This window comes from Suncus etruscus, chromosome 4 (assembly GCF_024139225.1).
Source record: "Suncus etruscus isolate mSunEtr1 chromosome 4, mSunEtr1.pri.cur, whole genome shotgun sequence".
Classification (NCBI taxonomy): domain Eukaryota; kingdom Metazoa; phylum Chordata; class Mammalia; order Eulipotyphla; family Soricidae; genus Suncus; species Suncus etruscus.
The window spans coordinates 142,705,902-142,777,990 of NC_064851.1; the positions used below are offsets into that span (position 1 = coordinate 142,705,902).

General features: G+C 34.9%; 1 pseudogene; it reads left to right on the top strand.

The window, feature by feature from the left end:
- Positions 1-3,573: 3,573 nt before the first annotated feature.
- LOC126007245 (pre-rRNA 2'-O-ribose RNA methyltransferase FTSJ3-like) lies at positions 3,574-59,566 on the top strand (annotated as a pseudogene).
- The last annotated feature ends 12,523 nt before the right edge of the window (positions 59,567-72,089 follow it).

Genomic DNA, 72,089 nt, shown 5'->3' on the forward strand with positions numbered 1-72,089 from the left:
CTGCTATTCATGAATCACTGAATAGATTAATTTAAGATATTTTTTTCCTAACCCTAGTATTTTTGTTTCTTTTCCAGACTTCTTGACCTTTCAACTTGGGTGATATATCTACTTAGTAAATATATCTACCAAGCATATATGCCTAGTGAGAAAACACTAAGAATTTTTAAGGAGATCAGTTCTAAGAAAATAACTATGATTTAGCTCTTAGCCTGGTCCATACATGTTCATAAAGATAACACTTTTTTTATATGTGTAAGTAGTGACATGTGTGCTACTTACACAGAATGAAACTTTAATTTTTCTCCTTTGGAGATATGAGTGCCTAGTTATAAAGTTCTCGGCAATGAAATATAACAACTTTATAGGGTTTATAGATTTTTCTTTAGGAGAAAGTTATTTGGCCGTTTTAATATTTTGTTTTTATTTTTTTAATCAAAATACAAGTCAGTACAGTCTCCTTAAAATATAAAATAAATTTAAGAATCTGCCTATTAAATGGTAGCACCACCCAATCATGGGAGCCATTATTTTACACTAGTTTTGACTCCAGCTTAATCTACTAATCTGTTAACATTAAACTGCATTTTGTATTAATTGCAGCTAGTTTTTTATTACAAATTCATAAATTAAAAACAAAAAACCTTTTTATTCCTGAGAAATAAAATTTGACATTATTTTCATTTGCTTTAACTTTATCCTGATAATATCAATATAAATTTTAATTAACATTGTCTAAAAATAGCAATTTTTCATTTCCTTTAACAAGTGACATGTTGTTAGTATGGTTTATTCATTAAACAAATATCTCTTCATATTTGACATTTGACTTTATTATTACTATTATAAATATACATTTTATATTACAATGCAATTTTTGTATCACAATAATTTTATTGTCTTGAGGCTGTATCGTATGGTGCCTAATAGTCAAGAGCCACAGAACTCAGAACCTGTAACAAAACTCAAGGGTCTGGTCTAAGTGATGGAACTAGGGTCTCATTTAAGCAAAACTTGTGTTCTACTTGCATCACAAACCTGACTCCCATGTTTATTTTTTAATTTGACAGTTGATAATTAATTAAATGAATCAATGGATGCATATATTAAATTCTTGTATTTACTTTCTTGAAATTCTTTCTTCTTTGGGTGGGAGCACAATTCTCACTTGGTACTTTGGGCCCCTGCTTTGTAGTTCTGAAATGTAAGTTGCTCACATCTGGAAATGCTTAGAGACTTTAATGCTAATTTAGTGACCATGTGGTGCTGATTGTATTCAGGGTCTCTGCAGGCAAGTATTTGACTCCTGTCCTTTTTCTTCCTTCAGCTTTCTTTTGACTTTTCTCTATTCTCGTACCTGAAAAATGTTTTTGCGTTATCACCATTTACACTTGATCTTAGCCAAAAGACCAATATGTGATTGTGTCATCATTTTTGAAAGTTGAATACAAAACAAAATTTAAAGTTTGGACTTAATATCTCATAACATTCTAAAATTACTACATTATTTTGTGGATTTTATTGTTGTTAACTCTACATCTTTGCAATCTGTGGATATTTTGAGTTAGAAACCTTTTTTCATGGTTTCTTCAATTGATCTATATTTTTTAGATGTGAATCAAAGAATTTACTTTTGACATTTTGGGGGACATTTTTCCTTTTATTTTCATACTTGTTTTAACGTGATGTCCGTAATTATTGAGAATTCTTAAATAATTTTTCTTTGGCCTGGATTTCCTCACTTTACATATGCTGAAGCTAATCTATACATAAATTCTTGTTTCAAAATTCAGAAATTCGCATATACAGGGCTGGAGTGGTGGCTCAGCAGTAGGACATTTGCCTTGCACATGGCTGACCTACTATGACCATGGTTCGATCTCCTGATGTCCCATATGGTCCCTCAGCCAGAAGTGATTTCTGAGCACATAGCCAGTAGTAACCCCTGAGGGTCATGGGGTGTGACCCAAAAAACAACAAAAAAAAAGAAATTATCAAATAATTATTCATTTTTTCTACTACTACGTGTTGATACATACTATCATTTCCCAACCAATTATCTTTGTGTGTTTTTAAATAAACAACACTTCTGGGGCCATAGCAATTGTGTAGTGGGTAAGATGCTTCTCTTACACATAGGTTAACTTGGGTTGAATTCCCAATATTCCATTATAGTCTTCAGAGCATTGTCAGTAATGATCCTTGAGTATAGAGCTAGTAGTTAACCCTGAAAAAAAATTCTGTGCCATCCCAAACAAAAATATTGAAAATTAATTATTCATAAGTGTGACTTTAGTTTACATTTAAGATCTATCACATATGGATATAAATATGACTGCATTGATGAATGCAATTATTTCTTTCTTACCACAATAACTTTATAATAAATCCTGAAGCTATTTAATATTATTTGTACATCTTTATTTTTTGTTTGTTTTTTGTTTTTGGGCCACACCCAGTGACACTGAGGGGTTACTCCTGCCTATGCACTCAGAAATAGCTCTCGGCTTGGGGTCCATATGAGATGCCAGGGGAATTGAACTTCAGTCAGTGCAAGCTAGTGCATGCAAGGCAGATGCCTTAGTGCTTGTGCCACCGCTCAGGCTCCTTGTTCATCCTTTATAAGATTTATTTTTTAGTTATTTGTTCTTTTGTGTAGATTCATCATAATTGTGCTAATTAATTCTAAAGTGTCTCTTAATTAATTCTAAGAGATATTGATTGAGATGATATCAAATCTATATGTCATACTGGAAAATATTAATTATTTTGGTCTGTTACATGAGAACAAAACTATTTTATGAGACTTTAAAATATTAATTTTTCTAATGCTTATATTTTATGATTTAATATATAATCCTATATATTTAATCATATTCATCCAATTTTCAGATAACAGATAATTTTGTAAAACTAATTTTGCTTTGATTTCCTTACTGTTAAATTAAGTATAGAAAATACTTTAAATTTGTATATTTAGGTTAAATATTACAGCTTTGCTAAACTATTTTTATATATTTACTTGTTTATTATATTTTATTTATAATTTATCTTGTCTAATAATGACAGTCTTATAACATTTCTTCTAACTTGTTTAACATTATCTCGTTATATTTGTTTATGCCATTGCCTAAAACTGCTAAACAGATTTTAATTTTAATATCTGCTAAACAGAAGTTTTGAGATGTGTTTTTATTTTGATTAGACCTTAGGAGAAAAGCTATCTCTCATCATTAATTTTTGTAAATGTTATTTATCAAACTAAAATGTATTCCCCTTTCTTTTTATTTGAATATATGTTGCTAAATTAAATGTTGGAGAGAGTGGGGAGGGGTGGAAATGGGCAAGGTCTGGTTAGAAGGTTTGGAAGAGGAAAAAAGGGAAATTCAGACCTCCTAGATAGAAACTCAGTTGTTAGTTGACGTAGTGTGCTGTAGCGTGTTATATTTTCTAATTTATAAACCCTATTTGGGTGGAACAGATAAATGCTGAGGCCAAGCCCAACATGGTCAAAAAGAGGAGCTGGATACTAAGCAATGCAAACGGAAGTGAAGTATGTTTCCTCTCTAACACATGCTTCTGAAAGTGAGATGGTTGAGAACAGTGTGGATTTCATTTCGAACTGTGATTAGTGGAGTTGGAAACAGAAAGCGGGATCTAGTGTGTAGGAATGAGATGTTCCATCTACCAATGTCTCTATGTTGAGTGACAATTCTCTGCCATGGGCAAAAGAAAAAATAGATTAAGTTGGGAAGAGCAGATGGGACAAATTCTATCACTTGGTGGAGGAGATGGGTTACAATTCTCGCTATGCTTTCAAACTGATTCAGCTTAACTTTGCTATCTGTTCTTGTAGAAAGCCTGAGACTAAGCCTGAGCCTTGCTGGACCAGTTCATCGAGCGGGGGGTTGGGGGGGGATTGCATGTGGCTGCCAAGTTCATTCCTGTGTTACTTTCATTGTGGGTGGGGACCTAGTTCTAATCAAGCCTCTTCCCAATGTGGTGACCGTCAAAGAAGACATCACCACAGAATGCTGTAAGCAGGCTCTGCAGAAGGAGCTGAAAATTTGGAAATTTGGTCTTTCTTGTGCTCAATGAATGGGCTCCCAATGTTGGAGCCAGATGGGTTCATGCTGCTTCTTCTCAAGCCTGGGTATCTAGTCTGGCTTGTGAGTTTCTGGTCCAAGGTGGCTGCTTTGTCACCAAGGTTTTCCATTTACATGGCTATCAACAGATAGAGACAGTTACTAAGTTGGTGACTAAGAAGAAGCCAAAGACTGAAGTCTATGCTGAGGGGGACCTTACTCTATCATCTTGCCTTAGTCACTGATTGCTTCTGAGTTGCCATCCCTGTTGACTTTTTCTCCAAATTCAGCAAAATCTTACTGGATGATCAAGAATTGGGACAGCACTTAGCTATCATGGAGGACCTACATGTGTGTTGTCAGGATATCAAAGTGCTGTAGTGCAAAAATCCCTACTGAACTGGAGAACCAAACTTCAGTAATACATGGCCAAGAAGCTGAAAGAGTAAGAAAAGGCCTTGGGCATCATCAATCTGAGTTCTGGAGAGGAATAGGAAGAAGGCAATGAGGAGGCCACAGTCTCAACCATGAGGCAGCCTTCAGAGGAGCAGGAAGAAGAGGAGGAGGAGGAGGAGGAGAGGAAGATAAGGAGGAGGAAGATGAAAGCCCAAAAGGTGGGAGGTATTTGCTGAGCAATGAGATAAAGCAGTAGGAGTGGGTGGAGATGGTTAATGTTTGGTGGTTGTCTTTATTGCTGTGGTGCTTTTCAGGTATTTTGTTTGTTTGTTTTTGATTTTGGGGGGATTATTTTTCTCGTATTGTTTTTATGTTTTCCTTCATTTTTCCCTTTCTTTTCTTCTTTTTTTTTTTTGTTTTTTGTTTTTTGGGCCACACCCGTTTGACAGTTAGGGGCTACTCCTAGCTATACGCTCAGAAATCACCCCTGGCTTGGGGACCATATGGGACGCCGGGGTATCTAACCGAGGTCCATCCTATGCTAGCACTTGCAATGCAGACACCTTACCTCTAGCGCCACCTTCCCGGCCCCCTCCCTTTCTTTTCTTAAATGATATTTATAGTCTTTATAAGGACTCCTCCGTTTTTTTGCTTGTTTGAATTTTTGCCCCACCCCTTTTTTCTTTTTCCTTTTCTTATCTTCAAACAGAACCACATAATTTGAATCATCTTGTTCTGCCTCATAAATTGAGAAGGAAATAATGGAGGGTACCAAGACCGAATAGTCGTATGAACATTGAGTAGAAATAAAAAAAGATCAGACTTGAACACCAAAACCAAAGCCAATTACAACAGAATCAATACCTAATCTACAACAGGCTAGACACAGAGGGACCACTTATACTAGCAGCCCTGGGGGGCAAAGGAGGGAGATATGGGATGCATGCTGGGAACAGGGGTTGAGGGAGGACAACATTGGTGGTGGGAATGCCCCTGATTCAATGTCACTATGTACCTGAAATACTACTGTGAATGATTTGTAACCCACTTTTGCCAAAACAAAACTTATTAATATATTAAAAATGTTCAAGCTGCTAGCAGACAAAAAAAAAAAAAAAGAAGAAGAAGAAAGAAAGAAAATGGATCTGACCAGCTTCTCATCTCAGACAAGGTATAGACTGGCATATTTTCCCTGAATATCACCATTTAAGGGCACCAGTTGTTCAAGAAGGTACACAAAAATATATGAGTGCTGCAGACACATTTCTTTTTTTTTGGGGGGGGGATGGGGTTGGCCACACCCAGTGACTCTCAGGGATTACTCCTGGCTGTGAACTCAGAAATCGCTCCTGGCTTGGGGGACATATGGGACACCAGGGATTGAACCATGGTCCGTCCAAGGTCAGCCGTGCAAAGCAAACGCCCTATCATTGTGCCACCTCTCCGGCCCCTGAAGACATATTTCTGTCTGATCTTCAGAGAGAGAAAGATAACATCTATGTATCAGGCGCTGAGGATGATGATGACGACGACGATGAAACATTTCTGGACAATGACCTAGACCAGAGGAGCTGGGAAAAGTAAGAAGACCCTGTATTCCCAAGAACCAAAAAACACATGCAGTTTGTTGAAGTAAAACAGGTAGAGGAGGCCCCTCAGGGGGCAGAGACTCTTAGTGACACTGGAGGGGACAAGAAAGACAGCAGCTCAGATACAGATAGAAGCAGGAGTGAGGATGTCTTGAAGCAGTAACTACAGTGCACTAGGAAGCAAGGTCATAGGCTTAAAGCAAATGTTGAAGATGATGGGTTTGAAGTGGAGCCTTTCTAGGATACAGTGAAGTACCATATTCTGGACCCTGAAAGTCTGGTTCTAGGTGCTGTTATTGTGTCTCCCAAGAAGATCAAGGGAGACTTCATAAATACAAATTTAATGAAGATAAATGGGAGGGGAGGGGGTGATTTCCAGAATGGGTTGTACAGGAGGAAAGGCAACACAGGCAGTCATCTATTGATAGTGAAGGAGGTAGAGAATTACTGCAAGTACTGGCATGAAATCAATGGCCATCCCAGTAGGAAGGTAGATGAGGCAAAGGTTACCAAGATTGCCACACCCACCCACCCAATTCAGGTAGGATTACAACTCACAATTTAAGAAGCCAGATCCTAACACAAAGTTCTGTAAAAGTGTGACATATTGTATTACAAGATGGAGTTGGGAAGTTAAGAGTTGTAGTGGCATTGGCTGTACTATATTTCAGGTAAAAAGTTCTCAAATTTTTCCCCATTATCTATTATTACCCAATTTAAATATGATATTTTCTGTCAGAAATATTAAAATAAAGGTTGGTCTGTGTCGAATAATTTGTGAATATATACTGAGGGGATAATGTAGCTTTGATGCTTTAATATGAAATATTTTATATAATAGTTTTCTGATGTTAAACAGTTATATCCTAGAACAAGCCTCTCTTAATCATTGCACTAGATTTCTATTGCTATAATAACAAACGACTGCAAATTCTGTAGAAATTAAAGTCCTCATATTAGGGAGGACTTCATTCTTTCTAGAAGTTCAGAAGAAATTTTTCTTGCCATTTTGAATATAAATAAATTGCTTATACTCCTTCTACCTTCAAAATAGTATTCCTCATCTCTCAATTTCAGTTTCTCTCAGATAAATGCTCATGAACACATATCCTCTTGTTCTATTTACTCTGGATATATTGAACCTTTCCTCTGATTACTTCTATATAAAATAAGGTGTAAATACAACCATGAACTTCTTAGGGCAACTATTATTATTATTATAACAATCACCATCATCTATGTTACTAATTTACAAAATTGAACTTTTTATAGGTTTTATTTAATAATCATTGTCTATAATTTTATCTATATTAAGAAAAATATGTTAAATTTAACTTTTTTATTCTAATAATGCCTTTTTCTAGTTTTGGTGTCAGAATACTAATGGTCACCATACATTTTCATTTGTCAGGTATCTTAAATTTTAAGTACGAGATTTATCATAGTGTAAATATTTCTTTTATTGTTTGATAAAGTTTAGTAGTCAAGTCATATATGTTTGGAGTTTTATAATGTTCAACTAAAAATTCCTTTTCCTTAGTAAATACAGGACCATATAAATTATTCATAATTAAATGAAGCATTGATGATTGGTATGTCTTAATAAATTTTTCATCTAAATTATTACATTTATTAGCATAAAGTTATTCAGAATACCCTATTATTCTATTTTTAATAAATAATACTTTATTTAAACACCATAATACAAACATGATTGTAGTTGGGTTTTAGTCATAAAAACAACACCCTTTTTCACCAGTGCAACATTCCCATCACTGATGCCCCCTTCTCCTTCCTCATCTCCCTGCTCCAGCCTGTAGTCGAGACATGATTTCTATTCCCTCACTCATTGACATTGTTGTGATAGTTCTCAGTGTAGATATTTCTCTAACTGTACTCACCACTCTTTGTGGTGAGCTTTATATTGTGAGTCAGTCCTTCTGACTTTCATTTCTGGCAATTATTTCAATAATGTCTCTTATTTTTCTTAAAACCCATAGATGAGTGAGAATATTCTGTGTATGTCTCTCTCCTTCTGACTTATGTCACTCAGCATAATAGTTTCCATGTCCATCCATGTATAGTAAAATTTCATGACTTCATCTCTCCTGACAACTATGTAATATTTTATTGTGTATATGTATTACAGTTTCTTTAGCCATTCATTTAATGAAGGGCATCTTGGTTGTTTCCAGATTCTGGCTATTGTAAATAGTGCTCCAATGAATATAGGTGTGAGAAAGGGATTTTTGGTACTGTGTTTTTGCGTTCCTAGGCATGGTATAGTTGAATCACATGACAGCTCAAATTTCAGTATTTTGAAAAATCTCCATATTGTTTTCCAAAGGGACTGGATTAGATGGCATGACCACCAGCTGTGTACTATTCTTTTTATATACTTTAAAGCCATAATTGCCATATCATAAATTATACTGTCAAAATGTTAGATATTTCTTTCTTTTCTATTTTTTAATCTTTCTATTTTTCCTTCTTACTTTCTTTTATTTACTTATGTACTTTTTTGCATAAGCTTGGTGGTACATCCTACTCATAGTTTTGTGCTTAGTTTCCTATCTGAGGTACTCAGGGAAAGGAAATCATTCATATCATGGTGTGTAACATGTGCTCAGGCCTATATACCCATGAACTATTTCTGCATAGCTTACTGTTTTTTAACTAATCAGATAGACCAGAAGCAAATTTTACTTATAGATTTTTCTCATAGAGTCAGCTTTCAGTTGTATTGACTTTTTATTGTGATTTAAATCCATAAACCATCAATCTGAAATCTAATTATTCTTTGTATGCATATTTTTACAATGAATTGTTTTTATCTTAAAGTGGAAGAAATGCATTTACTTTTTTCCAAGAGTCAGCTGGTACAGAAAATTTTCAAACCAGTTAATACTTTGCTGGCATTGCGTAAATACATGTTTTTTCATTATTATAGTCATATTAGTCATATAATAATTGCATATTTAAGTCATTGAAATTTGTATTACAGTTCAGAATATATTTTTTGGCAGCAGATCTTCCACATATATCTGAAAAGAATGCAAAGTTTAGTGTTTTGGGTTAGAGTATCCTCTGAATCAGAGGGATTGGAGAGACTAGAAATACAATAAGTAAGATAAATTGCCTTGCACTTGGCCAACCTATGTTTCATTTCTGGCATCCCATATTGTTTCCTAGTGATCCCTAAACACAGAGCAAGGTAGGATATCTGAATAAGTACACAGCCAGTTGTACCCCAAATATAAATTAATAATAATAATGGCAATAATAATTATAATAATATTCTAAAACAAGGCTTCTTAAACCTCAGATTGTGACTATGATTTTTTTGTGATTGTAAATTTTATTTACGTTTTACAATTCTTACTTTTTGACTACTTGTTCTATCAGTGTAAAGGTCATCAGTATCTTCCTTTGCAGTCAGTTTACCTATAATAATACTTTTTATCAATTTTTTCAATGTTTCTTATATTCTTATAGATGGCATCACAAGTTATAAGATGCTTTTAATATATTTTTATTATTTTAATATTCTTAGGTCTTCCTAGTACTCAGGGTTCCAGGAATTACTCCCAGTAGCACTTAGTTGAGCATTCCAGGTCTGAAAGTTCAGATTGGTGATATAGGCTGGTAATGAATGCCTTTTAGGCCAAATGATACTAAACCAAAAGGACTAGATTTAGCACTTATAGGGCATCAAATTTGGGTTCTCAAACTTGCAAGGCATGTGCTTCAGCATTTAAAAATATTTTTGTATAGATGTTTTATAATCCAATATGATAATCATTTTTATTTAAATTTTAAAAACATTCATAAGAATATAGTTATCAAAATCTTAATTGAAGATTGTCTTCTATTTATTTTTGATAAGTCTGCTTCTTTCTGCCTGAATTTGAATTAAGACAGTAATTTATATTAATTTCTATTTTATCTTTTGACTTTAACACTATACTGTTTTCCTGTGGCACCACTTTTTTTTTATCTTTTTCATTTAGTCACCTTGAAATTACAAAGTAATTCATGATTGGGTTTCAGTTATATAATGCTCTGAATGCAATATCTACTTTCCTCCAATACTCCTTCCCTCGTTTGCTTCCCACTCATCAGTCTATTCCTGAGAGCTTTCTTTATTTTTGTTTTTCCTTCCTTCCTTCCTTCCTTCCTTCCTTCCTTCCTTCCTTCCTTCCTTCCTTCCTTCCTCCTTCCTTCCTTCCTTCCTTCCTTCCTTCCTTCCTTCCTTCCTTCCTTCCTTCTTTCTTTCTTTCTTTCTTTCTTTCTTTCTTTCTTTCTTTCTTTCTTTCTTTCTTTCTTTCTTTCTTTCTTTCTTTCTTTCTTTCTTTCTTTCTTTCTTTCTTTCTTTCTTTCTTTCTTTTCTTCCTTCCTTCCTTCCTTCCTTCCTTCCTTTTTTCTTTCTTCTTTCTTCCTCCCTCCCTTCCTTCCTTCCTTCCTTCCTTCCTTCCTTCCTTCCTTCCTTCCTTCCTTCCTTCCTTCCTTCCTTCCTTCCTTCCTTCCTTCCTTCCTTCCTTCCTTCCTTCCTTCCTTCCTTCCTTCCTTCCTTCCTCTCTCTCTCTCTCTCTCTCTCGCTTGCTTGCTTTCTTGCTTGCTGCTTGCTTTCTTGCTTGCTTGCTTTCTTTCTTGCTTGCTTGCTTTCTTGCTTTTTCCCTTTCCTTTTCTTTCCTTTCCTCCATTTTTCTTTATTTCCTTTGTTCTTTTTTCTTTCCTTCTTTATTTTTTCTTCATTCTTTCTCTTTATTTTGTTGCTTTGCTCTTTCTATCATTCTTTCTTTACTTTTTCTAATTTTCTTATTTTTCTTTTTCCTTCCTCCCTTTATTCTAGCAAGTTTTGCACTGTGGTTTACAGTACATTTCTGGTAGGTCTTACACATAGCAATTTATCAACTTTCACTACCATCTCCTCCTCACAATTGAATGTTTTCCTCCACCATATACATTATCCTCTCTCCTTGTCCTATCACAGTTCTCTCAAATGGTATGTTTCATGCTGAATATAATTTTTATGTTCTTCGTTTGCATTCTTTTAGTTTTTCTTATTTGCTGTTATATTTCTTTATAGCTTTATATGAGAGAGATCATTCTGTCTGGGCCTCTCTTCCTATGACTAACTTCACTTGGCATAATACTTTCCAGCTCATTCCATGTAGCAGCAAATTTTATCATTTCATATCTTTTTATGAACCAGTAATATTTCATTGTATATGAGTACCATAGTTTCTTTTTCCAGTCATCTATTCTTGGACACTTGGGTTGTTTCCAAATTTCGGCTAATGTAAAGAAAGCTAGAAGGAACAAAGAGGATTAAATGTCTTTTCTCCATTTTTTTCTTGGTGTATATTCCAAGAAGTAGAATAGACAACAGCAGTGAGATCACATCTATGCCCCAGAAACTGGCACACATCTAAAAAAATGTTTTTAAATACAACCAGAGCTGGTAGGGATGCAAGTAAAAGCTGCTCTCATTCATTGCTGCTGGGAATGTCAAGTGGCCTAGCCTCCTGGGAAACAACATGAACATTCCTAAAAGAAATATAGGACTTAAGTTTCCATTTGTCTTGCCATTTTAATAATTGTTTTATGCTTTATAATATAAAATTATGCAGATTAACATTTCATATTATCTAAAGATATATCTGTGTCATTATTTTCATTTAATCAAAATATTTTTAAGGTTTTTAATATTATAAATAAAATAAATATTCATCATATACTTTCATATTTATATTGATTTTTATGAGAAGAATTATCTTTGTAGTTCTTGTAGTATATGTTTTTCCCTGAATTAATTTTTGCTTTTGCATACTGGAAAAAGTATGTCTGAGGATTGTATGACTATTGGTTAATAAGATTTTTGTTTCCATTTAGTTTGAATTATGAAAATGAGGCCATACTATGTTCTTTATTTTTTTATTTTTTTGGTTTTTGGGCCACACCCGGTGGTGCTCAGGGGTTTCTCCTGGCTGTCTGCTCAGAAATAGCTCCTGGCAGACACGGGGGACCATATGGGACACCGGGATTCGAACCAACCACCTTTGGTCCTGGATCAGCTGCTTGCAAGGCAAACACCGCTGTGCTATCTCTCCGGGCCCCGACTTCTTTATTTTTTTTTAAGATAAATTTGTTTCATTCTTATCTTTGACCATGTATCACTAAATCTTTTTTTTTTTGGTCAAGTTTTTAAGACTTTCTCATTTGTAGGTTTTGAGTAATTTTTAATCTGCCTTAATATAAAATTTCTCATTTTTTTTAGGCTAAAGGAATTACTGAATTTAAATTTACTCATTTTTAAAATTTGAGGTAAATTCAAATTATATTTTAAATAATTTTTGTAATTCTTATACTGATCATAATACATGTGAATTATGATAAAGGTACTGGATGTTGTCATGAATGTCATCTTATTTTCTTTTGTTCCATATCATAAAACAGCTATTAATTATATTTACTTTTTATCTCACAAGTTTTAATTTTCAGCTCTCAAGTATTACTTCATAATATTTTAAAATAATTTTTTGTGGGGCCGGAGAGATAGCATGGAGGTAAGGCGTTTGCCTTTCATGCAGGAGGTCATCGGTTCGAATCCCGGCGCCCCATATGGTCCCCTGTGCCTGCCAGGAGCAATTTCTGAGCCTGGAGCCAGGAATAACCCCTGAGCACTGCCAGGTGTGACCCAAAAACCAAAAAAAAAAAAAAATAATAATAATAATTTTTTGTCTTTAAAATATTTGAAAACGATTTCTTTCCCCCATCTAATATAAAAAGCCTTACTGAGTTATAGAATAGCCCCATTACTAAAGTCAAATGCTCTGACAGTTCTACTTAGTAATCCATAAGTTTTGAAGATATGCAAACTGACTTTAGGAAACATAGTAACCACCACGTTTTTATCTGTTTATTTATGGTGATTTCTTGATCTTGAGCATGTTCTTCATAGCTATTACATATTTGCTTTCTATACACTGTTGCATTTATGAGAGTGCTGCTTTTTATTTTATTGCATACGTGAAAAGCAATATATGTAATTTTGACCTCATTTTTCTCTCTTGGTACTTTGTTCTGTGGACTGTAAGGACTTTTGTCTCACTGGATTTTCAACTCTGTCTTTTCAATTTAAGCAATCCACTGGAGTTTGCCTTACTTCTCCATCCTCGTTTCCACGGCCTGACAATTCAATTAAATCAGTAAACTCGGGAACCATAGAATTTTCTTTATTTTTATTTTTTCTCTGGGACCACTGCAAATCTGCTATTTCTTTTTTAATATTTAAAGTGATAAATATATATATTTGTCATGTTGTTTTTTTAACACCCCTAGTTGTAATCAGAGCTTTGTCCTAGGTCTTTTCTCGGGGATTACTCCTGGAAGTGCGTATGAACCATTTGTGATGCCAGGTTCTGTTGTAGCAAAATAAGTGTCATAACTCCTGTGTTGTGTCTCTAACCCTCACACTACATTACATAGAAAGAATATAAAATACAAAATAAAAAGTGGATGAGAGAAATAGTGTACCTGTATCAAATACAGGAAAGGGTTGGGAAAGGAGGGAGTTGGGGGCATCGGTGGTGGGAATGTTGCCCTGGTGAAGGACAGTGCTCTGTTTTATAACTAAAACCCAACTACAAGCATGTTTGTAATCATGGTGATTAAATAAAGATATTTAAAAAATAAAATTTAAATAAAATGATTTTTTTATTACCAGTGTGACTACCAAAGTTCTTTTAATTAATTAACCCTGTCTTTTTAGAGTGTGCTTTTGAGTTGTATAAATCTAACTTTTCATTCTTTTTCCAAGATCTATCAATTAATTTTCTATCTGTAATGGTGAAATAAAATATCTACTTTAGTTTCTTTGTTTGCAATTAAGCAGTATAATCATATTGATCATTAACATTTCATTTTATACACTATAAACATTTTATATTTAATCAAGGTCTGTTGTCATGGTTTTACCTTAAAATTCCATTAAAATTAAGTAAGCTTGATATAAAATATATAATACATGGCCAAGAAAATGTCACTCACTTCTTTAATCTTTTTCACTCAGTTTCCAAAACTTATGTATCTTCTCAAACTTCATACTACAATAGCTTTAATTAGTTTAAGCTAACTAGTAGAAGAGATCATGAACCAAATTTAGAATTATGCTTGTTTATTTTCAAGACTAAAAATAATGAATACACAGAAAACTCAAGCTACGAATACTGACTTTTACACTTCTAAGTAGAAAGAGGAACAGATCAGCAACAGAGTACCACTAAAATTCAAGGAAATTACAATTTTCATGCAAGGTCTAAGACCAAGTACAATTTTTGAAGGTCAGGCATCACCTGGAATATATAAACAGAGAAGTGCAAACTCCAGCTTCATTAGTTCTTCATTGAGAATCTTTATTTTGATCCCCAAAGAAAATATACTTTTTTAATAATTGCAATATTACTGACCTTTCTCAACAGCCTGTTGATTGATTAAATAACCTTTCACTCTGCTGCAGCACTGTGTATCTTCAGTTTGTGTTCTGTTCTGGGAACCAATTTCACTCAATGGAAAGAAACCAAAGGTGTTGACCTATGGAATAAGAATTGTAAAATATTTGGGCTATTGGGGATACTCAAGATAAAAATAAGTAATTAACTATTGATCAAGAACACAGAGGAAGGAAAATGAGCATACTTTCTGTGTGGAATACTTGTTCCCAGATAACCCGATCTGAATTTTGATATATAGATTTTTAGAAATAATTTTAAAAAACAGGACTTATTTTAGAAACATGTACTTGAATTTTGTCTGTAAGAAAAATATCACAAAACATTATTTGAAAGGCCAGACAAATATCAAGCATAAAATAAATAATAGATAAACAAATAAACAAAGGTATTTCTTTAAAAGTAACTAATATTTGAGGAATAAATGGTTGACATTTTTAATAAATGAATAATATAATTATAATAATAATTGCTTCTATTGGTGTATTTTGGGTTTGGCATTTCCTAATTTTTATAAAGAAAGTGATGAGATAATAAATTTGTTCAGGTAAAATTTTAAAATTGGCTAGAGGTTTCTCTGATTCTTCCACATATTATAGAGATAAATAACTAAATTTTCACTGACTTATCAGATATATATGATACTTACTCTTGGTAATGTGCTCAGGAATCACTCCTAGTAGAGTTGGGGTAACAAAGCAGATTTCACTGCATAGAGGAAAGTGACTTACCTTGTGGTTTATCTCTATGCCCCCCTCTTTTTCCTAAATTTTTAGCATGAAAATAATCAATTGAAATACCGGAAATATAAATATTTTATGAGAATGAGAATTAAACTATCAACAAAACATTGCTAGTATTTTGAAATGCTTGATAAAGTATAAGGTGATAGTTATCATTTCTGGAAGGCAGAACAGAAGTTGATAATAGAGAAATGGTCCCAATGTCTTCACTCAATTTCACTTACCGCCATTGGCTTTGGGTGAATGATGGTTCTGTCCACTGCCAGCAACAATGCGCATTTATTTATGAAAATAAAATATACATTGATTAGTTTATAATCATATTATACTTCCTACTACTCCTCGTGTTCTAAATAATAAGTTTAAAGGCTAAATAAAGTCTAACTTGGGCACACTATTATCCATAATAATATTATTCATTTGTAAACTCTTGGCAAAATAATAAATAAACCACTAGAAATGAATGCTGTATTGTTTTAATTACTGTTCAGAAAAGACCACTTTAAATTTTTGTTTTCTAATGCTTGTTTCTTTTAAGTCCTTCCAGAGATACATTACCAGGATTAACATGCTTCATCATTTGCATTTTTCTGATGCCACTTTGACCCAGAAACAAACAGTTTTCCAAGCATCGACAAGGGTCACTCCTGATCACAGTGTTGAGAACAATTTATGAGTCAGGCTGCATATGGCCTAATACCATCCATACTTACAAGAAAATAAAAGTAAAGGTAAACATTTAAAACAGAATAAATGTAAGCGAAAGATGTGTCCAATAAATAAAACTGTTAAATATTAATAAAAATCACAATCTAACCAAAATCACTCCTGGCTTAAGGGACCATATGAGAACCCAGGACATGGAACCATGGTCTCTGTCCTAGGCTAGTGCGTGCAAGGCAGAAGCCTTACTGCTTGTGCCACTGCTCTGGCCCCAAGAAATATTTTTTAAAAAAAGTAACAAATAATATAAAGACATTCCTTAAACTACAAAGAACATTTGAGTTTATGAATTCAGTTGAACAGAGACTCATTATATGATAGTGACATGGTTTGGTTTGTTTGCTATAGTGTTGAATTTTGAATTATAGCTTGTTTAAGGTGAATTTCTATCATTTGCAGGCAAAAGAGACATAAGAAATGATTTTAGGCAAATTTGGCCTCATAATACCATAAACTTGCTGAAGTGACTAATGTCAAACAAATAATATCAAACAAATATATATACACACACACACACACACACACACACATATATATATATATATATATATATATACATATATATCACAGATGTGAAGGCTGAAGAATTTCTAAGATCTAGTTTGTGGCAGAGTTCTTAAATAGATTATTTTCCATTTTACAGAGATCCTTGTACTGTGTCTCACCATTGTGGAGAGAGAAAGCTCTGTTGTCAGACATCTAATCTAATAACAGCCTCACTTAAACTTAGCTACCTCCCAAACATCCACCTCCTAATCTCATTACATTGGAGATTAAAGCTTCAACATATAAACTTCAGACAGCTTATTTAGTTCATAATATCAAAGGCAATACTTTTTTTCATAAAGACATTTGCCAAATATAGACCTGAGGTTTTTACAAGCAATGTTTATTTTATTAAAAATATATTTTGCCGGTGATGTCAGGCTGAGAAAATACACGAAACTACGCCTGCCCACTGGGGCCTGACTGTAAAAATTGTGAGTGCTGCCTGTGTATGTCTGTCTACTGTCCTCTTGCGTGAACCTCTTGGGACCTCTTGGGACTCCAGAAGAGCACTTAGCTCCACTTCGCTATGCGGCCATGTGCTCTTTCTAAGAAAAGAACACCATCGCAACAAGAAGAAAATATCACACTAAGAACTGTGCTGGGTCCCGGCGAGATAGCACAGCAGCATTTGCCTTGCTAGCAGCCTATCCAGAACCAAAGGTGGTTGGTTCAAATTCCGGTGTCCCATATGGTCCCCCGTGCCTGCCAAGAGCTATTTCTGAGCAGACAGCCAAGAGTAACCCCTGAGCAACACCTGGTGTGGCCTAAAAACAAAAAACAAAAAAACAAAAAAAAGGGGGGGGGGCTGGCAAGGTGGCGCTAGAGGTAAGGTGTTTGCCATGCAAGCGCTAGCCAAGGAAGAACTGCAACCGCGGTTGGATCCCCCGGGTCCCATATGGTCCCCCCAAGCCAGAGGCAATTTCTGAGCATCAAATGGGAGTGGCTGAAAAAAAAAAAAAAAGAACTGTGCTGGATCATTGAAGCCCAGTATTTCTCTGGACTGTCTTCTCTGCTTCGTGCTTGGGCCTAAGATTATATCCTGTGTGAGGCTTCGCGCACAGAGGACTCCCCTCCCTTGGAGGCAAGTCAACCCATCCAGAAAGGGCAGAGTCAGAAAAGTGTGCTGCCTGCATTATTTAGCCAATGAGTACCACCACAACACGTAGAAAAACCCACAATACAAGTGTGACAATGGGGAAACAACGTGGGCCAGCAGGCCAGCATCAAACACAGAGAATGAAGATGACAATTCTGATGACCAGATAATGACCAACCAACTAATCAACCTCTCAGATAAGGACTTTAGACTAGCAATGTGGAAGATGCTCAACGAACTCAAAGAAACCATGGATCGAGTTGAACAGTACACTAATAAGAACCAAGAAAATATGAAGACAGAAATCACAAAACTCCAAACTGAAATAACATGTCAACTAACAGGTCTGAAAAACTCAGTAAACGAAGTGAATGACAAAATGGATAAGCTCTGGGACAGAGTATCAGAACCTGAGAATAGACTTGGTGCTGTGGAAGATGAGATACATAAAAATTCCATACAGCAGGAGAGATTGGAAAAAAAAATTTAAGCAAATGAACAGACAATGGAAAAATTAGTCAAAGAATGGGAACAGATGAAAATAGAAGTCTATGATAAGCTCAACAGAAACAACTTAAGAATCATTGGAGTCCCAGAGACCCAAAAGAAAATTTCCAGGAAGAATCAAAGGTCAAGAACATCATTAAGAGAAACTTCCAGAGCTAAAAAATATCTGTGATCAAATCCTGCATGCTCAAAGAGTACCAACCAAAAGAGACCCCAGAAAAAATACGCCAAGACACATCCTAGTCACAATGACGAATCCCACAGATAGAGACAGAATTCTGAAAACACCAAGATCAAAAAGAAAAATTACATTCAAGCAAGCATCCTTGAGATTTACAGCAGACCTGTCAGCAGAAACACTCAAGGCCAGAAAGCAGTGGTGGGATATTGTGACAAGACTGAATAAAATGAATGCTTCACCTAGAATACTGTACCCAGCAAAACTCACTTTCTGGTTTGACAGAAGAATACATGGTTTCACAGACAAAAAACAGCTCAGAAACTTTACAGACTCAAAAACCAGTCTTAAGAGAAAAACTGAAAGACCTAATTTAAGACAAGACTAACCAAAAGACACACCAAATTTCGATATAAAGATCGCATTAAATCCCAGGACAATTCTTTCTCTCAATGTCAATGGACTAAATGCACCAGTTAAGAGACACAGAGTGGCTAAATGGATCAAAAAACTCAATCCAACCTTCTGCTGCCTACAAGAAACACACCTGAATAGTCAGAACAAACATAGAATCAAAATTAAAGGCTGGAGAAAAATTATCCAAGCAAACAACACCCATAAAAAAGCTGGAGTGGCCATACTAATATCAGATAATGCAAATTTTATACTCAGGAAGGTTGTAAGGACAAAGATGGACATTTTATATTAATCAAGGGGTATGTAGAGCAGGAAGAAATCACTTTCCTAAACATATATGCACTGAATGAGGGTCCAGCAAAATATTTAATACAATTGTTGACAAATCTGAAAAATAATATCAATAACAACACAATAATTGTGGGGGACTTCAACACGGCTTTGTCAACATTGGATAGGTCAACCAGACTGAAACCCAAGAAGAATATACTAGACATGAAAAGAAAAATGGAAGAAAGAGGCCTAGTGGATATATATAGGACACTCTATTCTCAGAAACCTGGATACACATTCTTCTCCAATGTACATGGGACATTCTCCAGGATAGACTGCATGCTGGCACATAAAACATACCTCCATAATATCAAGAGGATAGAAATTTTGCAGACTACCTTTGCTGACCACAAGGCTCTGAAATTATTTGTGAATTCCTAAGGGGCTCAGAAGAAAAACTTTAATACCTGGAAGTTAAAAAGCCTCATACTGAATAACCAGTGGGTCCGAGATGAAGTCAAGGAGGAAATAAAAAGGTTCCTGGAAACAGATGACAATAAAGACACAAACATTCAGAACTTATGGGACACAGCAAAAGCAGTACTGAGAGGAAAATTTATAGCTTTGCAAGCACACATCAGGAAGGAAGAAGGAGCTTACCTGAGTAGCTGAATGACACAGCTAATAGAACTAGAAAGTGCTCAACAAAAGGACCCAAAAGTAGGGAGACAGAAGGAAATAACAAAGCTGAGAGCAGAAATCAATGAAGTGGAAACCCAAAAGACAATCTGAAAGATCAACGAAAGCAGAAATTGGTTCTTTGAAAAAATAAACAAGATTGATAAACCACAGGCAAAACTAACAAAGAAAGAGAGAGAGAAACTTGATAACTCGTATTAGGAATGAAAAAGGAGATATAACTACTGATATGGCAGAGATTCAAAGGGTAATCAGAAACTACTTTGAGAAACTGTACGCCACTAAAAATGAGAACCTGGAAGAAATGGATAAAATCTTGGACTCTTATAATCTTCCAAGGTTGAAGGAACAGGATGTAGCATATCTAAACATCCCCATCACTATTGATGAAATAGAACGGTAATCAAATGTCTGCCCAGAAACAAAAGCCCAGGCCCAGATGGATTCATTAATGAATTCTTTCAAACTTTCCAAGAGGAACTACTACCAATCCTGGCAAGACTTTCATGAAATTGAACAAACGGAAACACTTCCAAATAGCTTTTATCAAGTCAACATCACTTTGATACCTAAACCAGATAGAGATGCTACGAAAAAAGAAAATATCAGACCAATATTGCTGATGAATACAGATACAAAGATCCTCAACAAAATCCTGGCAAATAGGATTCAATGCCTCATTAAGAAGATCATCCACTATGATCAAGTAGGTTTCATCCCAGGAATGCAAGGATGGTTTAACATCCGTAAATCTATGAACATCATACACAACATCAACAACAAGAAAAATAAAAACTACATGATCATATCAATAGATGCAGAGAAAGCATTTGATTAGGTCCAACACCCATTCTTGATCAAAACTCTCAGCAAGATGAAATGGAAGGAACCTTTCTCAATATAGTTAAGGCCATCTAACACATGGCAGTGGGGAGGAGGGAGTTTTGGGACATTGGTGATGGGAACGTTGCACTGTGATGGGTGGTGTTCTTTATATGACTGAAACCCAAACACTATCATGTATGTAATCAAGGTATTTAAATAAAATATATAAAAATATATATTTTGGCAATAAATGAGTAAACCATTGTTATTTATATTAAACAACATCATATTATTCATATTATTATTTATATTTATATTAGAGAACTTTTACTAATTTTGCCTTAACTCTTAATAGGCCTAAAATGTTGCAATATAGGGAGTACCGATTTTAGCACATAATTTTTTCATTGTTTTCGATTGAAAAAAACTAATTTTTATTGAATAAAAAATAATGATGCAGTCTTCCAAAATACATTCTTGTGCTTGCTTAATAATTTCTAATTTTCTCTTAGAAAATTGTGTCTCTCCTATTTGCTGCTGATTAGGATGCATTAAGAGATACTCTTTATTTCCATTTTCTTTTTGAATTTGGATGAAGGTAAAAATAATTATATTCTAGGAACTCATGTTGCTACTATCAATTCTTGCTCCCAGATAGTACTCTCAGCTTGATTTATGTCCTTTTATTCACTTACTCCATTCCTTTTCTCTAATATAAACAACTACTTTATATATATGGATATATATTTATAGATACTTACATCTATGAATACCTATAAATAGTATCCATTTCTATCTATATGTAATATTCATTTAAAGATTGATGTTTGTAATTCTTCCACCATACATCAAAGTGCCATGCTATAGTACTTGAGGATGACTTACTTTCTTTTTTTTTTTTTTTTGGTTTTTGGGCCACACCCGGTGACGCTCAGGGGTTACTCCTGGCTTTGTGCTCAGAAGTCGCTCCTGGCTTGGGGGACCATATGGGACACCGGGGGATCGAACCACGGTCCGTCCTAGGCTAGTGCTGGCAAGGCAGGCACCTTACCTCTAGCGCCACCGCCCGGCCCCGAGGATGACTTACTTTCTAACTTGAAAATTAGATGGAAGTTTTGACCAACAATATATAAGATGTATTCTATAGTTTGTTAGAAATGTCACACATGTTCAAACACATGCACAAATTAAGAGAGAGAAGATATACCTTTAGCTGCTGACCATAAAGCAGTGGCCAGAACAATAATTTCTTTCCATTCCCTGTTTTCTCAGGGAATGCACTTTCCAATAAAGAATTAACATTTATAGTGAGCTTCTGTCTTACAAGTTGCATAAACTCATGTAAATTGGATTATTAAATTGAAAAACTAGAAAATGATTTTTCTGTGCATGGAGTTTTATTTTTACACCATTGTGTGTGTTGCTCTTTAGAAGTCTAACACTGATTGTATTTTCAATATAAATCTATATTGCTCTGTTCCATTACCTTTAATTATGCATGTACTCTGATTGCCTGCACCAGTTCACACCACACCCTCCTGATAATGGGTAAACCAGTTTCCTATTCTAAATGCTTGCTATTTTCTGATAAAAACATAAATGTACCTTCCTACTTGCAATAGTCACATATCACTGCTAACTCTAGGGAGTATAATAGTTTCTAATGAAAAGAAATATTTCATTGTTAGTATCATTTACATATTTCTTTTCAATGAAATTAAATATTTTACTAACATCCTTACTCATTTGGTTTCCTACTGTATAAATATATCTTGGTGTGTATTATATTTTTTCTGAATTATTTCATTTTACTGATGTTCCTTTTTATGGTAGTTTAAAATATTTCTTTAATTCTCTTATCAGCTTTATATACACTATAAACTGTCATCTATTCAGTAAATTTATTAAAGTATTCATTCATCAAACATAGCCAAGAAGTAGTCAGTATTGTTTAATGGTGTTTGGTCATTTGCTAACTAAGTTCTTTTGATTGTTAAATGGTTAACATAGTTCATTTATCCATCTACTGACTCACATCTTTGTGGCTTTCAGGTGGGGTAATAATGTATTATATATTAACATATAATATGTAATGTAATGTTATATATTATAACATAAATGTTTTTCTATGGACATAAAATTTTAAATCATTTGTTTAAATTCCCAGGAAAGCATTTCTGGAATTTATAAAAAATTGTGGTCAAACAATACCCACAGCAGTAATTATTTTGAATCTCATTACCATTAAAAAGTAAAAGCTTATTAGCGCAAATTCATGACAGAAATTGATACTATCAGGATTTTTGTTGGTTTCTTAAGCGGTGTGGCTTTTCTCACTGAAACAGAATATGTGGATTAAAATTCAAGTACATTAAACCTAAGTACATAAACCTAAGAAAGTGAAAAAAAACTCTCCAAAACTACTACCCCTAGAAGCTTTTCATTTTCAGGTTAGTCTAAATTTTGCATCCAATAATTTATCAATATTACCTGAATACTATCTTAATTCAGAATTCTATGGTTTCTGATCCTAATAATGTAATATCAGATATGAATCCCAGGATTTGTCTTTCTCCCTAGATTGTGCAATGATGCTTTATCTTCCACCTCAGTTCCCTGTCGGGCCTAAGAAAATCATTAATTTAGTATATTGTTTTTCCTTGCAAAAGTGTTCCAAGTTTTTTACATGTGAGATGAACCCAGAAATATATTATTTATTCTTGTTCTACCATGTTCTTGTTCTACAAGGCAAGTGCCTGCCGACTATATTATCTCGTTAGGCCCAAATTTCTATTTCAGTTTTTTGGGGTGTCATACCCAGCAATGCTCAGGGGTTACTCTAGGCCCTGTGTTGAGAAGGTATTCTTAGCAGTTTTAGAAATATCATATGGGATGCTAGGGATTGAACAAGACAGCCACATTACAAGGCAAATGCTCTAGCCACTTTGCTATTGCTCAACTTTTTAATTTTTAACCTAAGTTGGGGGTTGCACTTGGGTTAAGACCCTTCAACTCATTTCTAAAATCAATAAAAGATGCTCTGAGATTAGATAATCTTGTAGTCCTGATTTATTTATAATTACAAAGTCTATGGTTTCTTATTTTTTAATAATTAATCAGTTCCTTCATGAAATAACAAAAATTGTCATAGTTATTATTATTGTATTATTATTAATATTATTTGGTGCCAGAGATCAACCCAGGGCATCACAGATACAAGGCAAATTTTCTACATCTAAGCTGATTCCACAGTTTCAACAATTTTAATAAAACTTAATTTAATAAAACTTTTAATAAAACTTAATTAGCTTCTTTATAAATTAATATTTTGAACATCACAATTTTTCAAAGTAAATACTACTTGAAAGTTAAATATTATGAAATAGTGATTTAAACTATAACTATAATAATACAGGAATTTTAGAATAAAGATTTTAATTTGCATTAAAAAATAGATATATAAGGTTTAATTCCTCATTCAGTCAACACACAAATGTGAAAGAGAAAAAACAGAGCATGAATTTGACCTGGGAGATCTGAATTCAGTATTTGTTGTGTTCAATATAATTGCTAAACTCACAACCAATAATTGATTCATTTTACTAGAATATTTTAGAATATTAATGTTTGAAATATTAATCAAGGATATTAATTTAAGTAAACAGTTTAAAATCAAATATTTATTTTCTATTTGTAAATTATATTGGATTAAAAATCAATAAATACTCATTCTGAAAGAACCTATTTATATATTCCAGATCTATGAGGCAATATTTCATTTTAACAACAAAAATTACAGTATTTTTATATTCAGCAATCATCAATATTTTATAGCTTAAATCCAACTTGTACACACTATATTCTATCATTTTCTCATAAGCACTTTTTTTCATGAAAAATAATCAAGTATCACTTTACATTTGCATTCTTTTCTGTTATTAGACAGAATTTGATTCCTTACCATTAAATTAGAATTAATTTTTTGTTTATAATTATGGAGTTGTATGTAATTTTCAACACTTTATTGTCTTTTTATTGTTTTATGTTATCCTGTTTTTAATTTTGAATAATTTTACATAAGATATAAATATTTAATTATTTAGGATGAATTGTCAAATGTTTTATTTATCTACCAATTTACACTATCAATAGAATAACAATGTTTCTCATGCTGTGCTCTCACTAATATTAAAAATAAACTTTGCAAGAAAGATAGAAAGATAAAAAGTAATCAGCTTTGTAGTTGTAGTTTATTACTATTTTATAATAAGTTCCTATATGCATCTCAATATCCTTATTTTGTGTTCTTCTATCATTACTACTTCACTATATACAAATGTTTTAGTGATTATGTTCCTAAAATGTTAAAAATAATTATGGCTGGAGATATAGGACACTGGGTAAGGTATTTGTCTTGCACATGTCTGATTTGGGCTCAATCCTGATGATGCATGTAACTTATCACAGAGACAGAAGAAAGCCTTGAGCACCATTAGGTGTAACACTCAAAAAATAATTATTTTTAATATTGTAAAACTCTTAAAAATTATCTAATTATAAAACATGTATTTTGTCTTTGATTTCTTTAAAAATGTATGTGATTACAAAGATTATAGAATAAGAATCATTTTGGTATATATTTCTTTTTTTGTTCTTTGTTTTTTTTTGGGTTTTTTTGGGTCACACCTGTTTGATGCTCAGGGGTTACTCCTGGCTAAGGGCTCAGAAATTGCCCCTGGCTTGGGGGGGGGGGGACCATATGGGATCCCGGGGGATTGAACTGTGGTCCTTCCTTAGCTAGCGCTTGCAAGGTAGACACCTTACCTCTAGCACTACCTCGCCTGCCCCGGTATATATTTCTTAATATTTTCATAACAATATATGCATTTACTAAAAGGGATATATATTTTTACAACCTTAATACTTTCTTTTACCCCTTTTTTCCTAAGTCTGAAAATTAAACTGACAAAATTTGACAGGAAAAATGTGCATTCATTTTATTGTACTTCTTCATGGACATGACAGCCTTCAGAAAAGGATAAACTCCAAAGAATTGATCAGAGTAAAAAGCTTTTTAGACAAAAACAAAACAAAACAAAACAAAACAAAAAAACATTTCTGAGTAACTTAGAAGTTCTGCTGAGTTTGGGCACTGGGTAATAAAAAGTGAGGAAGTAACCAGGATGATAGAGTTAATCAAGGTTTGATCTCTAACCTTCTCATTTTAGAATTTCCTGTCTCTAAGCATAGGAACATACTTTCCTTCTCTTGATACAGCAAGATTATATCTAATGTGGACATTTACTACATATTTCCAGAGGGGAAAAAAAAGCAAGGAAAAAAGAAAGTCAGTGACTTACTGTTTTTAAGGCTCTCTCAGATTTAGGTAGCTTAAAAGAGACTTTATGTCAGGTGGTTTGTACATTTTGTTAATACAAATACAGGTACAAAAACATATGCAGATTGTTCACACCTGTAAACAGAATTAAATAGCACATATTTATTTTCTATTCTCTTTCTCTTATTACTATGTTATTTTCTTTTATTCCCTTATTTTTATAATATGAAGAGTTCTTCAGACTTAAAGGCTAGTTATTTTAATTTTCTTTTTTGTATGTATCTGTAGCATTATTTATTATAAGAACCCTGCATTTCATTATGGGTTTTTTTTTTTTGAGGAGGGAAGGATAATTAATCTCAAGTAGTTAGGAAGCCAAGAGATTACTCATGCGGACATTGGCTCAATCAGGACAGACAGTTCTACACTACTGTCTTTCTGCAGGGTTTGGAGTGGTCAATGCCTTACTTTGTGGTATTGGGGAAGCTGGGCATTAGTGCTGAGAATTTACAGAAGCCCTACATTTATTAAAATGTGGATCTCTATTTCTCCATTTTCATATGTGTTTCCTTTAATCTTACTATTTGTTTTTGTTTGTTTGTTTCACTGCTTTGTTGTTTTTTTTTTTTAAACTTGTGTTCAGGGTCAGCCCCAGTAGAGCTTACAAGGAGGTGATTAAACCCATCCCTTTCCAGCTTTTGCATTTTTTCCTCTAGAGCTCCTCTACTTTACTTTTTGCAATGTAGTAAAAAACTAATCTCAAAAGAGTTGTCAAAAAAAACCCTTTATCCAAGGGCCAGAGCGATAGCACAGCAGTAGGGCATTTGCGTTGTACCAGAGAACCAGGATAGATGATGGTTTGAATCCTGGTGTCCCTTATGGTTCCCCCAAGCAAGGAGCAATTTCTGAGCACATAGCCAGGAGTAATCCCTGAGGGTCCCGGGTGTGACAAAACAAAAAAAGTAAAATAAAATAAAAAACAAAAAATCCCCAAACTTCATCCTTATTCTTCTCATTCTTATAAAGTAATGTCATTATAGTCTTAAAAATATGTTGAATATCATGGCAAAGTATTTCAGCCCATAGACATATATTTTATGTTCACTAGAAAACTGTAATATGTTGGGGTAGGAGCTATGGCACAGTGGTAGGGTCTTTGCCTTGCACGTGGCTGACTCAGGACAGACCATGTTTTGATCCCCGGGAGTTCCATATGGTCCCCCATGCCAGGAGCAATTTCTGAGCACATAGCCAGGCGTAATCCCTGAGCATCACAAGGTGTGGCCCAAAATCCAAAAAAAAAAAAAAAACCCAAAAACAAACAAAAAAAAAACAAGAACAAAAACAAACAAACAAACAAAAAAAACCTGTAATATGTTTTATGTAATAGAAACATAAAAACAAATTACAAGGAAGGGTCAGAGCAAGAGCACAGCAACAGCAGGTAAGGGCATTTGCCTTGCAAATTGCTGACACAGGTTTAATCCCTGTCCTCCCATGTGGTCCCCCAATCCTGCCAAGAGTAATTTCTGAATGCAGAGCTAGGAGTAACCCCTGAGCATTGCTAGGTGTAGCCCAGAAACCAAAGAAACAAAAACAAACATAAATTACAATGTTTATCATAAATTAATAATATTCATGTTTCTAGTTTAATCCTACAAATTTTGAAGTAAAGATTATTGCTGTAAACTACTGCTCAGCTTTACTAAAAAGACCAGCACTATAACCAAAGATGCTATTGTGAAAGTGAGAGTAGTGAGGGGAGGATGAGAACAAGTGTCTAGAATTAAAAAAATCAGGCTTCTTCCATGTCAGGCATGTGCTTTAGTCTTCCAGCCATCTCCCATGTTTTTCCTAGTTTTGTTCATAGTTTTAAATATATTATTAACATATTGTGCTGAATTTACAGAGGAGTACCAGCAAAGTTTAGTAATATAATCACATGCTCTCAAACTTCATATTTAAATAGTATAGTAAATATAATTTTGAGGGGAAAAATGGCATTTATGAAATTTACCAAACATGACAGAATGAACAAAATAAGTTCTGGGTTTCTCTTCTTCATAACCACGAAAATAACTGATTGCAGTAATCCTTTCCTCCTAGTGTGTGTGTGTGTGTGTGTGTGTGTGTGTGTGTGTGTCTCCATGGAAAAATTCCTAGAAAATCTTGGTATGATTTAGAACAGATTTTTCTTTCCTGCAGAGACCTATTCCTTTCTCGAGTAAAATTTTATGACTCCTTGAGAATTTGTTAATTCTCAAGTTGGCAGGGTTAATTTCTCAAGTTGAGAAGAATAAATGAGAATCAGGTACATTTTGATGAGGTACTGCCTCATGGCTGGTCATATATAAAGCCTGGAAAACAGAGGTGTTCAGAGAAGTTAGCCATTCCCATACAGATATACAGAAGAAGTGGACTTTCCTCTCAGGTATGTCACCACAGTTTTCTCCCTTCATTTAGGACTCAGAAGAGAAATATTTCCAGATACTTTTCATTAGTATCTTATAAAAAATTCCAGGCTTTCATTTTATCATGTCCATATATAATGCACAAAAATTAAGTATTTAATAATTCTTTACTCTGCAAATACGTGTGTTATCTAAATGAGAAAAGTGATCAGGAGGAGATATGAAGTAGGAGAAAAAGATGAGCAGGAATATAAAATGGAGGAAGGAAATATGTATAATATATACTTATATACATATAAGTATACTTATATATATATATTCTCATATATATTGAGCCTATTAGTATTTCCTCTTTTTATGTCAACAATAGTAAATACTTGGGGCCAGAGTGGTGCAAGCTATAAGGTGTCTGCCTTGTATGCACTAAACTAGGACAGGATGTGGTTCGATCCCCCAGCATCCCACCCATATGGTCCCCCAAGCCAGGAACCATTTCTGAGCACATAGCCAAGAGTAACCGCTGAGAGTCAAAGTGTCAAACTTCTACGCCTGTCTGCCTGTGCTTCTGAATCCCCGAAGGTTTCTTCAGAGGCCTAGGGAGTGCACCCCCAAAAAACTGCATTTTGAAGCTGCTGAGTAAGTACATTCTGGCTTCGGGGGTCACTGTCCAATAAGCTGAGGTCTCTGGCCTGTGGTGGCTCCGCCCTGCTGTGCCTTTGTTCACTCTGAGAACTGTCAGAGTCTGAGGCAGCAGAAGAGTTCGCTTCACAGCCACGCACTCTTTCTAACCAATGAACCCCACCACAACACCCAGGAAAAAAACACACTACAAGCGTGACAATGGGGAAACCTCGCAGGCAAACACCATCCACAGAGAATGAAGACGAAAGCTCAGATGACCTAATAAATTCCAACCACCTGATTAACCTTTCAGATAAGGAGTTTAGAATAGAAATATGGAATATGTTCATAGAACTCAAAAAAAGCATAGATTGATCTGAAGAGAACACAAAGACAGAAATCAGAAAACTCCAAACTGAAATAACATCTGAAAAACACGGTTGCTCAACTAAAAACCTCAATGGATAGCCTCGCCAACACGGTATCAGCAGCTGAGGAGAGAATCGGAGTACTGGAAGATGTGATGCAGAAAAACTCAACACAACAGAAGAAATTGGAAAAGAACCTTAAGACAAATGAACAGGCAATGGAAAAAGTACTCAAGGCATGCGAACAGATGAAAATAGAAGTCTTTGATAAACTCAACAGAAACAACATAAGAATCATTGGAGTCCCAGAAACCCAGGAAGGAGATCTCCAGGAAGAATCAACTGTCAAAGACATCATCAAAGAGATACTCCCAGAGTTAAAGACTACATGCAATCAAATCCTGCATGCCCGAAGAGTACCAGCTAAAAGAGACCCAAAGAGAGTCAAAGTGTGTGGCCAAAAACAAACAAACAAAACCAAAATAACACAAAAAACAATAGTAACCACTTTATTTTTATTAGAAAATTGACCAATATACACTGATTTTTATTATAGTTGTCTGCACTTCTCAATTTGAATTGCTAAATACCATTTTATTTGTCAGGTTTTAAATATCCTCTTTAATATTAGGCATTTTAATTACACAATTATATTACTTGCAATGTTAAGAGCTCTCTACATGCACATATACCTATATATAAATATATATAAAGTACATATATGTATATTTACATAGGGTATTGAAAATATATAATATTAACCCCTTTAAACACAAATTTTACAAATACTTCCGCATTTATTTACTGTTTCTATTGTCTACTGACATACAAAAGATTTTGAAGTTTATTACCTTGAACTGTCAATATATTTTTGATAGTTCTACAATTCTTGTCTAACTTTAATCAAAATAATAGGTAGTAATAGTTGCATCATGGTTCTTGATATCAAGAGTTCAGCATTATAATCCACCTGACATTCAAATGTAACTTTTGGTATAAATTTCAGAAATCCAAATTTTATTTCTCCAGAAGAAAGTTTGCTTGCCAATATTATTCTTGAGCTAATTTACTTATTTCTCTGAGACCAATTAGGACCTTGATTATATGATCATTTTTAATATAGTCTGGCTTTGTTTCAAATGGATCTACTTTGAAAAATACATATGCCACAATCACAATTATTTTTCAATTATTTAAAACAAATGCTTTATAATACTTTTTATGATATGTAGTGCTTTATTATACTGTTTTTATGATGATATTTGTTTTTCTTAGAAATTTATTCTTACATAATATTTAATGGGCTTGATCAAATTCACGTAATTCTATGCATACATTATTGGTTTTCCAGCAATGTTGTAATAAACTATTGTAAATTTAGTGACTTAACAGAAATTCATCTTAATTTTTTGGAGTCCAGGGTCTACATTATTGGAGTCTATATTGTTAGCAGCATCATTTTTTACCTTGAAGCTATGATGGCTATCCTATTTTATATTTATTTACTAAATATTGGTGTCTTCTGAAATATTGGGCATTTGAGGGTTTGCAGCAGTGTCAATTTAATCTTTATCTCCATCTTCCAATGGCTTGCTTATACATCCTTATTCTCACCTTTCTGTCTCTGTGTATCAAATTGTTTACAATTCTTTTACAGAGATATTATTATAAGGATTATTTATAAGGATGTTTATTCTTTTTTTTCTAAGATCTTCGATTTAGGGATGCCCAAACTCCAGAATGACCTCAATATGAGATTAATTTATTTTTTTTCTGCAAAAATTTTGTATCCAAATAAGGTCACATTCACACTTAATTTGATGTCTCTTTTTTGGGAGGTACAATTTAATGCACTATAATTACAATTTTTAGATGATAGCTTTTACAAATTGGGATTAATTTATTAATATGTATTTTTATGCCTGTTAGTTTTTGCCTGTTCATTTGTATATTCCACATATACTTCATATTTGACTTATTATTAATATTTATATATTTTGTTTTATTTATTTAAAGGTATTTTCAGAGCAGAGGTGTAATTTGGTAGATAAAAACTTGCCTTTCATGTGTGAAGTTTTGGATTTGTTAGATAATTTCTGGTTGCAGAGCCAGTAACTAATTTGAAAGAGATATGATTTTAAACAACAATCTGCACCCCTAAAAATGGGTAAAAGTTTAATCTCATATAGGGACAGCACAGCCTGGATGACCATGTGTTGGTACTAGCCGGTTTTTTTCTCTCTTAATAAGAGGCCTTTGGATTGGTCCTCATATTGCCTTCTAATTAGATGTTTCTCAATTGGTTCTTTTGGTTTACATGTTAAAAAGATGTTTCCCCATTGCCTCCTCATCTGGCTCTTTCTTGGGGGTTGGACTTTGTTGTTCCCTATAAAGGCTGTTTTGGGGCCTAGAGGGAAAGCTGTCATCTTGGCTGGTTATTCCACTTGGTGGAGCAACTGGCTTGTGGGTGAACAGCTTGTGGTGTGAGTTTCTAGCCTGCTATTCCTTCCCAAATTTTATGGATTATTTTCTGCTTCAGAATTGCTGCCGAGGGGCTGGAGAGGTGGTGCTAGAGGTAAGGTGTTGCAAGTGCTAGCCAAGGAAAGATCTCGACCACGGTTCGATCCCCCAGCATTCCATATGGTCCCCCCAAGCCAGGGGCAATTTCTGAGCGCTTAGCCAGGAGTAACCCCTGAGTATCAAACGGATGTGGCCCAAAAAAACAAAACAAAACAAAACAAAAAAAGAATTGCTGCCAAACCTGCATCTCTTGTCCTACCCAGATTGGGGGCATGGGAAATCCCTCTCCCTCTCTGCGAACGACTATTTCAGAAACATACATGGCTGTAGATGGCTTGGGTGTTGAAAGTCTCAAACATGACCTGGGTCATTTTCTTAAGGATGGCCTTAGGTTCAGAAAAGCCTCAGTCAGCAGCACAGGGTGTTTGTTCCTCAGGAGCTACAAGCAGTTCGCTATAAGAAGGTGTGGTGCCAGATTTTCAATATGTCTTCCTAGTTGGTGACAATACCATGCTCTATGGGCTATTTGAGATTCTTGATGCCCCTCTTATTCTGGGCTTCATCGTCACATATGAGTCCTTCTGGCCCATACCCAACATCACTCTCTGGTGCTGGGGCATCCCGAGATGGAGGGGAAATGGCTGGAAGGGCATCGGCAACCACAAAGGTGGCCTTACATTGTCAACCATGGTTCCAGTGATATCATCATCCATGATGGGCTGTGTGGAACTGTGGAGCAGGAGACAGAAGATGTTTGTGGGCTACAGGCGGTCTCATTGTACTATTTCTTTTGTGCTTCAACACTATCTAAATCCAAAGCTGAAATAATTCAAGCAAAACAATACATAAAATGCTTTGAATTAAAAATCAAGATTAAAATTAAGATCCATTAGCTATATATTGATATAAATAAATGATTGCATAAGTTAGTGGGATAGGAGCAACAAAACTTCCCCACAAATTTATTTCAAAATCATATAGGAACAATGATAAAAATAAAACATATTATTGGAATACTATTAAAAATAACTCAAGTAATATCCACCAATGAATTACTAAGTACTAAATTTTTGAGTACAGATTTAAAAAGAAACCATGTTTTCCTATTTCAATATATTGAAATTATTATATGACAGTATTTTAGCTTGTCTACAACTACACTGTTATTTCCTCCTGGAAGAGAAGCTTAATTTTTCCCCTTGAATATAAACTAGTCTTAGTTGTGCACTAAGACTATTGTATTAAATCACGATGATTTATTGAGTTATTCATAATTGACTTCTGGACTTAAAATGTACAGCCTCTGTTCCACCGCCAATGCCAATTTTCCTATTTAGAAGATCATAAAACAAACACCACTTTAACTATGTGATCAAGATTAGTATTACCAATGATAAATCATTTAAAAATTGTAAACATCCTTATATGATGTGAAGAGAATGACATTTAATCACTGTGCTTATTCTTTCTAAAACTTTATATGTCTAATCATGAAGAAGCATTCTTTAAAATGCTTGACCAGCCTGTTTTAATGCCATCAAGGTCATGAATGACATAGAAAGACTGAGAAATAAATATCCCAGATCCGAGAGATAAGTGATGATTAAAAACAACAAAGTATCCTAAACTGAATCCTGGGATAGGTAGGGTACAACAGAAATGTAGTAAAATGTTATAATACTTCAACTTTATCAACAGTATTGTGATTTATCTAGTTTTTGTTTGGGAAAAGAAAATACATGAGCTCTGTTCTATCTTTGCAACTCTTTTGAAAATTTGAGATCTTCAAAATAAAAATTATTTATGGCACCACATTGAAATAAAAACAGATCAAATAAACTGAACTGAGAACTCAGAAACAAAGATATACATATTTGGATAACAGATTTATGTTTTTACATAAAAGGTATGACATCTTTTGTATCAAGTCTAAACCAGGATTACTAGATTTTTCTAAATATATTTAGGTGATATTAGGTATATGAAATACAAATTTAATGATATTGGCAAAACTATAATGATTCTCACACAGCATAAGCCCTATTAAATGATTGCTAAGAAATACTTTTATTGATATCTGTCTACCAATATCAAAATGGAGAAAAATTATTACAGCTCCTTAAAATTGTTTTATGTTTTTTATTGTCAAGTTTAGAAAACTATGTGTATTGTATCTTCTTTCATATATCTTTCTTGAATGAGATATCTCCATTTCTTGAAGAATGAGATGTCTCTGTTCATATTTTCTGCCTGCTTTGTTTTTTCATTCCCAATCCAGCAATAAGTTCTTTTTTATTATAATTATTGTATTTTATAAACTTAATATTATTTGTAGTTTTAAATTTAATTATGTTAAATTAATGATTGTTTTTATCTTATTAATTGTGGAGTAAAAAATACAAGATATGGACCCTACCTGTAAATTTCTAAGACAAACAATATATTATAATTTTTGTGATGAATAAATACAGGACCACACATATATGAAGTATGTGTTCTATCATTGAGCAACATATCCACATGTTACAAAAAAATAAAAGAAAAGAAAAAGAAAATTTTTTTCTTTTGATTGCAGAAGAAAACTATATATCTCAGCTTACAAAACAAGGATAGATAGTGAAACTGTTGTCCCAAAAAGTTCAATGCACAGGACCTACAGTGTTTTAAGGCCACTAAGATTACAACTGGTAGTTCTCTAGGATTACTGCAGTCCCATTGTTTGAAGTGGGGTCCAATATCATATAAAGATGTACTCCTGATTACTGAGATACCTCCCTAGCTTTTATATATGCATAGATATAGACATATAAAAGAGCCAGGACAATGATGCAGTGGTTGAGTGCCTTGCATGCAACTGACCCAGGACTGACCTGATTCTATTCCCAGGCATCCCATATTGTCCCCCAAGCAAGGAGCGATTTCTAAGTCCATAGGCAGGAGTAACCCCTGAGTGTCACTGGGTGTGGCCAAAAATAAAAAATAAACAAATAAATAGAAATAAATATATACATAAAATCAATATTAATCCCAAGAATTAATTAAATTATAGCTGATATATGTAAAGTAATTAGAAACAAAATTACTACTTTCTCAAATTTGCCCATGAGTTGAATTCTAATGCATCAATTTTATAACACCTCCACCTCAGACTATTTTTGTAAATATGTGTGCTTTTAATTAGACAATTTCATTTCAGAGAAAATGCTGTGTGGGAAGAGAATGATTGGTTGGATTTTCTATTTCAACTCCTAACGTTTTATAACTAATTATGTTTTTTTCTCAGACACCTTTATATTTTCCCTTTTTATTAAACTTTAGTTTATGCAAAGTAACTTTATAAAACATTTGAAAAAAAGAGGTTAGAAAGAAATCTTTCAATTCTAGAAAAAGAGACATTTGAATTGTAAACTGAAAATAATTGTCAACAGTTGTAGATTTACTGTTGAATAAGTGAGAATATCAGGTCGGCTGCAACTGCTAAAGCGTCAGCATAAGCATCACAGCTTATTTTTCAAATATAAAATTACATGACAATGATCCCAAGTAAGATACAAGTTTATTTATAATAACTAAAATTGCTTAGGATGAAGAATTGCCCTACTTATTTGTATGAAATAAATCAACATTACTTAAAGTTTTTATTTAAAAACAATCAAATAAATTTATACACTTACCACACAAATGACAGTTAATTTAAACTTTGTAAGTACTTTCCTTTTATTCTATGAAAAGATGTACCTTTGAGAACTATTAACTAGACTCATTGTCCTTTTCCCTTGATGTTTAGCAATGCAAGTAGAGAGGTGGTGTTAGAGCTTAAAAATTAAATACAAGAAGAGAGTGGGAAGGGAATAATTATATAAAATTCTCAAAAGTTCCAAGAATTTTTGTTTTTCTCTCATACCTCTTAAATTCATATGAAATAATATTCCCCAACCCCAAAATTGCCAAAGTAGTCCTTGGAATAAAGAAAATGAGAGACAGCACTTGACTCAATTTAAAATTGTGATACAAAGTGGTGATAATTAAAACACCATGGTACTAAAATAAAAACAAGTCCTCTTATCGATAGAATAGAGTGAATATCCTGAAAACAATCCTGAGGCATATGATCAGTTAATCTTCAATAAAGGAACAAACCATATAATGTAGAACAAGTAAAGCCTCTTAAAAAAATGTTGCTAGAACAACTGGTCAGCTACATGTGAAAGATTAATTCAGACCTATTTCTAATGCAATAAACAAAAATAAAATCAAACTATGTTAAAAACTTTGATAACAGAACTGATTAAGGTACCTCAATACTTTAATAGGGTACATTAAAATAAATGTTGACAGAGATTCCTATGACACTGAAGCTAAAGTATCTTGAAGGACGAAACACCAAAAACTACGACGTAAGTAGAAGCAAAGATAAACACAGGGGTCTATATATATAATAAGAGGTTTTTTTTGTTTGTTTGTTTTTGTTTTTGTGTTTTTACTAGTGATGCAGTTGGCAAACTCCTGAGGAAATGCTGGCCAACCTCCTTTCCTGTGATGCCAACACAACTATACCCCCCACCCAAAATCACTGCATCTGTAATGGCCCAGCTCCACCACTCAACTCTGTTTCTCTGGAAGACACCAAACAAACCAAAACTCCATATATACCAGTATTTGGTCTCACATCACCAGTGATGTGGAGTGAGTGTGGGCACACTCCTACCCTGTTTTCTCATAATTTCTGAAGGCCTGGCTGCTGAAAACATGCCCCGTGAAACCATGGTATGAGCTACAGTGTTTAGAACTCCTGAGCCATGTAGCTACATATACAACTGCATGACATCTACAATTTTTAAGTATTGTATCACTGTAGAAACGCACCAATTTATATACCAAGATGTATTTGAAACTGCTTACTGTTCAGAAACAAAAAAAGTAAAAGAAAGATCAACTAGCAACAAGAACTTAGTAAATCTGACAATGACTTAATGACCTCATTGTGAATTGCAGGGTACAACAATGTTTACAAGTTTTCTTGTTGCTATACACTTTTTCTTTTTTTAATTAATTTTGCTCTCATTTATTTGAAAACAAATGTATTATAGTCAAATATGAAATACATGGTTTTTAAATAAAGTGATTTATGTATAAAATTAAGAAGCTTCTCTGCCTCAAAAAGAAATGAAGACCAGGATACAACGACTACCCAAGAACTGGAAGAAATTATTTACCTACATAAAGTAATAACAGTAAAGGTATATAAAAGACTATTAGAACTTTAGAGAAAAAATCCAATGCATCAAAATATGGCCTGAAAAAATAAATTTTTCAAGGAAAATATACAAATAGCCAAAAGACACATGAAAAATTTCTGCATCACTTAGCTTCAGAGAGATACAAATAAAAGAAACAATGAGATATTACTTCATACCATAGATCAGGGGTGCCGAACAAGTTCCATACAAAGAGCCAAAATTTTAAACTGTGAGAGTCAGAGAGCCACACCACGCAGTGACCTGCCAAAACAGACAAACACTCACACAAAAGCATCTAATTTTAGCAATAATCTATTAAACACATATTGCATTTTGCCATTTTGAGTGAGGATCAAAATCCTGCAGTGATGGTGAGGGTGTGCTGCGTCCTCCACACTAAGAATTAACGGCCAGATGTGACCCAACATGTGACACATGGGTCCCCCCCTCCCCCCCGCTGGCCAGTGCAGTTGTTTCCGAGGGATGGGAGACCAGCCTGGAGGCAGGACTGCGCGCTTGGAGATCTCTCCTCAGAGGTCCCCCTCAGAAGCAGCAGAACAAAATCCAAACTTGGCAAAGAGCCACAGTATACAAAATCATAAGAGGCAAAGAGCCGCATTCATTTGGGCCTGGAGCCTCACGTGGCTCTGTCGCTTGTTCGCCACCCCTGCCATAGATATTGGAACACACCAACCAGTGCTGGCATGATTGCACAGAGGAAAGAACCTCCCATTCACTACTGCTGGTTGGAGAGTTGATTAGACCAGCCTCTTTAGAAAAGAACATAAACTTTCATTAAAAAAATAAATCTAGGAAGTTACTTTCCATTTGACACAATTATATTTGTAATATTTCCCAGAAATATGCACAATAACCAAAACCTGGAAACAAATCATATGTCTGAGAATAGATGACTAGATAAAGAAACTATGGTACATATAACTAATGGAATATTACTTGGTCATAAGGAAAAATAAAATCGTATGATTTGCTGTATGTGGAGTGACTTGGAAGACTATCATGCTGAGTGAATTTAGTCAACTGAGTATAGACCAACCCAAATGGCCTCTCTCATATGTGTGATGTAAACAAACATAATGATGGAATAAAAAATATCCAAAGGCAATAGAAATAGTTTTTTTTTTTTTTTAAGCATGAATATTCAATAGGAAGAAACACACCACTTTAAGGGTCCTGGGGATAGGACAGGGAGGGAGCAATGAATGCAGTGAAGGAAAGTGTTCAACTGGGAGGAAGAGGTGATGTAAAAATATGGTAGTTATGTATAATATCCTACCAGCAGCAGAACCACAAACCAGAGTGCAAATAAATAAACAAACAAATAAGTAATTAAAACAATTGAAACGTGCCTCTTTTAGAAGCAGACTGAAGCAGGCTTGTGAATGGAAGGTTGTGGGCAGGCATTTGTGAAGGGAATTTTAGACTGGTGAAGAATTTTGTGTTGAAACATTGTATGAAAACATTGTCTGGAATCCAGTCATAAATAACTTTGTACTTCCATTGTAGCTAAATAAAACTTGTTTTAATTATATAAAGTTATTTCTTTGTCTCTGGCCACTGGTCATAAATAGAATATGTTTAAAAGTAGGCATAAAAAGTGAAACTACTCACGTGCAAAGTGACAACTTTTCATTAAAATAGCAGTAATGAAGGAAGATCTGCCTACATTAAATACACTTTTATGTAACTCTAAATTTTGAGCATGCTATGGTCTACAAATTATATAATGTTTTTCAAGCTACCCTTTAAACAAGTTAGAAAAATATGTCTTTCCTCTCATTCTGTTTTTATTTAAAGCTTATGTGACATTATTATGAAAAATAATTAAATATCTATTTTATATTAGTTTAGTAAAGAGGAACCTATCAATGACGAAGAATGGCTCAAAGGTACAGAGCATTTGACTTGCTGAGTGAAACCCTATTGATTCCCAAAACAACAACAAAAGCAAGACTACAACATATTAGATGATGGGGCCATTAGTCAAGACACCTCTTTGCACAACTCAGGAATATACTGTCACCCACAAATAAAGCTACCAATGTAAATGACATGGCTATCAATATGTCTGTACCATCTAGACATAAAATAAAAATTTTATTTTAATACCTTATTTGTATAAATATTGATTTTTAATAAAACTTTCTATTGTATTATAATTTTAGAAAAATAAAAAGGGAAAATTTCTAGAGTTGGTGAGAGAGTATAGGGTTAGGGTGCCCAATGCATTTCATTTCATGGTCTTCTGAACATCAATTGGTGGACTGTAGGCTCGGATGCACTCTGGTGTCATTGGGGTGGACCTGATCATAATAGGCTACACAAGATCCAAGCAGTAGCACATTCTCAGACTCTAGCAATGTATGGCCTTCTAAACTGGACAGATGTCTCTAACAGTGGACTCTGGAACACTTGAGCTTTTGTGAAGGAACTTCTCCCCACTTCTTTACTCAAAACAAGATGCAGAATTTCTATTTTTTGTTTCATTACTTCTGAAATGTAAGCACACTTCTATAGAGAACTACACCTTAATAATACTATAATTTTCAAATTTCTTATTTCATGAAATTACATATATCATGAAAAAGTACACTGGATAATTTCTATTATAAAAAGACAGCTAACTGAATTCTCTCGTCAGACCAAATTAAAAAAAACACAGATTAAACAAGTGAACCAATAAAACGTTGTGAATTTATGAATATATGACATTACTAGGAAACAGATGATATTATAAACATCAATTACATATTAGTTGGGAAGTTACATTATGAAGTTTTTATAGCTGTTTCTGAACCTATACTAGATGACTGACAGACCTGATGAAAAAGAAGAGAAAACAATGGAGGCCTAGCAATGCTTAGACACAGGAAAAAATATCCTTGGGAAAAACTAACTAAAAATACTGAGAATGGATACTGAGACAGACTGTATTAGAGCAAGTGGAGTTTTCCTGAAATGTGTAATGAGGAAAATATCTAGAGTGATGATGACATTCAATACATTGAAGTGAAAACTGAATTACACAATTATGTGATTTTTTTCAAAATTCATCAAATGACTCACTGGATACTTTTGCATTTTATGTAAATTTTGGCTTACAATATATTTAGAATTATTTCTAGTTAATTATAACTAGATCAAATTAACTAGAAATGCCATAAATAAATTTTCATAGTTTACTATTTGTGCATTCAAATATAATTGGATCAGAGTGGAGCAGTTACAGTTTTTTGAAAAGAAAAACTGAAAGATGTTAATTCTTAAATCAAAGTGCTAGTTACATGTATTTTCTCAATGTTTTGGATCTTTTCAGAGGGCCACACTGACATTCGGCGATTACTCTGGTTATGCACTCTGGCTATGCACTGGCTTGGGGGACAATATGGGATGCCGGGGAACTGAACCCAGGTTTGTCCTGGGTCAGTCACATGCAAGGCAAATGCACTACCATTGTACTATCGCTCCAAACCCAGGTTACATGTATTTTCTATGTAATTTTTCAACATTTTGTATATTTAATAATAATTAATAAATTGCTAATTTTTAAAATAATTTGAGTTTGATTTTATCTATTTAAAACATATCAGATGATTAAAATTAACATGAAATATCAAAGTTTTCTACCTTGTGAGAGCTTTTGCATTTTTAAATATAGTTTGTGAAAAACTGAATGAATTATAAAAAGTTGGAGAGCCTTCTTAAACTTTGTCAATTTCGCAAATTTTTCTTTTTCTGGATTTTGTTTCAATGACATACATATTTACTACATTTGTTTAGTGACATATATATTTATTATTCATTTGGAATTTATTAAATGATGAATAACAGAGATTATTTACCTAAATAACATAAAGAAGAAATAAGGAAAAGGAGAATACTAAAAGTTTAATATTCTTGCAGCCAAAATTCACAATACTACTTAAATATATCACAAAAATGATTCAATTCAACTTATCATCTTCTATTTACTGGAAAAGGGTGGGTGCTTTTACTGTACTCAGGGAGGTAATTCAGTATAGGTAGGAAATGGGGTATATATTTCTAGCCAACTATTAGTAGGAATTTATATTGGAGAATCTTCTTACTAAAAATTATATCTAACAAATTTGGAGATGTTATAGTAAACAAATTAAGAAACTGACCCTAAATTGAATCACTCTATCACTTGTGAAGTTTATTTGTCTTGGGAGATTATCTTTTAAAATAATTGATTGTGCTTTAGTTTTCATATTTGTAAATTAAGAATTATAATAATAAAATAATTATAATACTATTTACCACATATAGCTAGCTGACAAAAAAGAACTGTGTTCACATGAAGTATTTGGAGAGTTTCCTGGTAGAATAATAATGTAATTAATGTTAAATGTTATTATTATATGGTTCTGAATCATAGATCAGATTCTTTTCCTAATACAGGGAGTTATAAACTTTTCTTTTTTCAGTGAGCCATTTTCTCTAAATATGATTGAAAGTGAAAAATAATGTCAGTAACCCAGCAGGCAAAATAATTCTACTCAGGAATGATGAAATAGAGAGATTTGTATAAAAGCAATTCCCTAGGGAAATGAAAGCACCATGGAGGCAACTATAGACTAGCAGTAGCAGGGATTCTTTTTCAGTTTTAAGGCAATAGGAGTAAGCAAAGAAAATAATATTACTAAAGAAGAGCTGGAGGTTTGAAGAGGGCTGTATCACAGGAGCTATAAGTACAGGAAGCACTATCATCCCTTGGCTTTTAATTCACAAAGCTGAAAGGCGACAGGCATAAAGATACATCTGATTTCCTAAAATGGCTAACAGCAACCCCTACTCCCTACAAATAATGAGGCAACTTGCAAGATGATTGTTTTCAGTGACTTGAGCTTAGAGCCATAAAAACAAAATATGGGGTTTCGGAACCCAGCATAGTGACTCATATACACAAAGACCATAGCACTACATAAATACATAGAGAAATTTGACATTTTGACGATCATTCTGCACACTCCACTTCCATAACAAGTGAAGGTTCTTTTCCCCACCCTCTTTTTTAAAAGAAAGGGAGACTATAGTGATAGTATGGCCTTTAGGGTATATGTCTTGCAAGATTCAGAATTGGGCTCAATCTCCAGGCACCCTATATGGTCTTCCAAGCCACCAGAAGAGATCTCTGAGCACAGAGAGGAACAAACCCTAAACACCACCAGATGTGGTGAAGAAGAAGAAGAAGAAGAAGAAGAAGAAGAAGAAGAAGAAGAAGAAGAAGAAGAAGAAGAAGAAGAAGAAGAAGAAGAAGAAGAAGAAGAAGAAGAAGAAGAAGAAGAAGAAGAAGAAGAAGAAGAAGAAGAAGAAATGGGTAGTATGGTTAATAATATTAATGCTCATGCTTTACTGCATCATCACCACCAAAGTGTCAAAAATGCTCCCTCGATTTCTTTTTTTTAATGTAACTTCATTTATTTTAAAAAACATTCCAGCAATGCATGAAGAGTTCAATATACACAGATCAAGCCATATCATAAACATTTTTTAAAATTTTTATTGTGACCAAAGTGCATTACAAATCTTTCACTGCATCATTTATGGTACATAGTGACAATGAATGAGGGGCATTTCCACCACCAGTGCTGTCCTCCCTCCACCCCTGTTCCCAGTATGAATGCTCCCTGGATTTCTAAGCCTGTTCAGTCTACTCTGTTTCTCTCTGTCTAACCCCCAGTCCCCAGCACCACTGGGTTACCTCAAATCTGTTGTCAGAGGTCAAATCCATGAAAAACTCAAGAAAAAATAGTCCTGGACAAGTCAAAAGTTGTTCTTACATTCAGGATTTATAGTATTATGATGCAAGAATAGCAGACTTGGTAAATTAACTACTAAAGGCTTTGTACAGTCTCACTAAACAAAGGCCAATAAATGACCCCATACCATTTCTATCTGTAATTTCTAATTATCCAAATTAATATTACTTGTACCAAATTTGTACCAAATAAATATAAAATAAAACCTTTTATAAGTTCTTTAGATATGTTAAATAAGTATTTTTACCTCATTATCTATGAAAGTATGTTTTAGGGCTAGAAACATAATGTTCACTCTATCTTTATCCCTCATTGATCTCAGTTCCTCTTTTAATCCAGAAATAGGTTTGTATATGTATAGCTAAAGAGTAACCAAAACTTTTTCTCAGTAACCTTACCTCCCAAGGTAAACCTCCAAAACTTTGAAGTAAGTTCAAACATATTTTCACCTGCTTCTTTGATTTTGCTTTTTATTAAAACATACCTAAACAAGACTTTTCTTTTTATTTGCTGAAATCTGGTAATGTTCTCTTTCCTTTTTAAAAAAAATGTTTTTGCAAGTGTCATGGTCTCATTGAGTTATACTGGAGGTTGATCAAAATAGAAGTTTCAATACATTTTCTTATTAATAATTAAAAATTGGAGCCGGAGACATAGCATGGAGGTGGAGCATTTGCCTTGCATGCTAAAGGACAGCGGTTCAAATCCCGGCATCCTATATGGTCCCCTGAGCCTGCCAGGAGCGATTTCTGAGCATAGAGCCAGTGCTGCCGGGCGTGACCCCCCCCCCAAAATAATCAAAAATCACTTTTGTATGAAAATTCAAGAATAGTTTATAATTATTAGATTAACTGAAGGGTTTTGGGTGTTGTTGTTGTGTTGTTATTGTTGTTTATGTGTCACACCAGCATGCTCAGGGCTTACTCCTGGCTCTGTGCTCAGAAATTGCTCCTGGCTGGCTCAGGGGAACATACTGGGTGCTGGAATATTTAACACCATCTGTCCTGTGTCGGCTGCATGTAAGGCAAACACCCTACCACTGTGCTATCTCTCCATCCCCAGACTGAAGTTATTTTTTTTTAATAATTGCAAATAATTTAATAAGCATTCCCTGTGGAAAGTTTTATTCCTTTGGTTAAAAGTTTTTCCAAGTTTCTTCTTACCTCAAATTTTGTTTTATTTTTTTTCTCTACGTTTTATATATTGTGATTACAAAGGTTTTCATGATAGGATTTTATTCTTACATTGTACACCACCCTTCACCAGTGCACTTTTACTGACTCAAATGGCCCAAGTTTTCCTCCCACTCTCCCCTCTGCCTGCTGCTTGGGGCAAGCAGTTTACATCTCTCTCTCTCTCTCTCTCTCTCTCTCTCTCTCTCTCTCTCTCTCTCTTTCTCTCTCTCTCTCTCTCTCTTGCTCTCTTTTTTTTGCTCTTGCTCTCTCTCACTTTATATTACTCTCTCTTTCTATTTCTATCTCTCCTATCACTTTACTATGTTCAGCACCCAATTCTTGTCCATCATGATCAGTTCTAATTATCTAATTGTCTTACTGGTCTATTTTATACTTTAACTGCTCTGCTCCAATACTTATAGCAAGTTTCAGACCATTGACCAGTCCTACTTGCCCTCATCTCTATTGTCTCTGGGAATTATTACCATTCTATCTTTTTTTCTTATATGCCACAACTAAGTGTAATTATTCTATATCTATCCTCCCTCTGACTCATTCCATCCAGCATATAACTCTCTATATTCATCCATGCTTAAATAAATTTTATGACTTCACTTTTCCTAACAGTTGTGTAGTATTCCATTGAGTAGATGTACCACACTTTCTTAAGTCACTCATCTATTCTTGGATACTTGGCCACTTGGGTTGTTTCCTGATTCTGGCTATTGTTAATATTGCTGCAATGAACACAGGAATGCAGAGGGCTTTTCTGTATTTTGTTTTGGATTACTAAGGTTGATCCCTAGAAGTTATATTGCTGGATCATAAGAAAGCTGAATTTCTAATTTTATTTATTTATTTATTTTTGGTTTGGGGATCACACCTGGCAATGCTCAGGGGTTACTTCTGGCTCTATGCTCAGAAATTGCTCCTGGCAGGCTCAGGGGACCATATGGGATGCCGGGATTCGAACCACCGACCTTCCGCATGCAAGGCAAACACCCCCACCTCCATGCTATCTCTTCGGCCCCAGAATTTCCAGAACTTTTTGAGGAATATCCATATTGTTTTCTATAAATGCTGGACCAGTTTTCATTCACACCAGCACTTAAAGAGAATTTCTTTCTGCAACCATGGCAACACTTGTTGTTCTTGGGTGTTTGTGTGTGTGTGTGTGTGTGTGTGTGTGTGTGTGTGTGTGTGTGTGCCAGTTTCTGTGGTATGAAATATCTCATGGTTGTTTTGAATTGCAGCTCCCTGATTATTAATTATGTAGAGCATTTTTTCATGTGCCTTTTGGTCATCTCTATTTCTTCTTTGGGGAAATATCTGTCCATTTTCCCCCAATTTTTAAATGGAGTTATATTTTTTAAGTTATACCAGCATCTTATATATTTTACAGAGACCCTTATAAGATAGATATTTTTTAAATAGTTTCTTCCATTTTGACAGTAGTCTTTGTATCCTTGCCACTGTTTCTTTTGAGGAGTAGAATCTTCTCATTATAATTCAGTCCCATTTATCTTTGCTCTCACTTACTTGGTCATTGGTGTTTCTTCCTTGATTGTATTGTATTGTTCAATGCCATGCAGTATTCTTCCTTCCTTTTCCTCTATGTACCTTATGATTTCAGGTCTGATATTAAGGTATTAAATCCATTTTTATTTTTTCTTTATACATGGCATTAAGTAGAGATCAGAGTTCACTTTTTTGAATGTAGTTGACCAGTTTTCCAGCACTACTCATAGAAACTTTGCTTGTTTCACTTTATATTTTCTGCCCATTATCAAAGATTAATTAGTTGTATACATGTAGGCCTATCTCTGAATATTCTATTCTATTCCACTGATCTAAGGATTGGACTTTATTCCGTATCATATTTTAAAAAAACAACTACTGATTTGTAGTACAGTTTAAAGTTGGGGAAAGTGATTCCCTCATATAATTTATTCCACAACTAAATTTATAATTAATTCAATTAAAAATATATTATTTTGGCCTAAAATATTGCTATTCAATGTTATGTTTATGTATAAAATATTTTTGTAGGAAATGTAATCTGAAATTAATAAATTTATTTGGATAACTGTGAATTATGAAAAACACCAGATTATAGATAAGGACACAGATATTTCAACTATCAATCTTTTCATTACTTATTCATATTATAAAGACTATACTTTACATTCTACATTATATTTGTTTATTTATAATAATGTAATGGCATAATTCTTGTTTTTCATTGAACTTTCACTTTCTAGCACTTTACTGAAACAAAATATGGACTAGGTACATATTTTTTAGAGAATTAGTGCATACTTGCGTTCATGAGATAATATGACCCCATAAACATGGTATTTCAATTTGAGACATAATTTTAACCAACTCACAGTAAATAAACACAGGTTCATAATCTGACACATGCAATTTTAAAATTTCATGCTGAGGCTGGACAAATAGTACAAGAAGTAAGACCCTCCCACTTATCATGCAACTGTGATAGCTGCTCTGCTTCAAATCCTCAGGATCTCATGAATTTGCTTTCCTAAGCCCTAACAAAAATTAATTCTGAGCTCAGATCAAGAAATAGTCCCTGAGAATTTAAGGCCCATTCTCTTGAAATAAACTTAAAATCACATGCTATAATGTCATATGTACATTTGTGTGATTATATATATATGAATAATTAAATGGTATCAGCACAACTATCACTTTAGTATCAACCCAACTGCTCAAAAAAGTATTCTGTTAGTAATATTGTTAGTAAATAGCAAAACAGTGAATTATTACAATTTACATATAAAACTTGAAATGTCTGAATAATCTTTAAGAAAAACAATTTTTATAGATAAAAACTATTTGTGTTGGTTATTTTTCTTGTACACATTTTAGTATGTTCTTTTAAATATAAGTAAGCTTAAGTTATTGTTTCTTATATTTTGCAACATTATTTATTCTAAGTCAAAGTATTCTCTGTAATAGGCTCAATGCAACCCAAGTATTGTTGTATACACTTATTACAAGATTAATATATATCTTGACTTTTCAACTCTAATAGATGTCAGGCCAGTAATTCTTCAAGATTGTATTTGTCATGTAAAATCAAAGAGGCTGAACAAATACTTAGCTTACTGACTTAAGCACAAACATATATATTTTCAATGCTTACAAGAATTTGTTGAATGTATTAACTATATAGCCTGCAATGTAACTACACATATAATGCTTAATATAGGTTTAGAAATGCATAAATCTTATGTAATCTCTCTTTTTGGTTTCATAGCTCATACTTAAATTCAACATAAATAATAATAACCTTTGCCATACTGTAGACCTGTCTTTGTAAAAAGAAAGCAAAAAATATAATATTAAAGTCATTTCACCTCAAACAAGATTATCTTGGTAGGTAAATAAGAACATTCATGTGTTGCATTTCTATGCAAATAATTTATAACAGCAAAACACTAACATCATTCCTTTGAATAGACTATAAAATAATAGAATTTTATAAAAGTGATAGTAAGAAACTGTCAGATAGTGCCAGGAAAATGCACAAGTATGTTATTAGAAATGAATGAAGTTAAACCTTTAAAAAATAAACTAACATCAACAAAGCATGGGGACCAGACAATAGCTTAGTGGTTTAAAGTAGTTCCCTGACAAGTATTAAGGCAACAATTCATACCCAAAAGTTGCTATCAAGCACCCAGAAGAACCTCCAGAAATATTTGCTAGAATAAAACAGTAACAAAGGTTTCCAAATATGGAACAGTGGCTTGAGAAGCATACAAGACATGTGAGATCTAGAGCTCAATCATTCTTTCTGCCCAATATCCTGAATCAATCCTGACAGCTCTAAAGCCTGATATCAATGCAGGTTATGGCAAGTTAAAGCAGTTCCCATACAGATTCAAATTATACAGTTTGACCTGGAGAGGTGTTATAAGTGGTAAGGTGTCTGCCTTGCATTCAGTCGACTCTGGTTCAGTACCCTATACTACATATCATGACTTGAGTAAGGTCAGGAGTGTTTCCAGACTTCAAATAGTATCAAGAGAAAACCCTGCACCCCTCCATATATGACCCCAAACCAAAAAATAATATAAAAGTAAATCCTATCAAGAATCAAAGATTCTGAACAAGGCTTTTGAGATGGTGTTCTACCAATTTCTTTTCTATGATTTATTGTAGATGATAGAGAATGATAAGACTCTGGCTATATTACAAGAAGCATTTTAAAAGGTAGAGAGAAAATACAGTATCATGGAACCTCAGAACTTGAGGAGGTCATGATGACAGGTTCTTTGGCTGTTAACATTTTGTATATATTTTAACTTCAAATCTAAGAGGAGATGTGTGTGTGTGTGTGTGTGTGTGTATACATATAAAAAGACAAAAATTCATGACAGAAACTATATGAGGATACCACTACATATCCTTTTAAACATCTGTAGTTTGAATCACCCTTACAATTTGGTGGAGGAACAGTAGTTTGGGGCCACACCCTGAAGTGCTCAAGGGCTACTCTTGACCTTGTGTTCAGAAGTTATTTCTGAAGTGTTTTGAGAACCGTATGTGGTCCTACAGATTAAATTATTGTCAGCTGTATTGCAAGACAAGTGCCTAACCCCATGTACTATCTATCTGGCCCCTTTATTGAGAAACTGAACTCAGAATTAAAATTAAAAAACAACATGTCAAACTGATGGTTTTAATAGAGAATTCTTTCCATTATGTGAAGTTAATTACCTCTTGTCAAAATAATAAAAAATTGAGGGAGTGTTGGAGAGATAGTATAATCTACAGGGTGCTTGTCTTGCAGGTAGCTGACTTGGGTGTGATATCTAGCACCTCATAGGGTCTCGAGAGCCTTTCAACAGTGATCCCTGAGAATAGAGCCAGAAGTAAGAACTGAGCATACCCCAAAGAATGGGTAAAAATGTAATTTAATGATAGAAAGATATTGCAAAAATTGGTATTGAAATAAGTAGACATCTACTAGACCCTCAGAGCTTTACCTATATATTCACTTTATACAAAAGTTAACAAAAATATTATAATATTATATAATTATATAATATTATATAATTTTAAAATATAAAGTATTTAGAAAAATAGAAAAATCTTTATTGTTTATTATTAGGTAACCATTTTGATTTAAGATCAAAACTAAATTTGGTAAGTAAAAAAATTGGATTTTAGAATAATAAAAATATTTGTTCTGTGAAAGATCTTATTAAGTATATGATAAAACTTACTAGTGGGAAAATTTTTGAAAATTACATATCTGAGAAAATACTAGAAACATAGAATATATAATATAACTTGATGTTTTAAAGCTCAGAAGTAAAAACACTAATTGAAAGGAACAATCTAATTGAAAAAGGATATAAATATACATTTTAAAAAGGAATTATGAAATTGACATGCACATGATTTATTTATTAGGAAAATAATGATTAACAGTGAAAAGACAAGTATATACAAATCAGGTGATTCAAATTAAAGAGAGTAGCAAGACTAATGGCTAGGATTTAGGTATGAATGAACCTGGATTGTTTTGCTTTGCTGCTAACAAGTAGAAAATGGTTCCACTGAAAATAAAAAATATATATTGGATTCTGGAAAGCAGTTTTGTAATTTCTTAAAAAAAAAAACTAACATGTGGGGTCAGTTCAGTTTTTTTTTTTTTTACTTTTTTATGTTCTTGATGACATAATAAGCATTTATTAATTTTAAATCATGCTTAAAGAGAAAAATCATACCTAGTTTTGTCTTTGTAGGCCACAACTACCAGTGCTCAGGACTTACTCCTGACCTAATAATCAGGGATCACCCCATGAAGGGATTGAGAGACCATATGATTAAACCGAAATTGCTATGCCCAAGCAAGTTCCTTTCTCACTGTATTACCTTTCTGATCCCATCTACGTATAGTTTTGTTAATTTTAAATCATGGTAAGAACATTTAAAAGCTGTCATATATTAGCTTACATACAGACTCAAATGCACTTTAACGTAGTCATTTATTTATCTTGATCTGGTACTTAAATTTAATCTCTTAAGTGTCAGAGAACAAATCATAATTAAAAGAAGGTTGGAAAAGTTTACTTAAGATTATTTTGTGCATCCAGATGTGTAATTATAGCGACCATCATAAAGAGCCTTTATTTGTTGCTAAGAAACAAATTCTTCTGTTTGGCAGGTAAAAAATCTCACATATTCAAACCCTTTATATGAATCACCTTCCTAGAAGCTAGTCTTCATTTTTTTTTTGTCTTTAAAGTTAGATAACAAAGAAGACTACCTGCAGTGAAAACCAGAGTGAGGAAATTTAAAGTTTGCCTTTGTTGTTATCTTGCTTGTTAGAAGCTTATTTTTTTTTTTTTGCCAGAAATCAAGTCAAAAAACCACCATACCTAACACACACACACACACACACACACACACACACACACACACACACACACACACACCAAAAATGAAAATCAGAGAAGTATTTTTCAAGAGTTTAGAAAAGAATAAGCTATGTTTTCCACTTAAAAATAAAACTTTTACACAGTGAGAATAATGAGGAACTTGAACTTGGCATCCTCAAATATCAACACTGCTTTTCTTCTGTGAGAAAGGGATGTAATTGTTGGGACCTGGGTTCTGAACAAGGAGAGACACCATTTTGTAAAGGCCACATGGCAGGCTTCTTCTGAGGTTCTGAGCAGAGAAAGATGCCATTTTATAGGGACCACAAGGTATAAGCCACATGCTATGTTTCCACAAGCCTATATCCATTTAGACTGTCCCAAGCTACCTGGCCATAACAGGTGCCTATAAGAGGAGGACACAAGGGAGCAGTAGAAAGGTAACCTAGGGCCTAGGCAATGGCTAATCATTTTAAAGATCATCAGAAAGCTAGAATCTCCCTATATACCTTTTCTATATAATCTTCTTCATGACCTTGGATGGGGTTCATCTTGTTCTGGATATGGCCCCAGCTGGCCAGTGTGGGGGCATTTTGGAAGACAAATTAAAGTGTTAGGCTTTATTCCAGTTGTGTGGTCTTGTCCTTTGACTTTGGACTCTTGCAGTAATTCAAGACCAAATCCCAGAAATAGTTGTTTAATTTGGAGGGAGAGGAAGACATGCTCAGGACTTACTCATGGCTGATCTCAGGAAATCACTTCCTTGGAGTGGGGAACTGGGATATCAGAGTGACTTTTATGGTGCCCAGGATTGAACCAGGGTCAGCTGCATGGCAAGAAAGTCATCTACCAACTGTGATATCACTCTAGTTATTTAGTTATTAAATTCATTAACTTATTCAAGAAAAATGGCAAGAATGAAAAGAACATTTATTAGGTGAAGTGTACACGATGAGTATATCCAGGAGTAATATTTGCTACCTATTTTTTCAAATTTCAGGATAATGATTTATATACTAGTCATACTTTTTTCTATTAAAGTATAACAAAAAAGAAATACCCTATTCATTCCTCCTATTGTTGATGATATCTAAAAAGAAGTTTTTAAAATTTCTTTGCCAACCTATTCCTTGGTTTCACAAAATGTATATATTGCTTTCCCATTCATAAGCCTTAATTCCTGCAGCTTCCTTTAAACCTCTTGCATTGCCATGAGAATGCCATACTTTCTGAAGAGAAAAGACAAATATCCAGGTGGTATTGATCTATGTGACTTCACTTCAAATAACAAAAAGGAAAATGGATGGAAATGACAAGAGTGTAGCTTGGAGTTAAAGAGATGGAACATGTTTCTGATCCTATTTTTTGCATTTCTTTTAAAAAGAAGAATGAGCATTTCTCACATTGAACTTAACTTTACAATATGTCTCCAAAGACATCCAGAACAACCTTAACACATTTCTGAGTAAACAGGTCTTCACAGACAATATGCAATCCAACAACAAGGACTAGTGTAACTGGGCATTAAAATCAAAGAGCCTTATTTCGAATCTTAGTTTTACCACCCAATTGCATTTTGACCTTCAATGAATGAACTGCTATTGTCCTGTTTCTTTTCTGAGGGTACATTAATTTCACAATTTTTTATTTTTGTTATAATTTGTTATATTTATCTTATTTTTATATTATATTTCATATACTGTTTATATTATATTATATATTATTTTATATTATATTCTGTGTAAAATATATATGTATTGGGGCCGGGCGGTGGCGCTAAAGGTAAGGTGCCTGCCTTGCCAGCGCTGCCTTGGACGGACCGCGGTTCGATCCCCCGGTGTCCCATATGGTCCCCCAAGCCAGGAGCAACTTCTGAGCACATAGCCAGGAGTAACCCCTGAGCGTTACCGGGTGTGGCCCAAAAACAAAAAAACAAAAAAACAAAAAAAAATATATATGTATTATGTTGTTATGTTTTATTATATTGTTATATTATTTTTGTTATATTTATGAATTTTTTTCCAGCCAAATTAAGACTCGGACACTCAAAAACTCTCACTTATATTCTCCTTATGGCAATCTCTTTACTTCAAGATTAGACCAAGAGCAGGGACCACAATACAATAAGAGCTAGCTGAGTAAACATTAACATTAACAAAATGATTGAATAATAAAATAAAAATGTTAGTAATAGTGTGTTTATTCAAAGTTTATATCAGTTTGTTCATCCACCTTCAGAAGATTCCACAAAAAGGAGGAAACTTTTCTCTGCAGGCTGGCAGGATCAAAGGCTTTTTCTTTAATACAAGGCTCTTTCTTCTACCTGCCACTATTGAGCTAAATAAAAATAAAATAGCAGCAGTGCAACAAAAACTAAACTAAGTTTTAAATTTACTTTTTTATTTTTTTAATTCATCAATATGCTTATTTATCAAATGCTCTAAGGCAGTCACATGAATCAGATGCAGATCTGTAGTTTGATCCCCGGGCATCTCATATGGTCTTCCAAGCCAGGAGCAATTTCTGAGCACATAGCCAGGAGTAACCCCTGAGCATCAAAGGGTGTGGCCCAAAAACTAAACTAAAATAAAATAAAAGGAAAGAAAAGAAAACTAAAATATAACTAAATATAACTAATCTAAAAATATTTAATGAGAACTGGAAAGTTGTATATAACACAAGCCAAAAAAGAGTAAAAGTAGATGAGAAACACATGCGATAATTACAGAAGTATAAAAGTAAAGATAAATTAGTGGCTGCTTAATTTTTTCATGACCTTCATTTTTGAATTTGAAGACATCCAAGTAATAACTAAGTTTAATTAGAGAGTTGATATACTGCAGAGAGGGGCAGGAAAAGGTGATCTAAGGACTCTTCTAATTATCTAAACACCAGTACCCACAGGCAGGGTGATTCCTATATTCATTTACTCTTTTGTCCTAGCCACCTCTCCCAGAGGAAAACAATCCAGACTTTGTATTAGCTTCCTCTTCCATACACACCTCATTTTTGAGTTCTAAAGGCCCATTTAGGCTTATCATTAGATGATGATAAGCTCCATTAATGTCTGCTCCTCCCATGTTGATTGGCCCTGAATAATAAATTATTGTAAGTGGAGGACAGTCTGGGCTCTAAGTCCACAAGTCTCTTAGTCCAAGAGTCTGTGAGTCCCCTGATTCCATATTTTTTTCTCATATATTTCTTATATTTTTCATGTCTTGTTTGTTTTTTTTTTCATTTTGAGCCACACCCAGCAGCACTTATTTTTGCTCTGCACTCAGAAATCACTCCTGGCAAAATCAGTGGACCATATGGGAGCTGGGGATCATACCAAAAAAGCTGTGTGGGGCCGATGAGGTGGTGCTAGAGGTAAGGTGTCTGCCTTGCAAGCACTAGCCAAGGAAGGACTGCAGTTCGATCCCCCGGCATCCCAGATGGTCCCCCCAAGCCAAGGGCAATTTCTGAGCGCTTAGCCAGGAGTAACCTCAGAGCATCAAACGGGTGTGGCCCAAAAAAACCAAAAAAAAACAAAAAACAAAACAAAAAAAAATAAAACAACAAAACAGCTGTGTGCAAGGCAAACAAACACCCTACCCACTGTGCTATTGCTCTAGCCCTGTGTTTCTTTATTAATAATCAGAGCCCCTACTTCAGGCCCATTCCCTGAGGGCTGGTTTCCTTCTCTACGGATTCTCCACTACTGTTTCCACTGAGAATCAGTAATTGTTTTTTTGCCTGCTTGAAATCCCAAGCCATGTCAATATACAAACTGTCTCCCTGATACTCAAAAAAGAAAAATTCTTTAGCAACTTGCTTTGTTGCCAGAGCAACTGCCACCAAAAAGGGTTATAATGAGAACGTCTTGCCTGATTCTTTACTCATTGCATGATATCCTACCTAAAAGAGCAGTAGACTGAAAAGGAAGTGCTTCCACTAAGGGAAGAATCTATAACCTATAACCTTCTGCTCTTCTTGAAGGAAACATTCATTGGGCAAAAATCTAGAAACATTCTTGTAAACTTCATGTTTTGAGGTCAGAAAAGGAGACAACCTAAGCATAGCCACACTTTTACTAAGGCACCTTAAGGTAAATAATATGCAAGCAAAGCACCTTATAATATCAAATCAAATATTGCTCTCTTGAAGCTGGGAAAAGTTGTAAATCAGATTTCATTTTTCTAATGTGATTTTTTCCCTTCTAATTCTAGAGAACAATATGATGGATTTACAGGTAAGTCCTAGTTGGGTTGTCATGAAACCGTGAAGGAAGGAAGCAAATATAAAAATTGCACAAAGCATCTAGATTTGGCTGAATGGCTAGTAGAAAGTAATTCCCCCAACTCTGTGAATCCTGGCAATCACTCCAGTAAGAATAAAAACAACAAAATAAATAGTCATAAACTTTGTTTTCATGTGATTCCTGAGAATTTGATAACTTGTGCCATTTAAGCAGATTATGCCACTGAGCTAATGCTTGACTGAATGATTAAATAATAAAGCATTTTCATTCAAATTTTTATCTAAATATAACAGTTTGGGCTTTCTGGTTATACTATAAAATTTTTTTCATAAAATGGCAATGTTTGATTCAAAGGTAGTAAAGACTATTAATTTAGAATGAAATAATATTAACTTACAATTTTCATAATTAATTAATTTTAGATAAGAGGAAAAAGTCAAGCTCTTTTAACTTTGATGATTAGAAATAAACTAGATCTTTGAAAATATATTTGTATTGAAATTAACAATTGGGTGTAGAAGAGATGGTTAAAGTGGTATATTGAATTTCCATTCAGGAATGACTAAGTAGAGAGTTAAAACTTATGATAACTACTTATAATAAACTCATATTTCACAAAAAATAGAGATACACTTTTTGTTGTTAAAGTCAAATAATTCTCTCAGACCAGAAGATTAAATGATGAGATAAGTTTTCTGTATCACAATAGCACAAAGTACTCTCTGCCTAATCTGATTTCTTGTCTTGAAGCAGAACTCCTATACATGATCTTTGTCTTAGGAAAAATGGAAGACACAGGTGAAAGGAGGGTTAGTATATTATGATCCCAAGTTTTGCATCAGTTACCTTAGATCAGGTGTCTTCAAACTATGGCCTGCGGGCCATATGCGCCCACAGAAGAGTCTGATCCGGCCTGCCAGCAGTGAGCACTGTTTGGTTGCCAAGATACCTGCCAGCATATACACTCAGTGTCATGGTTTCTCAGGGATGACGTCAACTGCCTCCACCCATGGCATGTTGTGTGCTGGGACAGTGGGCATGAGGGTGGTGTTGAGAGGGACACTGATGCACCCTTGCACCTGGCGCTTGGCGCAGGCATTGCTGATGACATCACTGGAGGGCGCTGGACGCCGCGTGGCGAGGAGTACCACATGTGGGTGACTATATGATGTAAAAAGGCGCCTGTTCCACTCACAGGCAACGTGGTGTCTGTGTGCTGTGCCTGCCTGTCAATGAGGTTTTCCTCCACTCCCTCCACTGCCAAAGGTCAGTCAAAAGTGCCATAGAAATAAATTTTTGCCAGATGGGGGTTCTGCCCAATTGGGCTGTGGATGACTCATATGAAAATTCCCCTTTGGGGGTGGTGAGGCATTCAGTGCTGAAATCAAAGTAGGGGGTGGGCGGTGGTTGGGAGGTTAGGGATTCAGTGCTGAATTGCCCATGTGGAAAATTAGGGGTTTGATGCTGGAGCATTTTAAAGGGGTTACATTGAAAATTTTATATGTATTTTGCAATTCCTTTTCAGTATTCACATGCTGATTCTGAACATATCAATTTGGGCATTTTATAGGGAATTATAACTGAACTATCAGGGATTAAGCTGGTCTGCTTAGAAAAGCCTGCAAGGGGTAAGTGTTCACATCAGGGATTAATGGGGTTTCATACACTGTGTGTATATATACACACATATTTGTATTTCACTAATATCAGTTTGGAATCCCTAGAAAACAATGATGTCAAGAAAAAGAAAAATTGACGGCGAGTGTAGGATATTCAAAGAACAGTGGACTTACGATTACTTTTTTATGCGGTACAAAGAAAAAGCTGTGTGTCTGATATGCCAGAATATAGTTGCTATGTTCAAAAGATACAGTTTGCAATGCCACTATCAAACTCAACATAAAGATAAATATGATTGTTTGGTTGGAGAAGTGAGAAAAGATAAAATATTACAACATACACTGACGACTCAGCAAAATACTTTTGTGAAGCAGAAGCATTTAAATACTTCCTCATTGCGGGCAAGTTTTCAAGTTGCCAAGCTAATAGCGCGCAATGGCAAACCATTTATGGAGGGAGAATTTGGTAAAGAATGCCTTATTTCTGTTGCCAAAGAGATGTATCCAGAGAAGGCCAATTTATTTAGTACAGTGAGCCTTTCAGGAGTTACAATGACATTAAGGATTGAAGAAATGGGAGAAAATTTGCTGCACCATTTGCAAAACTCTGCAAAGAAACTTTGCTATTTTTTCTTGGCACTCGACGAAAGCAATGATGTTCGTGATTCTGCCCAACTTTTCATTTATATGAGTGGGACAAATGAGTATTTTGAAGTCACAGAAGAGCTTGATGCACTGCAAAGTGTCAAAGGTACAACCACAGGAGTGGATATATTTGGAAAGGTTTGCCAAACTGTGAATGGTTTGGAGCTGGACTGGGTTAAACTAGTCAGTGTAACAACTGATGGTGCTCTTAGCATGGTGGGGTCTAAGAGAGGAGTAATTGCTCACATTACACAAGAGATGGACAAACATAACCATCCTCATCCAATTGCCATACACTGCCTCATCCACCAACAAGCGCTGTGTTGTAAATCACTGAAGTGGGACTCTGTTATGAAAATTGTAGTATCTTGTGTTAATTACATTAGAACTCATGCACTAAACTACAGACAATTTCAGGAATTTCTATCTGAGGTAAATGTTGCCCATGAAGATGTTCTGTACCACACAGAAGTCCATTGGCTGAGTAGAGGGAGAGTTTTGAAACGTTTCTATGACTTACTTCTGCAGATTACAGCTTTTCCACTTTCAAAAAACCAAGAAGTACCAGAGCTCAATGATGCAGAATGGAAATGGCACCTTGCCTTTCTGACAGATATAACAGAGCTACTCAACAGTTTCAATCTGCAACTTCAAGGCAAGGGGAAGCTCATCTGTGATATGGCATCACATGTGAAAGCATTTGAAGTAAAATTAGGCCTTCTCATCAAACAAGTACAGGAGGAAAACTTCAGTCATCTCCCAACAACTCAAAACCTGTCAGCGAACAAACCATTGGTTGCATTCCCAAAGGAAAATGTCTGGCTTCACTAGAATTGTTGCAAAAGGAGTTTCAATTTAGATTCAAAGAGCTTCATCTCCATGAACAGGACATACAGCTTTTTCGTAACCCATTTTCTATTGAGATTGAAAATGTCCTTACAATTTACCAAATGGAACTGGCTGAACTGCAGAATTGTGACTCCTAAAAGACGCATTTAAGTCAAGCAACCTTTTGAATTTCTATGCATCTTTCCCTCTGAGACATATCCAAATATCAGGAACCATGCACTCAAAATGGTAACCATCTTTGGTAGCACTTATGCCTGTGAACAGACTTTTTCAAGAATGAAACATCTGAAATCTCCAACCAGATCAAGATTAACTGATGCCCACTTGCATCACTTGTTATGGCTGGCAGTGACAAATATGGAACCGGACATTGACCAGCTTTTTAGCCAAAAGCAGGCCCACAATTCCCATTGAAATACGATACGTGATCTGTTTATTTATAAATGGTTTTCATTTTATTTATATAAGATATGTGCAGTGTGAGTAGGAATTAGTAGTTCCTATAGTCCGGACCTCCAGCTCTCTAAGGGACCATAATCCGGTTTGAAGACCCCTGCCTTAGAAAATGAATACTGAACAAAGAGCAAAGACATGACTTTCAGTGACAGCATGTTTTCTTGCAAACACTGGCTTAATAAATTGATACTCACAGGAACTTTACTGCAAGTTTCCCCCACTCCTCCTCAGATTTTAAATGCAAATCTCACTAAAAAAATGTTTGCAAGTAACTACCAACTCATATTTAAATAAAAGCACAGCCCCTTGTAACTACACTAGCTTCCCTATGTCATTGGAATGACTTCTTCAGTAATACAAGGTGACTTTTCTAAAAGTCTTTGTATTTTTGTTTTGTGTTAATCACAGATATTATTTATGGGCTACTAAATTTTCATAACATTCTATTTAAAAGGCATGAATCTATAATGATATTATTTAGCATATTATGGTAATATATCTTTATTGCTATATTATCTATATCCACACATTTCCAAATAATTATCTTTTTTTCCATAATTTTATTTGATAAATAAATATTACTATTTGACTGTTTCAGTCTAGCTACTAAATTGCTAGATAATAATTACTGCTGTAGTTAAACATTTACTATTGTTGTATATTATAAGTAGGTTTTAAATACTTTACTAATTAAATTTTATTTTATCTTTAAGCTAGGCTTTGAAATTGTATATATATGTATATATATATAAGAAACTAGACTATAATGTTTTGTAACTTCTGAAACTAGTTCTTTGCAAATTATTCATCAAAAATTTGAATATATTCCTTACTATTTATCCAATTTAAAGTAAATTTCTGTTCTACAGAAGGAATATTAGCAAAGATTACTAATAAATAATACTTTTAAATCATTTTATTTGAGGACAAGTAGATCCTTCATATTGAAGAAGGCAGGTGGATGAGGAACAGAGAGAGGTTAATGTCGAGTTCTCAAGAAGTAATACAACCAAGATGAAGATTGGAAGAAGTTACTCTGTCAGTAACCCAAAAGAAACTCAAATGTTTATGGCTGCACTCACTGTACTTTATGGACACAGGAACCAAGGTCTCATAAGACTGCCTCCAGAAGAGGTCTGGAGAGGGATGGCTTCTTTCTCCAGAGAGAAGCTGCAACAGGAACAAAGGGTTCTGAGAAGGATGTGAAGGTGGGCCACCAAAACCTTCAAGTTCTTCTCTTTGACAATGCCATTACAGTGGAGTTTTAATTAAGTAGGAAGCCCCACATATGTGCAGTTTGAGAGAAATTCTTTAAGGCTAACTCTGCAAAGGCAAGTAGTATGAGTCCCCATTCTGAGAGTGATCTGCATTTTCACTTGACCTGAACTCTCTCTGCTCTATTTTTCTCACCCCCATAAAATGTAAATAAAAGTTTTTTTCTTCACTATTTATTCATTCTGATTTTTTTTTTGTGAGGAAAAGATGATGTACCCCACAGCCTGAGTATTTTCTCCTCCAGCGTGAATGCATGCCTCCCAAGATATTCAAGAGATAATGTCCCAAAACATGCAGAACAAGTGAACTTCAGTTGCAGCTTGACAGTTGATATATGGAGCTGTGAGAAGTAAGGTCTGCACTATCAAGAACCATACCTAAAATTTTCATCAGTCCTTGATTTCTCAAGTGACCCAACTGGGTAGAGAGAAGTGGTAGCCATCTTTCTCAAGGCTGCCATCTCTCTCTTCTCTCTAATTAACAGAAGTCACCTGCAACAATGAGTTGCTTTGTTTTGTTTTGTTTCAGATAAAAGAACAATTAGAAAAAAATTATTAGGACATATAAGCAAAAAGGAGAAGCTTTTATTTAAGATGAAAATTTGAGAAACTACAGAATCTAGTTTTTTGAGAAGTGTGTGTGTGTGTGTGTGTTTAAAGGGTGATGGAGTTTTAGAGAAACTCATCCTTTCTGAGATTAAGTAATGTAGTAGCCAGTATAAAGCAGACTACATTTTATCATGAGCAACACTCAAATCACTTTTGGTCTACCCAACAAAAGACTTTTTTTGTTTGTTTGTTTTGTTTTTGGACCATACCTGGCAGTGCTCAGGGATTACTCCTGCTGTCTGCTCAGAAATAGCTCCTGGCAGGCACAGGGGACCATATGGGACACTGGGATTCGAACCAACTACCTTAGCTCCTGGATCAGCTGCTTGCAAGTCAAACACCGCTGTGCTATCTCTCCGGGCCCTCATTTTACATTATTAAGCCTCCAGTTTTGTATTATTACCTGAACTAGAGTGGAAGAAGACAAGATAAAAACAATAAAAATCTGGGGGCTTATTGGCTTAGAACACCCTCCTTGTAAGTGTAAACTTGCAAGTTCAATGCCCAGTGCCATCACAGGTATCATTACAATCCTGACAGTTCTGCTGTGCTATTTCTCCGGGCCCCAACAAAGGACTTTTAAGTAATTTTTTCCAGCCATGTTCCGTATCCTATAAACTCTGGACCTAGATTAATTGATCATATTTGAGGCTGCATGCTGGTCTGTTAAAGCTAAACATACAGAGCTTTACCAAAACAGCATTTTTCTTTAGTCCATCCCTTTTGAAATGCAAAAGAGCAGCCTAGGCTTGATTAGCATGAGATAGCTACTTATGTCTTCAACAATCTATTATCTTAGATGTTTATGGACCATACTTCAGCTTTATCCAAGTTTAGCTTTATTTAGCTTTATATAATCACAACAATAGGTATTTCACTCTTTCAGATGTTCTTTCTGATTTAACTCTTTGTAATCCCAGATGAGAACAACTGTAATGACAATAATTTTGACAAAATTTTTTAATTTAATTTTTTTCTTTAGGATGCCAGTTTATTTATTTATTTATTTATTTATTTATTTATTTATTTATTTATTTATTATTTTTGGATCAGACCTGGCCACACTCAGGGTCACTCCTGTATCCACACTCAGAAATTGCTCCTGGCAGGCTCAGATCATATGGGATGTCGGAATTCGAACTACCTTCCTTCTGCTTGAAAGGCATATGCCTAACTTCCATGCTATCTCTTCGGCCACTTATATTTTGAATAAAGTTGGGGACAAGTGTTGTATAGGGTGCTTGCCTTGTATACAGCTATCTTTGGCAATGTATCTTTAGCTATCCTGGCATTTCATATGGTTCTCTGAGCCAAATAGGAGTAAAACTGAGAGCACAGCCAGGTGTAAGACTTGAACACAATTGGTACCCTAAACAAACTAACCAAATGAATAATTACTGGATAAATTATATTGAATTGATAATTCCGATGAGGGTTAGTGGTGGGGCTCTGGAGACAGAGAAGTTGGAAAAAAAGAAAGGGATACAAAATGGTAGGAGGAGATCTAAGAATTAGCTGCTGCAGGGGACTTTGGAACATGATAGATATGCTTAGAACAGATTTAATTATTGTTAGCTTTCTCCTGTTAATGAGGTTAAACTCTTGTTAAACTGTTGGTTTGTTTCTAATGCTTTCTAGAGTTGTAGCCGAATGCTGAAATGCTTAATTTTGCATTCAGATAAGCAGAGGGAGAACTATAGATGTCAAGGCAATACTTGATTCCTCTTTACTTTTCTTATCAAACACAAAGCAACTTAAATTCATCCCCAGGATAAGTGAAAAAACTGTGAAACTGTTTTTTTTACAATGAATAAAATTTTAAATGAAGGGGATTATCATTTTTCTCAAGCTAAACTCCTTGTCACTGAGATTAGGTTGGGATAACTCAGAAAAACTATGTAAGATATTTCCATTCCTCTGACTGTGAAATGGTCATTAAAGACATGTAATATCTTCTGTTTAAAGCTAGGCTTGAGAAATTCTATACTTAAAAGTTATAAACAAAATTACTATTTTGTTCTACACAGCTTTAAAATATAAACTTTCTTCACTTTCATTATCTATTACAAAATACAAAATCTTATTCCAAAATTAAGGTAGAACAGCACATTTGGGGGAGGGGGACCCATACCCAGTGACTCTCAGGGGTTACTCCTGGCTATGAGCTCAGAAATCACTCCTGACTTGGGGGACCATATGGGATGCCTGGGATCAAACCAAGGTCTGTCCTTCAGTGCAAGGCAAACACCTACTGCTGAGCCACTGCTCCAGCCCCAGAACTGAATATTTTACTCATTTCTTTCATTGGAAAATTGAGGACTAGAGAAAACAAATAAGCCAACAGGCAGAGTCAGAATGCATTTGCTCAGCTTCCTCTGACAACTGCCCCAGAACTCTGTTTATAGTATCTGCTGCTCTGTTAAAAGCTAAACCTTGAATTAGCCACTACACAAAGAAACATTTACCTTTGGATTATTTTAACAAAACACACTTGACCTCTTCTCACATTTCCCTCTGCTCTCTTCTACCTCTTGAAATATCTGCTCTAGGGACAGTGCTTTCCAAGAGTCAATTGTTTTTCACCATCTAAGTCCCTGATGGTCGAGTGTATTTTCTGAAGTCACTCCAGGGAGAGATGAAGTGCTTTTCATGCAGGAGCCTTTTATCTCTTCTCCTTGGCTGTATTCTTGAAGTTGACTTCCTCCTCCCCCAGTGGCCTTTAAATGTTTCTTTCCAAAAAATTCTTTTTTTTCGTTTTCTTGTTTCCTCAGATCTTAGTCTTTTATTTTTTTTAAGACACCGTGAAATGTGGACAGTTTTTCTTATGAGAGAAAGTGTTATTTTCCTTTAATCCTACCCTCACTTTCTATCTTAATTCTTACAAATAATTTATTCTTCCTGACAGGATATTAATTTACTCACTGTCCTATGGAGTCTTTTGATGTGCTTATTTTTTAATCTTTTATCACTATTGGCTAATATTTTCCAGTGGTTTCGGTCCATATTTAGCTGCCTGAAGAAAAAGTGGTGAGTAAAAGCCATCAGTAGATGAGGCAGCAGGCTCTACCACCAATGTAACGTAATAAATTCCATGTGTGTATCATTTTCAGAGGAGTCAACACTCCAGATTAGATTTACCAATTAACCACAGCTAGGGCACAGGTATACACCACTGCAGGCTAGTGAGAGATTTTCCAATCATTGAACATTGCTGTGCCCACTAACATTCTTCTAGAGGAATGTCCTCCAAAAATAGATAAAGCACAGGGGATCAAACAATAGGCAAATATTCACAATTCAAATTTGGACTGCCCTAAATCCAAATACAATTTTTTATACTTGAACTTTTGTGGGGAAAGGAAACCTCTTAGTGCTCCAGTCCTGGAGCTCTATTAGGCTCTGTTAGGCTAACCAGTGCTTCTCAATTATTTTCTGTCATGCCCCCCTAGGAAGAAGAAAACATTTTTCGCGCCCTCCCACGTATATAGTATCTTTATTAAAAAAAAACTTTAAACTGCAAAACAAAAATATATAAAATAATTTGAGCTGATTTTTTAAATCAGAGATGATGTCTGGATTAATGACTACAATGAGCACGTTTTGCAATGCAGAGTTTTTCGAAGCAGGGTTTGAAGCAGGACACAGCTACTCTCAGCTCCAGAGACATACAGAGATATAACACAAGGCTTAGCTTGTTATGAGAGTGTTTGCTGAGGTCAAACACTCCCCCTTTTATGTAGCCTCTCATCCCCCCTGGGGGGCAAGCCCCACTATTTGAGAAGCACTGGGCTAAGCAGTTTAGGTAGTTTAATTCTGGATGATATTATATGGTGCTATTCTATTTAGGTCCTTTGGTGATTGGCACCACCATGGTAACCCCTGGAGAGGATGACTTGCTAGCAGTGGTCTAGGGTATTTTTTTTTGCAAGATAAACATCTTCAGCCTCTAAACTATCTCTGCAGATCTACAGATCCACTTTTGAATATGCACATAAAAATACATAGTTCTCAAGTGTATCTTTTTCCTACTATGGTTTATTGAATCTGATCATATTTAAAGTGTCTAGGTCTTTATTTTTCTCATTATTTTGCTATTAATCCATCAATAGTCAGAAATCTTTAAAAATATTTTATACTTTAATTTTTAAACTGAATTGTGAAAAAAATTACAATCTAAATTAAATAAAAACAGCCACAAGAAAAATCTCCTTCAAGTTTAAAAAAAAAGAAAAATATATAAGAGTTTTGCTAAACCACATACAAAAATGCATAATAAAAGGTTAAGAGAAAAGAGCTATAAAATGATAATACTATTATCAAAATAAGTGATATGTAGGGACTGGAGCAATAATATAGCAAGTAGGGCATTTGCATTGCCTTCGGTAGCCAGTTTTGATCCTTGGCATCCCATATGGTTCTCTGAGTCCAAAAAGAATGGGTCCTGAGTATAGAGCCAGGAGTAACCCCTGAGCACTGCTGGGTATACTCCCCCAATAACACCACCACCAACAAAAAATAAATGACATGCATTGAACGTTTAATTTTGTTCTTGTTTTTTGATACTAATTTCACAGCATTTGAAAAAAATTTTCATACAATCTCCAGACCCTTATAAAAGACTGCTGCCATGCTCCCTGTCTGCTTTTCTGCCCAAGACAGCCAAAAAGATGCCATGGAACATAATCTCCAGGGCCCAAATCCGGTAAAAGCCCCACCCAATAAGGTGGGTGCTATCCTCGCCATGTGATTGGGCACAGGAAAGCCAATAAGCCAATAAGGTGGAGCCAGAGGAGCATGGCCCTTCTATTTCTGTTAGAGGCCATGCACATGTTCTAACTCACGAACCGCCACCCCACAGCACATAGTAAAACCACTATACAAGTGTTGTTAGAGGAGGAGGAAGAAGTAGAAGAGGAGTAGGAAGAAGAAAAAGAAGAGAGGGAAATAAAAAAAGAAAATGGACTGAAGATTTATTTTGAATTTCTTTTCTTATAATTGTGTCTTTGTTTAAGCATGTTTATGATTATAAACATGCCTGTTGTTGTGTTCACTTAAAAATAAAAATAATAATATATTAGGTATGATCTGTAAAACTCATTGGCATCTATTGATTGCTTACCTTTTTTTTACTTTAAGCGACAATACCACTTATAAAGAAGGAGGATGACCTGAAAAGCCTAAGGATGCTCATAGAACTCAAAGCAAGCATAGATCAACTTAATCAGACCATAACGACAGAACTTACAACTGAAATAAGAGGTCTGAAAACCTCAGTAGATAAAATGAACACCTCAATGAAAAGCCTCTTCAAAGGAGTAACAGCAGCTGAGGACGGATGGGGTCAGTAAGAGGATGAGGTGCAGAACATACAGCAGAAAAGATTGATAAAGAACCTAAAAGCAAATGATCAGACAATAAATAAACTACTCAAAAATATAAACAGATAAAAATAGACTCTATTATGCTGAGTGAAATAAGTCAGAGAGAGAGAGAGAGAAAGACGCAGAATAGTCTCACTCATCTATGGGTTTTAAGAAAAATGAAAGACATTCTTGCAATAATAATTTTCAGACACAAAAGAGAAAAGAGCTGGAGGTGCCAGCTCACCTCAGGAAGCTCACCACAAAGAGTGATGAGTTTAGTTAGAGAAATAACTACATTCTGAACTGTCCTAATAATGAGAATGTATGAGGGAAATGGAAAGCCTGGTTAGAGTACAGGCGGGGGTCGGGTGGGGTGGAGAGAAATTTGGGACATTGGTGATAGGAATGTTGCACTGGTAATGGGTGGTGTTCTTTACATCACTGAAACCCAAACACAATCATATATGTAATCAAGGTGTTTAAATAAAATAAAATATATTAAAAAAAAGAAAATAGAAGTCTGATAAACTCAACAAAAACAGCATAGGAATCATTGGAGTCCCAGAGACTTAGAGAATATTAAGAAAAATTGGAGGAAGTGTGAGAAAAAAAGAAGAGGAAGAAGGGGAAGAAGAATATAAATAAAAAAGGAAGAAGAGAAAAGAAAAGTGGAAGAAGAGGAAGAAGACAAGGAGAAAGAAGTGGAAGAGGAAGAATAAAAGGAGAATGAGGAAGAAAGAAAAGAGAAAAATAAGACAAGAAAATAGTAAGAAGGGAGAAGAAGAGAAAGAAGAAGAAGTAGAAAAGAAGGAGGAAGAAGAAAAAGAAGAGAGAGGAAAGGAAAATGGACTAAAGATTTATTTTATTAATATAATTTTTATTTTGATCATTGTGGCTTACATATTGTTGACAATAATATTTTAGGTACATATTTACATAAAATCAGGGGGGATTCCCATCAACAATTTGTCCTCCCTACACCTCCGTTTTTGTCCTACCTCCCATATCCTCTTCCCTCACCCCCAGGGCTGCTAGAATATGTGGTCCCCTCTGTACCTAGCCTACTACTTAGTAGTCTTGCTCCTGTTTGGTCTTGGTGCCTCCCTTATTTCCCCCTCTAACTGGGAGGCAGGACTAGCTAGTTCAAGTTACATTGTTTTGTTTGAAGAAAAGTAATCTTTTTTATAGTGTCTTTAAGCACTGTGATTAAAAACATGTCTGTTGTTGGGTTTCAGTTAAAAATTTTTTTAAAAAATTTAAAAATAATATATTAGGTATGATCTGTTAAACTCATTGGCATCCATTGATTGCTTACCTATTTTTTACTTTAAATTAAGTTAGTTATATAGAATATAATTTGAGAGTAAATCAGCATCCAGAAAGTTTCTTCAAATGCTAATGTTATGAGCTAGATGATAATGAGAAATACAAGTCCATGTCTAGAATTTGATGCCTATTCTGTGAAAAGAAAGTCTCCTGCTCATGATAGATAGATCAAAATAAAAACCAAGTTCCTGTTTTCTTAAAGTGGTGGTTAATATGAATGGTCAGGATTGGTCACCTGTTGTATAAACTAATTATATCAAGAGTTAGACCAGAAATGACATGAGAATGTGCATAAATCTTAGCCTCAATGGAACATCAATTAGATAACAATAGTATAATTGTAACATTTTACTCTAACATGCCACATATCATCAAGCAATCTATCAGGGACTAATGGATTTTCACTGTCATTAGTTAAATAAACAAAAACACACTAGTAGCAATATAGAAGACAACCAAATCTGTCTGAGATTTAAGCCTCTTTAAATATCTATAAGCTACAACTAAATTAGAGAAGGAAAAAAATGGAAGCTCGTTCAGGATGAAAAAAGAAAGTGATTACTGATGGAGAGGTAATAGACAGGAACTAGAAATAAGAGAAGAGTCATGGGAAAGACACAGTATTTAAAGAGTTTTGAAAGGAGCCAAAAAGATAGTACAAAGGATTGGACACTTGCCTTATGCATGGCTTCCTTCAAACATAGCCAACCAGAAGAATCCCTGAGCACAGCCAGGTGTGAACCAATAGTCAATAATAATAATAATAATAATAATAATAATAATATAACAAAACTATTTTTAAATGATTAGAATGATAATTTAAATAATAAAACATAATTAAAAAGCTCAAAGGTGCCTCTAATTTCTAAACTTCATTTTCCCAGTCATAAAGTAACATTGTTTTTTTTTGTTTGTTTTTTTTAATAAATTTTATTTTGAATTATGAGAACAAAAGACGCAAAGAAAGAGGACAAGGTAAAGTTACAGTGGAAGGACAATCACCCATAACATAATTATCAGAAGAAGTCCCCTTGCTGATATCTTAACTTTGAACTTTCACCAAAGAAAGTTAAGATAAATAAAACAGAATCCATGTGCAATTACTTTGTCCCTCAAGTCCCCAGATTGTAGCACATTATAATATTTCTTAACAGCACACAAGGCAATCTAAAGCCATCAAACTTACATAACTCCTTAAACATTAGAGGCATAGTATTTTTTACATTTCCATGTACATGCATATTAGCTTAAGTTAACCTCAAATTTTAAGTGGGTGCGTTTTAAGGATTAGAGTCAAAGGAGCACAGTAAAAACGGTGTTAGAGTGGCAATTGTTGTTTGCATAGGCCCACCAAAATATGAGAGGCATGGAAAGGAATAACCTTGGCCTAAATACAAAGAGATCCTACCCCTGAAGTTTCCTGGCATAAGACCAGCTCTAGGCCTCAGGAAAGTTATCGTTCGCTCCAAGACATTGTCCATAGCGCCAACACACTTATCACACAGTCTCTGTTGTTGGTCTCATGTTTCTGTATTAAAGATTCTGGAATCTGCATGTCCTACATTGAAGTCATGATGTGGAGTGCCTTCTCGTTTCACCTCACCATGAAAGGGAAATGCAGGAAGCCCTGTCCTATAAGCAGGTTGTTGTTGTTAAGTCTTCTCAGTGTTAAGGGAAGTCTCTTTTGAGCAGGACGATGTCTGAGCAGTGGTAGGGTCTTCCGTGGTAGAGGATTGCTTCCAGGTGATGTTATAGACAAACCTCACCATAAAGGGGCAATACAGCAAGCCCTGTCCAGTAAGCAGGTCATTGTTCTTGTTGTCTTCTCAGTGTTAAGGGGTGTCTCTTTTGAGTAGATCGATGTCAGAGCAGCTGTAGGGTCATCCTTGGTACAGGAATGCCTCCGGGTGATGTTATATACAACCTTGGATGTTTTGTAAATGTCTTCTGTAGATCAAGGGGAAAATGGAGAATGCCCATTCTTCTGAGGCCTGTGCCAGGTCTTTATGTCAATGTTCAGGGTGTAAGGTCTCATTGCACTACAAGATTTGTGTGTTCCCATTTCTATTAGATAAGAACTTATTGGTATGTATAGTATTTTCCCATGTTAGTGTGCCTACGCAAACAAGATATAAAGCCACGTGGTGCTATCAGATATATGGGGGCATAAGAACATTTCCAACAAGACCCATGACTTGGTTCAAACATAAGTATTAAACTGAGGGATTCTTTCACACCAAATTCCATATTGAGCAGTTCACAAAGAAAAGATAAAAAAACATGGGGGGGGGATCATCACTGTATAAGAAAGTATTTAGCAAAAGTTATAGCCGTCAAAGAAAACACCCATAAAATGTTGAAAAGATATGTGTCCTTTTTATGCCTTTTAAAATAGTTGGGTGGGTGTTAACTCTAGGGCACCACTTTGGTCTGTGACTTAGGACTCAACAGTACTTAAGTTAGAAAGGGTAAAAAAGGAGTAATGATGATAGGAGTTAAAGAAGTTAAAGAGAAATATGAACTTATGAAGGGGTATGCAAAAGGGCAGAATACAAAATGGACATTCTGCATACATAAAAACATAATTCAATGATAGTGAGTACTATTAATGTTTCTTGTGAGAGTACTATTAATGTTTCTTGTGAGAGTACTATTAATGTTTCTTGTGAGAGTACTATTAATGTTTCTTGTGAGAGTACGATTAATGTTTCTTGTGAGAGTACAATTAATGTTTCTTGTGAGAGTACTATTAATGTTTCTTGTGTGCACGGGGGCGATAGCCCCCACGCGATTTTGAAAATGTAGACTGGACAGAGATTACCAGTGCCAGCCAAACCTCCTCCTGCTAGACTCCCGGCTCCCAGGAAGGAGAGATCCTTCAAGAAGCTGGGAGACCAGAAGTTCAGAGCCCCACCCAGACCCTCCCTAAGGAGCTGCATGGATATTGGGGGAAGGCCTAGGGTACCTTCAAGCTCCACCAAGGGACCCAACTCACCAGCTTGCCCAGGTGTGTGGCCCGGGGAAGCCCTGGAGATCTGGAGCAAGGCGGCAGAGGGGTGCTGGGGTTACCCAAGTCCCACACCCCCCCTAGGCCTGGCCAAGCAGGCCTCTGGCATGGCGGGGGCCTGCCAAACCTCCTCCTGCTAGACTCCCAGCTCCCAGGAAGGAGAGATCCTTCAATAAGCTGGGAGACCAGAAGTTCAGAGCCCCACCCAGACCCTCCCTAAGAAGCCGCATGGATAGTGGGGGAAGGCCTAGGGTACCTTCAAGCTCCACCAAGGGACCCAACTCACCGCCTTGCCCAGGTGTGTGGCCCGGGGAAGCCCTGGAGATCTGGAGCAAGGCGGCAGAGGGGTGCTGGGGTTACCCAAGTCCCACACCCCCCTAGGCCTGGCCAAGCAGGCCTCCGGCATGGCGGGGGCCTGCCAAACCTCCTCCTGCTAGACTCCTGGCTCCCAGGAAGGAGAGATCCTTCAAGAAGCTGGGAGACCAGAAGTTCAGAGTCCCACCCAGACCCTCCCTAAGGAGCCGCATGGATAGTGGGGGAAGGCCTAGGGTACCTTCAAGCTCCACCAAGGGACCCAACTCACCGGCTTGCCCAGGCGTGTGGCCCAGGGAAGCCCTGGAGATCTGGAGCAAGGCGGCAGAGGGGTGCTGGGGTTACCCAAGTCCCACACTCCCCCTAGGCCTGGCCAAGCAGGCCTCCGGCATGGCGGGGGCCTGCCAAACCTCCTCCTGCTAGACTCCCGGCTTCCAGGAAGGAGAGATCCTTCGTAACATTGTTTTTTAAAATAAAAACAAATAAAATTATGAATAAAACCAGATAAATCCAAGTTTGTTTTTCAAGGTAACCTATTTAGTTTTGTTATACATTTCCATGACTCTTCTAGTTGTAGCTTATAAATATTTAAAGAGGCTTAAATCTCAGACAAAGATTTGGTTGTCTTCTATATTGCTACTAGTGTATTTTTGTTTATTTAACTAATGACAGTGAAATAGAGTTGTCAGAGCCAGATTTAGTGACTGATAAAAATATAATAAGTGTTAAAAAGTTTCAGTTAAGAAAATATATTTTTAAATATACTTTATTTATAGACCATGTATTACATAGTTGACATAGTTAATCATAATATATTTGTTTCCAGGTAAATGTGAGAAAAATTATTTAAAAAAATAGAAAAAAAGAGAAAAAGAAAGAAAAAAAGCACAGCAACAAGGAAATTTGTGAAAATTATTGTATATCACAAGGAGATAATTAAGTCATAATTAGATAGTTTAGTAATGTTGTTACTAGTTGATCATTCTATTAGTTCTTTTGTTTCTGAATAGTAGGTGGCTTTAGATCCGCATTGGCATCTAATTTGGTATGTTTCTACGGGGATGGTGTATTAAACAAAAATGGAGTTGTCAGAGCCAGAGGGTGGCGCTAGAGGTAAGGCATCTTGCCTTGAGTGGCCTAGGTTCGATCCCCAGGCGTCCCATATGGTCCCTCAAGCCAAGAGCGATTTCTGAGCTCAAAGCCAGAAGTAATCCCTGAGCATCAAGGGATGTGGCCCCAAAACACACAAACAAACAAACAAAACAGCAGAGAAATTTCAAACATTTTTGCTGATACTGAGACTTTGTGTGGTGTATTCTGAAGTAAAAGAAGCCAAGGAGAGGGTGCCTGCATTCATTCCAATAAAGATTCCTGGTGATGTTAGCCTAAATATTTGCATAGGTGGAGTTGTGGTCACATGAGTGGTGAAGCACAGCAATGATATATGAGAAGATGAAAGGTGAAGCATTGGTAAAGTGGAAATTTTGCGAGGGGTGCAATAGGTATGGCTTAGGCAGAGCGACATGGCTCACCTCTCTTCCCATACAAATTTGGGTAAATGTTTCCCAGTAACTCTGGGGAGAATGCAACTATTTATCAAAACAGTAAGTAATTCAAGTTTAATTTCATGATTCTTATTACTTCACTAAAATAATTAAATTATTAATTTATTGAGAATTTTAATACCTTTTAAATTATAGAAATGAAGATAATGCAAAAGAGGTCATATTGTAGTCTCATTGACTGTGGCTGCATTATCAACTTCAGCTAAAGAAAATTATACTACTTTTAAAAAGAAAGCAGATAACAGTGTACTTATTTTCTCTGTGCAAATGTAAACCCCTCAGAGTATTACAAGCTTTTTTCCTCACACTTAATCTTCCACACTACTTGGTAATTA